This window comes from Narcine bancroftii, chromosome 1 (assembly GCF_036971445.1).
Source record: "Narcine bancroftii isolate sNarBan1 chromosome 1, sNarBan1.hap1, whole genome shotgun sequence".
Classification (NCBI taxonomy): Eukaryota; Metazoa; Chordata; class Chondrichthyes; order Torpediniformes; family Narcinidae; genus Narcine; species Narcine bancroftii.
In genome coordinates this window covers 450845875-450917963 of record NC_091469.1, presented here as the reverse complement: position 1 = coordinate 450917963, position 72089 = coordinate 450845875, and the positions used below count along the sequence as shown (strand labels likewise).

Here is a 72089-nt window from a genome sequence, read left to right as displayed (position 1 = left end):
GTGCACACCAAGGAACTTGATATTCTTGATGACCTCAAAGGTAATGCCATCAACCCACTGACTCCCACTGTTACATAGGCTACACTTCTACCCATCATTTCTCGTGTAGGGATGCTATTCCTTTCACTCAGTTCCTCCGTCTCCACGCATCTGCTCTCAGGACGAAGCTTTCCATTCCAGAGAAAATGAGTGAAAGGAAGAGCAGGACAATTGAGATGCCCTTCCTTAGAAAATGTGATTTCCCCTCCACTTCCTTCAATGTCACTCTCACCCATATCTCCTCCATTTACCTCACATTTGCTCCAGCCCCATTCCTACCACCTATCATTACAGAAATAGGGGTCCCCTCATCCTCACCTACAACCCCACCAGCTTCTGCACCAATCATATTATTTTTTGTAATTTCCGTCACCTGGGACACATCTTCCTATCCTCTTCCCTTTCTGCTTTCCATAGAGATCACTTTCTTTGTGACTCCCTTGTCCTCTCATCACTTCCAACTAATCACCCTCACCCCTGTGACCTCATAAAATGCTGCACCTGCACCTCCTCACTCACCACCATACAAGGCCCCAAATATTTCTTACAAATGAGGCAATACTTCACCTGTGAATCTGTATTTGGTGCCCACCTTGTGAACCTACAACCCAGGACTACATGCACACCAAACAGAAACATCAGAGGACGAGCAGTGATGAGTGATTCTACGCTCAGCAGCTCACATCAAATCTCTGCACAGATTCCTGACTGTCTCCTCCTTAGGTCTATCTGAAACTATTCTCTGAAGTTCGAGATACTTCTGGTAGGGTAAATATCCTCTCTCCATTTTCTCTGTCAATCCCCCTCAAAGTTCTTGTTTCAATAAACTCTCTTCCCACTCTTCTGTACGTCACTGAAGAAAGGCCCAACCTGCTCAATATTTCTTCAAAAGGAAACACCTTCATTCCAAACATACAGTACCTCTACAATACCTTTACTCCAAAGATGTGGAGGACTTGTTGTTTAATTGGTGTATTTGGGTGGGACAGAATTGTGTGCTGAAGGACCTGTTACCAGTTTCTGAAATGCAAAAAAAAATCCTTTTGCAAACATGGAAATCAAAATTATACCTGTCGTTCCATGTGCAGTTTCAGGAACACTCTCCCTGTAAAGTAACATCAAACCTTTCACACCATCATAATCCATACCCTTTTCAAGGCCAATATTTCAAGTCCTAGATAAGTATTAGTTGTACTCGCATGGCTGTAATGATCGTGATCTTGTTTGCATTGCAACTAGCAATGCTTTAATGATCTTAGTTCCTGTTTGATTATACTTGGCTGCCAGCAGGCGGTTCACACAGATGGAGAGTCTGCTGTATGAGAGATCTGTAATGGAAGTAGGCATACCTCATGGTCAATAACCTTTTCCTTCATCCATGTGTTGTCTAAGAACTCACACATACAAATACAAGATGAAACAATGGTCACCTTTTGTTTCATGTGCTGGGAGCCCAAGTCAAATTTGGACAACCATTCTCCTCTACGCATTAATAGCTCAGCAGTAGAGAGAGTAGTGAACACCAAGTTCCTCAAGTCCACTTAACTAGTGACCTCACCTGGACACACATCTCCTCACCTGTCAGGAAGGTGCAACAGCAACTGCACTTCCTGAGAAGGCTGATGCGGGCAAGGCCACCGGCCACCATCCTGTTAAATTTCTATTAAGAGAGTCCTGCTGGCTGCATCACCATTTGGTAGAGTTGATGTGTAGCATTGGAACGGATGTCAATCCACAGAACCATAAGAACAGCACAGAGGATAGAGGATCACTGAGGTCTCACTTCCTCCTACCAGCCACACCCACCCCCCCCCACCACCACTCCCCACATCACCACGATCTACTGAAATTGTTGTCTGAAGAGGGCTTGCAAAATCATTCAGGATCCCTAACAGACATCTTCCAGCCACTCCCATCAGGAAAGAGATACAGGAGTTTCAGAGTTAGAACCACCAAGCTAAGAAACAGCTTCTTCCCACGAGCAGTGAGACTGTTGAACGACAGATGAACTGCTCATGCAAGTACTCTGAGACTCTATTATTTATTAAACAATATTTATTAATTTTTATACATGTATATTGGTTTGGATCATTTGTCTGTATGTGTGTTATGTCTGTATGTATGTTTGCATGTTATTACACTGAGGACTGAAGAATGCTGTTTCGTCAGGCTTTACTTGTACAATTGGATGATAATGAACTTGAAATGGGTAAATTTAAATGATATATTTCCCCATTCCTTCCCAATAACTCTTCTCCCAGTCTTTCTCACATACTTTTTTTTAATTTTTAAAAATTTTTCACATTATAACCCATACTAACCAAAATACATACAGACATTTTCCTCTTGAATATATACAGTGTCACTTTCTCTTCCCCCCCCCCCCCCACCCCCTTCCCATTTATTCAAAGTTCAATCTATAAGATACATTCTTGAATTGCTGGATGAACATGCACAAGGATAGCACAACCCTATTACAGCGCCAGTGACCAGGGGTTGAATCTATAATGAGTTTGTATGTTCTCCCTATGTTTGTGTGGGTTTCCTCTGGGTGCTCCAGTTTCCTCCCACCTCAAAATGTACAAGAGTTGTCGGTCAATTGGGTGTCATTGGGCAACACAGGCCTCATGGGCCAAAAGGCCCTGTTACCATGCTGTATGTATGTCTAAATGTCTAAGAAGTTACATCGAATTCACCTCCTGCCTTCCAAATAGTGAAATGATACAATGGTACACTGACAATCAAAACAGCTCTATTGTTAAAGATAGTCATCATGGCTTTGTGTGTGGTAGGTTATGTTTAACAAATCTTGTAGAGTTTTTTGAGGAAATTACCAAGAAGGTTGATGAAGGAAAGGCTGTGGATATTAGTAAGGCCTTCAACAAGGTCCCACATGGCAGGTTAGTTCAAAAGGTTAAGACACTAGGTATCCACAATATGGTTGTAAACTGGAATGGAAAGTGGGAGAAAACAGAGAGTGGGAGAGAATGGATGCTTCTCAGACTGGAGGCCTGTGAGGAGTGGTGTGCCTCAGGGATCTGTGTTGGGACCATTGTTGTTTGTTTATCAGTCATCTGTATGATAATGTGGTAAATTGGATCAGTAAGTTTGCTGATTACACAAAGATAGGAGATGTAGTGGAAAGTGAGGAAGATTTTCAAAGCTTGAGAGGGATTTGGACCAACTGGGAGATTGGACCAGGAAATGGAGTATGAAGTTTAATGCAGACAAGTGTGAGGTATTGCATTTTGGAAGAGCAGATCAAGGATGGATGTACACTGTAAATAGGAGGGCACTGAAGAGTGTGGAGGAGCAAAGAGACCTGGGGATACAGGTAAATTGTTCCCTGAAGGTGGCATCACAGGTGGACAGGGTTGTAAAGAAAGCTTTTGGGATCTTAGCCTTTATAAATCAAAGTATTGAGTATAGGAGTTGGGGTGTTATGCTGAAGTTTTTTAAGACATTGGTGAGGCCAAATTTGGAGTATTGTGTGCAATTCTGGTTGCCGAGCTACAGGAAGGATATCAATAAGTTTGAAAGAGGTCAGAGAAGATTTACTAGGATGTTGTTGGGTCTTCAGGAGTTGAGTAACAAGGAAAGATTAAACAGGTTAGGACTTTATTCCTTGGAATGAAGAAGAATAAGGGAAAATTTGGTGGAGGTTTACAAAATGATGTGGGGTATAGACCGAATAAATGCAAATAGACTCTTTCCACTTAGAGAAAGAGAGATAAATATGAGAGGATATGGCTTTAGGGTAAAAGGGGAACATTAGGGGGATCTTCACTCAGGGAGTGGTGGGAATGTGCAATGAGCTCCCATCTGTTGTGGTGGGTTCGAACTCAATCTTGAGTTTTAAAAATAAATTGGATAGATACGAGGATGGGAGAGGTCTGGAGGGTTTATGGAATGGGAACAGGTTATTGGGACTAGTTGAATAATTGTCAGCACAGACTAGAAGGGCCAAATGGCCTGTTTTCTGTGCTGTAGCATTCTATGGTTCTATTTGATCAAGAAAGGACCCAGCTAAACTTGATTTTTTTCATGAATTATATATGCAAAATTACCTTTTTCTTCCAAGTATGTTGCTAATACATTGAGTCAGGTTTCAAATCACTCATTTATTGTGTTGTGTATTGTTCTGTGTACTGTTCATTTAAATGTGACAACCTTATTCTGCTTTTGAACTAGAACGATCTCTGTTTTTAGACAAGAATTTAATTCTTTAACATCATATTGATAGACATGAACGTATTCATACAAAGAAGGACCAAAGCATGAAAGGTGACACCATGTCAAATCTGGATAAAATAGATGATCTCGCTACACTTGAAATACTGGATGAAGTAAGAAAACTACAATGTGTTTATTGCTGTTTGTTCCAAAGTGTTTCAGCTTCATTAGTAGGCTATTATTCTTACCTAGCAATATTTCCAGGATTATTTGAAAAAATGACCATGCGATAAATTGAATTTTGTCTGAGGTTAATGACATTTGACCTATTTATTAAGAGGGCAATTTAACACCTTAAAATATATGTGTTTGTTCAAGCATGTTATGAAAATACAAAAAAAATCTCAAACCCAATTACAGCTACTGTCTCCTGCAATTCCAGTGTTAACATGGGCAGGACCAGGTGCATACATTTTTATGGAACAGTGTGTCTTAGTTTTTACTGCTATTCCAGTATTTAAGTTCACCAGTCTGGATTTTACAGGTTTCGAGTAACTTGACAGATAAAGAGGCAGCTGGCTGAAAGAGGTTTAAAGCATTTCCAGTACTGCTGTTGGACAGGAGAGCAATTTTTCCTTGCAATACCTCATCCCACACAAAACCCCAACTGTCCACCAACAAGCCCTCCTGCCCATGCCTCAGCTCTGCCCAGTCTCTCTCCAATTCATCCATCCCATTCAAACAATGCTGTCTACTATTCACTCTGCACCCATATTCTCACAATCTTATTCCAGCCAGCATCAGGAAAACCTTGCCAAAGTTGCTCAATTAAATGGCTTCTAAAGGGGGGGGGGGGGTGGGGGGAAATCCTACTACAAGGCCTTGATTTCTTGCACTTAATATATTTAATTATGTAATTTTTCCATTTGTTGTCTCTTGCTAGAATACAGTCACCGAGCAGTTGCAAAAGCGTTACAGCAAGGAGCAGATATATACTTATGTCGGTGACATCCTTATCGCTGTTAATCCGTTCCAAAAGCTGGATATCTATTCCTCAGAGGTTAGCCACAGATCATAGTAAATATTTTGCCAAGCAACTCACTGTGACTGCAAAACACAACTGACCCTAATGTCTCACTTTTCACAATAATTTGATGTGACAATATTTTCTGGAAAGCTATCTATTTAACAGCAAAACTTGTTTTGTTAGAGTCTTAAATGAAATTGAACCATTTATGCAGTGGGAGATTTTTTTTCACAGTTTGGTTCTGTTGAGAAGCTGTGAAGCTCTTGATAAAAGCAGATGGTATCTTTCCCTTCAATACACATAGCTGAAAAAGAACATTAAATCTACATTCCATTTTAAAGACTTCAAACTTTCAATTGAAGGTAATGATTTACAGAACATGACATCAGCACAATTGATTGATTTTCTTTGCGTCACTAAAATATCATTGGATGGAAGAAGCAAACCTGAAATTTTCTTTAAAATTTCCATGTTTAAATTCTTGTTATCCACAACTTGCATATTCCATTCATTTACATGGTAAATGTCAGACAGAATATAGCTCAGAATTGCTTCCAGCTTCCTGATTTCTGGGCCTTTTTAAATAAAACAACAATATTTTGCATAACATTAATGCAGACAAAAATCCACTCAGATGGAGAGAGACTGACAAGGCTCAACCTCCTCCCTCCAGAGTTCTTCCAGAAGTGAAAAGCAAAATTGAAGGCTTGACAGGGTTGATGCAGGAAAGATGTTCCCCCTGTTAGAGGAATTAAGGGATATGGAGAAAGGGCAGGAAAATTACATTAAGTAAATGATCTTGTTAAATGCTGAATCAGGTTGAAGAGCCAAATATCCGATTCTTGCCACTATTTATTGTGCACTGGTCATTTATTTATTAGCTGAGAGTTACATATTGTTAGTGACTAATACACAGTTTAAAAGACAAAAGAGAGTGCAAAATGTAAGGTAATTTGTAAAAAATCTGTATGGTAGTTTTTAATTATGTAAAGTTCACTTTGATCAAGTAATTCCCGTAATATACCAAATTTAAATTTGAACCCCGGTCACTGGCACTGTAATCATGTTGCACTACCCACTATGATCTCCGTGCCATCATCATAATTAACATCTTGCCCCACCCACCTCCTTTAAACTTTACCGTGTCTCACTTTTAATCCATGTCTTCTGTTATGTGACCTTGGGTAAAAGATTCTGGCAGTCCACCCAATTAATGTCTCTTATAATTTTATAATTTTCTATCAGGTCATCTCATATTCTACATCCCCTGATGCTGCAGAGAAAAAAATACCCGAGTTTGCCCAACTTTTCTTTACAACTCGTACGTTCTAATCCAGGTGAAATCTTGGTTTATAGTGGGTGGACTGCAGCTCTGCTGGAACGTGGCTGGGTGGCAAGCCGAGGATGGTGGCAGGGGAGTTTTCTGCCCGCTTGTTCTCTCAGCCTATGCAGGACATCTAACGCTCTGGTCTGTGGGCTGGGGGTGGAGGGGGAGGTGGTTGAAATATAGGTCCCCTGGGATGGAGAGCAATGTGCCTTACACCATCTCTGCGGACGATGCTGGCAGGTCCTCCTTTGGTGGCGTGTGAATCCCGGGCAGTACTCACGAGAGCTCGTCCATCCAGTTTGGCCTGGTCAGTCGGGCTTTCAATGCGACCTTCAGGTGGCGGTGGAACCATTTGACCAGTCTGTTTGCTTGGGGTTGGTAGGCCATCATATAGCTGCCACAGAATTTCACCATGTTGGACCAGAGGGAGGAGGTGAACTGCGCTCCTCGGTCCGATGTGATGTGGGTCAGGACTCCGAAAAACGTGACCCAGGTGGCAAGGAAAGCCCGGGTAAACGTCGTTGTGTTGCAAGAAGCCATGGGTATCGCCTCTGGCCAGCGGGTGAATCTGTCGATGATCGTGAATAGGTACCTCATACCTTGGCTCACTGGAGCCTGCATTGCGCCAACTCGCAAGTCTGTAGGGGGGCTGTGGTGTGCTGGTGCACCTTGATGCACCGGCATTATAAGCAGGTTCAAGCCCACAGGGTAATTTCTCTGCAGAGTCCATGCCACACAAACTTGTCTGAGAGAAGGTGGACCATGGACCTTATGGAGGGGTGAGATAAGCCATGAATCTGGTCGAAAACCCGCCATCGCCAGGTCATGGTCAGGATTGGCCTTGGGGACCCGGTGGAGATGTCGCGCAGTATGGTTGGTTCTACTGGTGCGGGACGGAAATCTCTGACCTTCAGGCTGCGATGGCCGTCCGGTACAACTGGACATCTGTACCCTTCCTCTGGTCTTTGGCAAATTGGGTGACGTTGAGCCCTCTGCAGGTTGTGGCAACAGCAGGCTGGGTCAGCATATCGGCTACTATGTTTGCCTTGCTGGCAACATGGCAGATATTCCGATATGTAGGAGAGGTGCCATTGCTGTCTTGCCAACCACGAATCTGAGACCTTGCTCAGCGTGTAGGTCAATGGTTTGTGGTCTGTTTAGGCAGTGAACACTCTCCCCTCTCGCATGTAGTGGAAGTGGGATATTGCCAGGTACAAGGCCAGCAGTTACTTAGAAACATAGAAACATAGAAGATAGGATCAGGAGTAGGTCATTCGACCCTTCGAGCCTACTCCGCCATTCAACGAGATCAAGGCTGATCTTAAAGTTCAGTACCCCGTCCCCGCCTTCTCTCTGTAACCTTTAATACCCTTATACTGAAGAAATATATCTAATTCCCTCTTAAATATATTTAATGAACCTGCCTCTACTGCCCGCTGTGCCAATAAATTCCACAGATTCACCACCCTCTGGGTCAAGAAATTTCTCCTCATCTCGGTCCTAAATGGTTTGCCTATTATCCTCAAACCATGGCCCCGGGTTCTGGATTTTCCCATCATTGGAAACATCCCATCTCCATCCATTCTGTCCAGTCAAGCCAGAATTTTATATATCTCTATGAGATCCCCTCTCAATCTTCTAAACTCCAGCGAGTACAATCCCAATTTGCGCATTCTTTCCTCATAAGTTATTCCTGCCATTCCAGGTATCAGCCTGGTGAATCGCCTCTGCACTCCCTCCATTGCAAGAACATCCTTCCTTAGATAAGGTGACCAAAACTGCACACAATACTCCAGGTGTGGTCTCACCAAGGCCCTGTACAGCTGAAGTAAGGTATCCTTGTTCCTATACTCAAACCCTCTTGATATGAAGGCCAACATACCATTTGCCTTTTTAACCGCCTGCTGTACCTGCATGCTCGCCTTCAGAGACTGGTGTACAAGTACCCCTAGGTCTCTCTGCACTTCCCCATCTCTTAATCTATTGCCATTCAAATAGTAATCTGCCCTCCGGTTTGTATTACCAAAGTGGATAACCTCACATTTATCCACATTGTAGTGCATTTGCCATGTCCCTCAATTTATCCAAATCACACTGGAGCTTCCTGACCCCCTCTTCTGTGCACACAACCCCTCCTAGCTTAGTGTCATCTGCAAATTTGGAGATATTACATCCAATCCCCTCATCCAGATCATTAATGTAAATTATGAACAGCTGGGGTCCCAGTACAGATCCCTGTGGCACCTCACTGGTCACCGTCTGCCACTCAGAAAATGAGCCATTTATCCCAACTCTCTGTCTTCTACCTGCCAGCCAGTTCTCAATCCACATCAATACTTTGCCCCCAATCCCATGAGCCTTGATTTTGTAAGCCAGTCGTTTATGCGGGACCTTATCGAAGGCCTTTTGGAAGTCCAGGTACACCACATCCACTGGCTCTCCCCTATCTATTTTACCTGTCACCATCTCAAAGAATTCCAATAGATTTGTCAAGCACGATTTACCTTTTGTAAATCCATGTTGACTCTGTCTGATCCCTTCTCTGCTAGTCATATGCTCCACTATTACATCCTTAATAATGGATTCCATCATTTTGCCCACTACTGATGTAAGGCTCACTGGCCTATAATTCCCCACTTTTTCTCTACCCCCTTTTTAAATAGTGGGGTAACATTAGCTACCCTCCAATCCATGGGCACTGATCGTGAGTCTATTGAGTTCTGGAAAATAATTCTTAAAGCATCTGCTATCTGAATGGTCACTTCCTTAAGTACCCTAGGATGTAGATTATCAGGCCCTTGGGATTTATCTGCCTTCAATCCCATCAATTTCCCCAAGACCATGTCCTTAGAGATACTGATTTCTTTCAGTTCCTCCCTTGCATTAGTCTCTATGTTTCCCAACATCCTTGGGAGGTTATTTGTATCCTCTCTTGTAAAAACAGAACTAAAGTAAGAATTTAATTGGTCTGCCATTTCCTTATTCCCCATTATATATTCCCCTGATTCCGACTGCAAAGGACCTACTCTGGATTTCACCAATCTTTTCCTCTTGACATATTTATAAAAGCTTTTGCAGTCGGTTTTTATATTTGCCGCAAGCTTACTTTCGTAATTTATTTTTGCTCTCTTGATTAATCCCTTTGTCCTCCTTTGCTGCATCTTGAACTGCTCCCAGTCTTCGGTTGCGGTACTTTTTTTGGCCAATTGATATGCTCTCTCTTTGGACCCAATGCTGTCTCTAATTTCCCTTATTATCCACGGTTGAGTCACCTTTTTTGGTTTATTTTTATGCCAAACCGGTATAAACGATTTTTGCAATTTCTCCATTAGATCTGTGAATGCTTTCCATTGTCTATCCACAGTCAACTCCCCCATAAACACCACCCAATCAATCTTACTCAACTCCCATCTCATACCATCATAATTCCCTTTATTTAAATTCAGGACCTTAGTCTTGGTTTTAATTTCATCATGTTGAGTGAGAATTCGATCATATTGTGATCGCTCTTACCCAAAGGGCCTCGTACAACAAGATTGTTGATTAGACCCTTATCATTGCATAATACCAGATCTAAAATGGCATGCTCCCGAGTTGGTTCCTCGACATATTGGTCTAGATAACCGTCCCATAAACATTCAAGGAATTCCTCCTCCTCAGTATTTTTACTAATTTGACTAGTCCAATCTATATGTAAATTAAAGTCTCCCATGATGACAGCTGTTCCCTTATTGCATGCTTTTCTAATTTCTCTTTTAATGCCTTCCCTCACCTCTACACTACTATTTGGAGGCCTATATACCACCCCCACTAACGTTTTCCGCCCCTTGCTATTCCTCAGTTCTACCCATATAGATTCCGCATCTTCCGAGTTGATATCCTTTCTGTCAATCGTGTCGGTCCCTTCTCTCACCGTCAATACTACCCTTTTCTTTCTTGCCGATCCCTCCTAAATATCGTATACCCCAGGATGTTAAGTTCCCAGGCTTGCCCACCTTGCAGCCATGTTTCTGTAATCCCATCAAATCATATTTGTTTATCTCAATTTCTACAGCTAATTCATCTACCTTGTTCCGAATGCTTCTTGCATTAAGATGTAAAGCCTTCAGATTTGCTTTTTTCACCCTCCTTGCTCTTTCTGATTTTTTACTTTCGCTGCCTAACCTAACTTTTCCTGTTTTATCTTTTCTGTCCTTTGCCCTATCATACAGGTTCCCATCCCCCTGCCAAATTAGTTTAAACCGTACCCGACGGCTGTACCAAACCTAGCTGCCAATATATTGACCCCTTTTGGGTTTAGGTGTAACCCATCCTTCTTGTAGAGATCATGCCTTCCCCAAAAGGTTCATGGTTGAATGACCGGTACTCGTTGACCCATTGCTTTAGCACCACGCCCTCACTATGTCTGAAGCATCCATTGTGAGGGCCGGGTGGAAGTGGGATCTGGGTGTGCCAGTGCCGTGTGTGATAGTACAGATTCTATCACCAATGTGTATATGTACATAGGTACAGATGGTAGTGTAGGATGACTGTGATTGGCTGAGAGTGTAGCCACACCTACTGGCAGGTCTTAAAGGATTGCTCCTAGCCAGACCAGGTCATTCTGGACTGGTCAACCTACTTGTGATATGCTCCAGTCTTTTAGTTAATAAAAGCCTTGGTTTGGATCAACAAGTCTTTGGTTCTTTTGACGCGCACTACACCGTGGCCTTCACCTGTGCTGACTTTGTGGCGTAGAAAGCCTCCGTGGCCTCCGGCAAACAGAGGCTGCATGAGGGTGGCCGCTCCTGGGAGGAAGTGATGGTAGAAGTTGACCATCCCCAGAAACTCCTGTAGTCCTTTGGTCATGCTCGGCTTAGGGAAGTTCTGAATGGCCTCCACCTTGTCAGGTAGTGGTGTGGCACCCTCTGGGGTGATGCGGTGCCCCAAGAAACCTATTGGTTGCATGCCAAACTGGCATTTGGCAGGGTTCACAGTAAGCCTGAACTACTGCAGTCTGTCAAACAGATGGGTGAGATGGGTCCTTTGGGCAATGGGGCAGACGATGAGGATGTCGTCTAGATAAATGAAGATGAAGTTGAGGTCCCTGCCGATCATGTCCATTAGCCGTTGGAGAGTCTAGGCTGTGCTTTTGAGTCCAAAAGGCGTTCTTAGGAATTCAAAGAGGCCGAAGGGTGTGATGATGGCCATCTTCAGGAAGTTGTAGGGGTGCATCAGGATTTGGTGGTAACCCTTTACAAGGTCCACCTTGGAGAATACCCAGCAGCCCGGTAGCCTCGTGGCAAAATCCCGGATGTGTGGGATGGGGTACCTGTCCAGGACTGTCACCTCTTTTAGATGTCGGTAGTTGCCACACAGATCCCAACCACCGGAGCTCTTCTGCACCATGTGGAATGGGGAGACCCACAGGCTGTTGGAACGACAGATGATCTCAAACTCCTCCATGGCAGCGAACTCAGCTTTTTCTTCTTGGAGCTTGTCTGGCGAGAGGTGCAGGGCTCATGCATGCACAAGGTGGCTGGCAGTCTCCATGTGGTGCTCCACTCAATCTGGTGGGTTGGAGTCATGGAAGTTCAGTGCCAATAAAGCTAGGTACTTGGCCAATAGGGAGGCATACTTGTGATGGTCAGAGGCAAGGATTCCCAAATGCAGGAAAGCATGCCTCCACAGGATGAAGGGGAAAGACTGGAAAGTTATGGCATCTTGTCATGTCCACCAGCAGTTTGTGAGCCCAGAGGCAATCCACTCCAAGTAGTGCCTTTCCCACAGACTCAATGGTGTACTCCCACTGTAAAATGGCGTCTGTGACGTGGATGTTCACCAGATGGACCCTGTAGCTGGGAATGGAAAACCCGTTGGCCGCTTACAGTAGAAGGCCTTTGATGTTGTATCTCACCTCAAAGTACGTGAGTGGGATGAGGCTAATATCCGTGCCTGTGTCGATCCTTATCACAAAAAGGCCCACTATACCTCAGAGACCAGAGGACCAACAGGGACTTGCTCATCTCTGAGGTATAGTAGACCATTCTGTATGTCATCCGCCGAGGCCACTATCGGCGGCCAGCCTGCCCATTTCCCATGGCCGTGCTGGTTTTGGCGCTGGGGTATGAGCATGGAGGGAGGGGCATCGCCAGATGTTCCTGCCCCATTGGCGGTGGTAGAAACTGAACTCGCTGTTCTTCTCCGCGTGCCCTTCACATTGCTGCTGTGCCATGGCTACTGCTGGTGTTTCTGGTAGGCTGGACGGGGTTGTAATAATAGTTATCATGGTTGCAAGCAACTATCAATGCCTTACTGTTTGATTATACTTGGCTGCCACCAGGGGCTGACACAGAGCAGGACACCCAGTATACGGATATGTAATGGAGGTTTGCAACCTCATGATGTGCCTCATGTGCTGTAACAACTTTAAAGTAAAGAATCTTTTCCTTCATACATTTTTTGGGACCCCTGATATTTATGTGGAAGTAGCTGGGTGGTTAGTATATCTGCAGATGTGACAGTAAGATTGGTGGAGATGTGAACAGCGCAACAGGCTAGCAAAGAAAGACATTGATCAGAGTTATGGGTGCCGAAATGGCAGATGGAGTTTAATCTGGAAAATTGGGAGGCTACTCTTTGGGAAGTCGAGTGGAAGAGGAACATTTTCAGTTAATAGCAGCACTTGTAGCGGGCCTAGTGACCACATGAGAAAACGGGCTGAATCGCTGCAACACACGGCCGGTCCAAGATGGTGCAGGCTCCCCTTCACTGCCAAGAAGGAGCCCACGTGCAGACACATTAACTCCCTGTTCCTATGTAACAACGATCAAAGATCATTAGGGCAAAATAATAAATGGTGCCTGTCAATCACTTTTTCCCCCTTCCTCCCCCATACATTTTCATCATACCCTGTTTAACAATGATTGTGCTGTCAAACAGAACTTAAGGAGTTTACAATCTATTCATTAATGCCCATTTGTTACTTTACCAGGACCACTTAGCTCCAGACTTTATGAAGACTTTGATCCAAACATTGAAAAAAAATGATGTTAAGCCTGCAGACAGAAATAAAAAAGTTGGAGCATGGTGGGAATGATGTTCTAAGTTGTGTTTATTTTAATGTGAGTTTTGGAGGAAAGGGGTATGAGCTTATAATATGGATCAGTTTGTGGAGTTATGACATTCATGAGACTTGGTTGCAGGAGCAGAAGTGTCATCTCGATGCCCTGGGCTACCATTGTTTTAGACATGATAGAAAGGAAGGAATGAAAGGGGCAGTGCTAATAAGGAAAAAAGATCATGGGCAGTGCTCAGATAGGACAGACTAAAGGACAGTCTACTGAGGTGAAATGGGTGGAACTGAGGATGAAGACAGGGATGACCACATTGATGGGATTGTATTATAGACCACCCAATAAAACATAGAGCAAACAACATTACAGCACAGTATAGGCCCTATGGTCCATGTTGTCATGGCAACCCACATTTACCTACCAAAAAACTAACTAAACCCCCTATCTCAAGACCTCTATTTTTCTTTCATCCATGTGCCTATTTAAGAGTTTCTTGAATGCCCCTCTTGTTCTAGCCTCCACCACTACCATTGACAATGCATTCCAGGCACCCACAACTCTCTGTATAAATTTAAAAAAACTTTCCTCCCTGCACTTTGTTTAGATGTCCTCTGGTGTTTACTACTCCTGCCCTGGGGAAAATGTGCTGGCTGTCCACCTTATCTTTACCTCTCAGAATCTTGTACATCTTTATTAAATCACTTCTCATCCTTCTTGACCTCAAAGAAAAAACTCCCAGCTCTACTAACCTTGCCTCATGGCATATTTTCCAATCCAGCCAACATTCTGGTAAATCTCCTCTCCACCCTCTCCATAGCTTCCACATCTTTTCTATAATGAGGTGACTAGAACTGAACACAAAATTATAAGTGTGGTCCCTCCATATATTTATAAAGCTGCAACATTATCTCATGAATTCTGAATTCAATTCCTTGATTAATAAAGCCCAGGATACCATAGGCTTTCTTAACTACCCCGAGGTTCCTCTGCTCTTTCACACTGTTAAGTGTCCTACCATTAATCCTGTACTCTGCCTTCAAGTTTGAGCTTCCAAAATACATAACCTCACACTTATCCAGATTGAATGCCATCTGCCACTTTTCTGCCCAACTTTGCATCCGTTCTATATCCTGTTGTAACCTACTTTCCAATCCACAACCATCAGCAAACTTATTGACCCATCCCTCTACTTCCTCATCCAAGTCATTTATAAAATTCACAATGAAAAGGGGTCCTGGAACTGATCCCGGCTGAACTTCACTGGTCACTGACTTCCAGGCAAAGTATTTCCTGTTCACTTCTATTCTCTGCTTTCTATAGGCAAGTCAATTCTGAATCCATGCAGCCAAGGTTCCATGCCTCATTCCTTTCTGAACGAGTTACTAATGCTTTACAAATGCCTTACAAAATCTTTATCTACTGCCCTCCCTTCATCAATTTCTTTTGCTATTTCTGTGGGAATTGGAGCAAATCAGAAAAGAGTTGCAAGAAACATTCATTTGTGATTGGGGGTGATTTTAACTTTCTACATATTGAGTGTGTCTCCCATACTGATGTGTTAGAGTTCATCAAATGTGTCCTTAATTAATATATATAGGGGAGTGGAGGAAAGTTTAGGGGAGATGTCAGAGGTAAGGTTTATTTTTTACACAGAGAATGGAGTAGGGACATTCCAAAGGACAAGTGTGTGAGGTTAGAAGATATGAAATTTTTGTGAAGTAGGTTTATATAGGTCAACACAACATCGTGGGACAAAGGGCCTGCTCTGTGCTGTAATGGTCTATGCTCTATGACAAAGGTTTCAAGCATACAGAAAGATATCATCTGCAAGAACTAAAACACGAAAATCTGTAGACATAACATCAATAAGTTTCACACTACCTTAGCATATCGCCATTCTTTCACTATCTTTGGGTCTGAATCCTGGATCTCCCTCCCCAATAGAATCTCTTCCAGAAGAATCACAGCAATTTACAAAGATGGATCAACAGTATTTTCTGAGGAACAATTAAGGATGGACAATAAATGTTGCCTTTGCTAGCAGCACTCAGATCCCAAAACTGGATAAAAAAAAGTATTATTGACAGGAAAAATGGCTTATAACTTTGATCAATATTTGGTCCATTGATGTTGTAGAAGTGGTGTTGTTCAGATTTCAATCATTCAATCTCATAGCATTTGGGTGGTGAGAAGAATGAAAAGGGAAGATGCACTTGGAAAGTAGGACCTAAACAAGATGGAGGAAGCAAGGTATCTGATGGGTTCATATTCACCAATAACAATGGTAGCACCATAGATGAATAAAAAATATTGTATAGCAAGCAAAATATTTGGGTAATATTTAGAGAAATGTAACCGATGGCAGAGAAGCTGAATCTGAATCTTTTTGGAAGTTGTGTGATAAGCTGCAAGTCATTACTCCTGTGAATGTCAGAATGTTAAAGCCAGAATGTCAGTCCAGACATTGATGGCTGTGCTCCACTGGGCTTTTCTCAACTTGCTGGCTGTTCTGCACTCAGACTTTACCTGCTGGTCACTGATGTGAAGTCCAGGAGTAAGTAATAAACTTGCTATTTCTCTGGTGGTTACGTTGAGGAAGTTAGACATGATTAATTTCAATGGACAAACAATGATCAAGATCCTGATGTAAATTGTATATACTCTTTAACAATGGTAAGAATTTCTGTAGCTTGAAATTATCTTCTTGCAATGAAAAGTTTTTTTTTCTTGACTGGCACTGAGTCAGGCATGAAGGGTGTGAATCATTATGTGAGAGCAGTAAGCTCTCAATAAACGGTTTGCCAATGAACACAACCCCAGTGTGTGAGTTAGCTGCCTTCAGCATCTGGAAATTGCAGACATCAAGAATGGGCCACAGGGCATTGCTTCAGAGTTTAGTTTAAGTTAATGACTAACCTATTACAAGAGCAAATTGAACATAATGAAGCATAGACAAAACTGAATGCAATTGATTAGTCTTATTACCCAGTTCCATCCTTTATGGAGCATGCATAGAGTAGGTGAAAGATTAAGCCATAACACCTAGATTGAAGAGAACATATATTGGGACATAAGGCATGGAAGTAGAGTTAGGCCAACTCTAAATTCTACACCAGTGGTTCTCAAACTTTTTCTACTCATAGACCTACCTAACTACTCCTTGATATATGCGGACGATGGGTGGGTGGTTAGGGGAAGTAGGTTTGAGAACTTTTGTTTTTTTTATCTTGTCAAATGTACAAGTTTGTTTTACATAGGTGCTTATTAAATCATTAATATTTCATCTGTGTTGTGTACCATCGATAGCACATCCATAGGCCATCATTATTTTGGGACAGCATTCTGGAGAATACTCTACAAGCCTACTGGATCTCTCATCATTTGACAAACATGTTATCTCTGGAGGCAGAATAGTACATCTTTATTGTATTCCCTCTGTGGTAAATAGAAGTTTTCTTCGTTAATGAGGTCAAACTGCACACAATGTTACAGATGCTGCCTCACCAGGCCATACACAATTGGAATGAGATTTCCTTATCTCTGTTACCAAATCTTCTCATTAGAAAGGCTAATGGAGCCATTTTCCCTCCTAATCACTTACTTCATCTACACATTAAGGTTCATTCATTTGTGTAGAAACACATTAAAAAATCCAATTATTTTGCCGTCGTCACAGAACCTGAAATCATGGATCAAGTCCTTTCTCCCAACCTGTCCGTGCCTACCAAGTTAGCATTATGGGCTAGTCAAAATTTGCTGCATTTGGCCAGCATCCATCCACTCCACATGCTATTCAAATGTTCTTTGAGAATTAAAATCGAACCCACTTCAAAAGCTTACATGTACACCAGATGGGGCTCATATGCACCAAACTGGATGATCTTACATTTTGCTATATTATATTTTATCTGTCATGTTCTTGCCCACTAACCCGTCACCCCTCATACCCATATCACCTTGAAGGCTTTTTACATTATTCACATTCACAATCTCATTTTGTTCAATATCATCTGCTAACTTAGAAATATAACATGTCATCCCCTCAGCCAAATTATTGACCATGATTGTGAATAGCTGGGCCCCAAGCACTGGTCTCCACAGACTCCCAATGAGCAAAGCCTTGAAATATAAGGAACCATTTATTTCCATGTTGATGTGACCAAATCCTGTTATTAAGTGTTTTGTTATTACATCCTCCATTGGAGATTAAAACAAATTGAATTGAATTAAAGTGAGTTGACCTGAATTTTAATAATAGAGGAAGATCTTTGTTTTGCATGCTGCCTTGGCAAATCAACTAATACAAGAGGAAGTGCAATAATACCATATAAAGAAAGAGCAAAGTTACAACCAGTCAAATAGTGAAACATATAGAGAAAAGTGCAGTTAAATATATAGAACTAGAAGAGTACAGCTGACCCATATAAACATATTCCAGCATCAATCTAACCTTTCCCATCCTCACAGCCCATAAGCCTCATTTTTCTTACATCCATGTGCCTATTTAAAAGTTGATTAAATGTCCTTATTATATCGCCCTCCACCACTACCCTTAGTAATGCATTCCAGGCAACCACCATACCAAAAACTTACTTCTAACATTTTCACCAAGCATACCCGCACTCACCTTAAGCAGACGTTCACTGGTTGCAGCCATGTGAAAATATGCTGACTTGCTACTTTTTCTATACCTCTCATAATTTTATATCTTTTTAACCTTAAGCAGGTTTAACAAGAACCTGAGGGGTAACATTTTTCCACAGAGGGTGGCGAGAGTATGGAATGGGCTGTTTGGGGAGGTGGCTGAGGCAGATACTAATGGAATATTTGAGAGAAAAAAAATAGGCAACACATAGATAGGATAGGTTTAGAGGGAGATGGACCAAACACAGGTAGATGGGATGTGTGTAGGTGGGATATTTTGGTCAACATGTGCAAGTTGGGCCAAAGGGCCTGCTTCCAAGCTACAGGCAATTGCAGTGGATCGAGGTGGTCTGGGATGCTAGAGTTAATGTGGGTCAAGAACAACCTTCTGAAGCATGATGGATGTCGGAGTGTCCAGATGATAGTCATTGAGGTTTTGATTTTCCTTGCTATCTGGATATCAGTGGGCTTCCTAAAACAGGTAGAATTTCATCTTGTAGCAGGAAGAGGTTAAAGATCTCCATGAATGGTTTGAGTTGGTTCCAAGGTCACGGCCAGGTTGTCCATCAGGAGCAGATGCTTTTCGCAGATTCACTCTTGGGAAGCCCAATCTGATGTTTGCGGTGATGATTCTGGGTACAGATGCACATGTGGCTGTCAAGGGAGGGGAGAAATTGACACGCTGACCGTCAGTTCAAAGTGAATGTAGAATTCATTGAGCTTATCAGGGAAGCCAGCCCTGTTGCTGCTTTACTTCGTAGTAATTGATAATGTACCAATCGATGGGTGTTGTAAAGTTTGGCTGGAGTCCAAATTTCCTAGGTATTATCTGTGTTCATCCCTGGTGGGCCCTGCAAATGTCATATCTGGCATTATTGTAACCTGACTGGAAACCCTCGCACCTCGTTTTCAATACCGATCACTAGTGCATCCATAGTTTGCGAGTGGGAAAGATACTTGGATTGTTTTCTTTGCATGAAGTCATCAAGGCATTTGGTGATGATGTCTGTGATCATAGCAGGCGGCGTGTTCATTTCGACTGGCAGGATGAGTTCTTGAATATGGCTCTCCTACTTATGCATCAGAATTTCACCTGTCCCTTTACCAATTTCTCCAGCTACAAAGTCCATTTATTTGGTGAATACTTCAGTGAATAATGGATTTATCTTAATTCTTTTGGCCAGTGATATTCTATGACCCATCTTTGCCTTCCTAATTCATTTAATTGCTTTTAATTCACAAGCTGAAAAATTGATTCAACCCTTCTTACAATATAACAAGCTCAGCAAAGAGAACACAGAATATTGATCATTACAACACATTACATACAGGACTTTCAGTCCACCCTGTTGCACTGATAAATCTTCTCCACAATCTAAACCTCACACCGATAATCTCTATTTTTCTTGGATCCATGTGTCTTTTAAATGTCTCTATTGTACCCACTCCCACCACTTCCTTTGGCAATGAATTCCAGGTATCCACTACACTCTGTAAACACTAGTCCCTGATGCCTCTCCTAAACTTTTCTCCCCACACCTTATACAGATGACTTCTGTTATTGGCCACTCTCAGCCCAGGAAAGAGGTGCTGACCTTTTTTGCTCCAATGAGAAAAAGCCCTAGCTCTGTTAAGAGCCTCATAAGACACAGGCAACATCCTGGTAAATGTCCTTTGCAACCTCGGTAAAGCCCCCACATCCTTCCTGTAATTAAGCGATCAGAGCTGAACACAATATTCCAAGTGTGATCCCATCAGAGTTTTATAGAGCTCATCAATACCTGAATTCAATCTACCAGCTAATGAAGGCCAGCACACCACATACCTTTTAAACTATCCTATCAACCTGTGTGACATTCTTCAAAGTTCCATGGATTTGGCCCCCAAAGTCCCTCTCTTTTTCAGGCAATATGAAGAGAACCTGACTGTTCCCAAGGATTCTCAAGGAAAGTAAACAGAGGAACTAGAATATTTTGAAAAAAAACAACATTTGAACATCAAAGCACAGCTTCTCTTATTTATCAGATGTGCTGTCTCATCTCCACATCTGCTAGGTGATATGAAATATCACATGAGGAGGATGTCAGAACTTCTGTGTTTATTTTCCTGCATTCGACTGGCATTTTCTCCCATTTGTCTTTGTAGGAATACTACACCATGTCTCACTGGGTAAAAGTTTGCAGTGCCACTTCTTCCTTGCTGTAAGGTCAGTTATACCTTTGGGAAAAATTAATGATCCTGCCACTGTTGCAGAGTGCGCCATTTGTCAACTGCTGAGAGCAGCTGGATATGGTGCCTTGATCAATATCATATCATGTCCTTTTGGTGTCTGGAAAGATGCTGTGGCAAAGCACCTATGATTACTGTGTCTACCAAATTCATGGATGGGAGAGTCTGTATCTCCGTAACTCCACTTAGAATTGGAAGCAGCCCTCGGGAAGTGCCTGGGTTATGTTAATGGTCAGCCTCCATCCCAGTAGCAACTCATTCTCAACTTTAAAAAGCCCAGTAATGGAAAAGGGTATTCATCCCTCTCTTCAGATCTCCCAAATCTCTTTTATAAATCCAAAAAGGGCAGATACAGGAAGATTGAAATTAAATCTGCAAGGTTGGAAACACGAAGCAGGCCAGCTCACATCTGTGGAGAGAGACATGGAATTAACATTACTGTTCTGTGCCCTTTCACATGCTCCAAGCTACAGAATGTTTGCAGCATTTTCAATTATCAGGCACTTTGTTTCCTTTAGCTCACACAGGGGAAGAGCAATTTTTCATTACAAGAAGAGAAAGTATTGAAATAGCTCTCAACATTTTCTTGAATTATTTCCCAAACTTCAAAATTGTGTGTCTTGGTGCCCAAAAGATTCAGAAACATGACTGATTCAGCTGGGGTGCATCCAGACTTGTGGGTGAGTTTCACTTCCACTACAAGTGCAAATCCAATCAATAATCATGGTCAAAACTTAAGCTGCATCAAATACGGGTAACTGTTAATGATCACCAATTCCACACTTATGAGGAAATGTGGTGAATCTTATATTTGTGTTAGTGTGGCATATTTAGCTCAATGGTTGGCACAGTTGTCTTACAGCTCCTGAGATCCAGATTGATTCCTGAGCTTAATGCTGACTGAATGGAATTTGCATGTTCTCCCTGTGACCGCATAGATCATCAGAGATGTCCTCCTTCTTCAAACAATGTGCCACCATCAACTCAGCCCTCAGCCACATATTCTCCATTACTCGTACATCTGCCTTGGCCCTCTCTACCCCAATGATTCACCTTGTCCTCACCTACCACCCCACTAGCCTCTGTGTCCAACATGCACTCCTCCTCCATTTCTGCCACCTACTACATGATCCCACAAATACATAATCCCATCTCCTCATCTCTCTGCCTTCTGCCAGGACTGCTCCCTCCGTTACACCCTTGTCCATTCCTCCCTCCCCACCAAATGTCCTCTTGAAACCTACCCCTGTGATCAGAGGAGATGTTCCACTTGCGCCCATATCACATTTCAGAGCCCAAAACAGTCCTTCCAAGTGAAGCAACACTTCACTTGTCAATCTGCAAGGGTCATCAGGTGCACCCGAGACAGAATAATATCCATCAGAGATACTGGGCACAGACTGGGAGATTGCTTCTTTGAGCACCTTGGCTTTGTCTGCCACAATATTGGGGACCTCCCAGTGGCCACCCATTTCAATTCCCTTGCTGACATGTCTGTCCATTGTCTCATGCACTGCCAGACAGAGACCACCTACAAATTGGAGGAACAACACCTCATCTTCCATCTGGGTACCTTCCAAATGAAAGGCATTAATATCCATTAATACCCTCCCCTCCACCCCCATCTTTGTCCACTGTCTCCTTTCCTCTAGTTCTCTCCCACTCCCCCCCCTCTCTCTCTCTCTGTCTCTGTCTCTCTCTCTCTCTCTCTCTCGCTCTCTCTCTCTCTCTCTCTCTCTCTCTCTCTCTCTCTCTCTCTCTCTCTGGCAGTGCTCTGTTTATTTTACCCACATGACAAAATGTGTGCTGGTTGGTGTAGTAATGGGCCACTGCTTATTCTCCTGATGTTGGTCAGTGACAGGAGCATAATATTGTGGAGTTAATGGGAAAGGGACAGATAAAAAGTAGGATTTATGAAGATCAGTGGTTCACAATCTTTTTCTTTCCACTCACATACCACTTTTAGTATTCCCTATGCCAGGGGTGTCAAACTCAAATTCACAGAGGGCCAAAATTAAAAATTTGGACTAAGTCATGGGCCAAACTAAACATTTATTGAAAATTTTCAACAACATCTGCATGTTTTCTCTTCTTTCAACATATGTAATGTTAAACATTTTCTTATTAAAATAAATGTTTAATAATAGTTTTGGTTAAACTCTTTCCAAAAGAAGCATTAACAAATGAGAAATAAAATATTCAACAAATAATATTTCTCTATAGCCTTTAAGCTCCTTTTAAATGTATTTTTTTCAAAAGCCAACAAGTCAAAAAAATAATAACTTGCTTCAATGACAAACAGGTTTGTCTTTTAAACTGATGAACATATAGTCTCCCTCCCACCTGTCTTGAAAGGTCCTGTTTTCTGTCTTTCGTTTGGCCATTTTTCGTAAGGGGTTTATTACATGTGAGTTCGGCGACAGGTCACAGATGCTAATGAAAGGAAAGAGAGGAGGTGGGGGCGATTAGCGGGCTGACGGGCCGGCGCCAACGCATTTGCAAAGCATTCTGGGATTTGTAGTATTAGCTGTGCATGCGCTATACTGGCGCGGCGGCCAGCGGGCCAGCTCTAATACATATTTGATATGATCTTGCGGGCCAAATATAATTATATCACGGGCCAAATTTGGCCCGCGGGCCTGAGTTTGACATGTGTGCCCTATGCCATCGGTGCTCTGTGATTAGTAAGGGATTGCTTAAGGTGGTATGTGAGTGGAAAGGGAAGATTGAGAATCACTGCTCTAGACCCAATTGTTACTGAAATATTTTGTATATAAAAATTGTTATTGGCCCATTTCCTTTTGCGTTATGAAACCGTGCACATAACAAGTTAATTAGGTATGATTAAAACAGTGGTTTTCAAACTTTTTCTTTGCACGCACATACCACCTTAAGCAATCCCTTACTAATCGCAGAGCACCTATGGCATAGGGATTACTTAAGGTGGAATGTAAGTTTGGGGAGGTAATTTGAATGCTGAGACATGAATGTAGCTCAGGACATCATGTAAACCAATCTCCATTCTATTGACATTTTCTATGCCTCTCATTGTCTTGGGAAAGTTGTTGACATATTAAAGGAACTCTCCCAGCCGAGTCACATTCTTTTTCCCCCTTAAATGTTACATAAGCTTGAAAAAATAAAACTTCACATTCAAGGGCAGTTTCTTTCCCGTTTTTTATCAGATTCTGAAATGGTCCCCACATTGTTAAATGATGCTGCTGTTGCACTGTTTTACCTGTACATTTTTTTCTACTTTCTCCACATTGTCATTTTAACACTACACCCTGCACTCTTTGACTTACTGTGACACTACACCCAACACTTCTGTTTTATTATTGCACTATCTGCTGTAGTTAAGTGTGAACAAACATGGACCAGACCCAAAACATTGACTGACCATTTCTACCCATAGATGCTGCCAGACCCATTGAGTTCCTCCAGCTCCTCACTCCTTGCTCAAGATTCCAGCATCTGTATTCTTTTATATACATATATATATGTGTTTTTTGTAGTTAGCTTGTCTGGCTATCGCACAAAACAAAGTTTTTCACCGTACTTTGGTGAACAATGCAATAAGATTTCCTTTAATTTATCATAAAATATTCATAAAGTATGGGCAGGTGTGAAGAGCCTTGTGGCCCATCCATACTTCTATTTCTTTCATTATAGTATTTCATCAAATTATTCAGAAAAAAATCTGCTAGAGAATACTATTAGATAATTATAATTGTCTTATCAGAAGCTCCGTTTAAATGTGGGCAACCAGTGTCTGAGCTGCGAGATTGGTGGGAATGATGGTAATAGTGAATCTCCCTTATGGGTGAGATTTGGTGAGAAGCCAGGATCATTTGAGAGCTTCATTGATTCATCATATTCTCCCTCATCCACTTCTCTTGCTTAACTATGATCGCCAATTCAGTAATTCCTGCGCCATCACAGTTAATTATGCAAAAGCTTATCAGACGTAGCACAAGGTGCATCCAAAATGAGGTGCCAGCCTGCAAGAGGACATAATTGTGCTGAACAATGTAAGTACCATGCATCATGTCTTATTTGTGGTGCTGAAGATTTGCACTGAAAATAACTATGACTCTAGCCAAGTAGTTCCAGTATGGTTACAATGCGGGCATCTGCCTAATGATGTGGAAAATTGTCCCGGTCTGTTCTGTTCAGAAAGAAGCAGGACAAATCCATTCCAGTTAACGTAGCATCCGGCTTACTCCCAATTGACAGCAAAGTGGTAGAAAGTAGCATCGTTAAGCAAGATTTTCTCACCAGCATCCTGCTCAGTTTTGGGTTTGGGTTTACTCTGCTTCACACCTTATTGATCTAAAAATGGACTTCGGAACTCCAGGTGAGAGTGACAAAGCAATGCATCAAACAGTATAGTGATGGAAAGCACTCCTCATGTGAGAAAGGTGATTGTACTTTGAGGTTAATCTTCCCATCTCCAGGGCACAGCCACCATGGGCAGCATCATCAGTGATCTCCCATCCATTATGTGAAGATGTTCACTGATAATTGTGAAACATTCAATCCCATTTGCAGCTCTTTAGAAAAAGAGGCAGCCCATGTCTGCACGTATCAAGACAGACAGCATTCAGCTATGATAGCAACATTTAATGGGCATTTAAACAGGTAAACAAAACATTGACAATATGCAACTGTAATAGACCCTGCGGACAACAATGTCTGTGTGATCATCTAAGCTGACCATCTGCAAGTACATGGTCTATCCATTCCTTTCCTCTTCTAAATGCCTCTAGAGTGCAGCTTTTGTATATATTTTCACCACTGCTTATGGGAGCAGGTTCCAGAGCTCAATCACACTCTGTGTAAAAATAACTTTCCTATAAATCTCCTTTCTACTGCTGGAATTGGCCTGGAGTAGTAGTGGAAGCAGACACAATAGTAGCAATTTAGAGACTTTTGGATAGACACATGGATGCTGCATGACCTGTTGAGTTTCTCTAGCACTTTTGTATGTCGTCCTAGATCCTTTGCATCTTCAGACTTGTTTATTTTGCAGTTCTTTGTCCCATGTTAACTCCCTATGTTCATTGTTGGATTTCCTCTACCCTAAATTTGTTTCTCTTTAGAGGCCTGTGCAAATATAATGTAATAAGAGTAAGAATTTTTGTTCTTTGACATGAATCCTGTTCCATAAAAACCAATCAAACTTTTGCCTTCTTAATTACTTGCTCTACCTGCATGTTAACTTACCTTCCCCCCTACACTTTTCAATCTGTCATTGGTTAAAAAATACTCGTTTCCCTTTTCTTCAATAAAAATGGATAACCTCATATTTTATTCCATTTGCCCTGTACTCACCCATTCATATAGCCTGTCTAAATTCCCTCGCAGCCACCATCCTACAACTCTCACTGCCCCCCAGCTCTGTATCATCTATTCCCCTCATCCAAATTATCAATAGATTGTAAAGAGCTGGGGCCTCAGCAATGTACCTTACAGCAGCCCAGTGGTCATAAGAAATAGGAGAAAGAGGAGCCTGCTCCGCCATTCAATAAGATCATGGCTGGTCTGATCATTGACTCGACTCCACCGACCTGCCTTTTCTCCATATCCCTTTTTTCCTTTTTTATGTAAAAATCGATCTAATAGAACCTTAAATATGTTTAATGAAGTAGCCTCAACTGCTTCCCTAGGCAGAGAATTACACAGATTCACTACTCTCTGGGAAAAACAGTTTTTCCTCATCTCCATCTTAAATTTACTCCTCTGAATTTTGAGGCTGTGCCCCTTAGTTCTGGTATCACCTACCAGGGAAAACAATTTTCCTGCCTCTATCTTCCCTTTCATAATGTTATATGTTTCTATAAGATCTCCTTTCATTCTTCTGAATTGGAGTGAGCATAATCCCAGATGATTTAGTCTCTCCTCCTAAGTCAGCACCTCATTTCCAGGATCAACCTGGTGAACCTCCTTTCATTCTTCTGAATTGGAGTGAGCATAATCCCAGATGATTTAGTCTCTCCTCCTAAGTCAGCACCTCATTTCCAGGATCAACCTGGTGAACCTCCTCGGGAGGCTAGTATATCCTTCCTCAAATATGGAGACCAGAGCTGTACACAGTCATGCAGGTGCGGCCTCACCAGTACCTCGTACAGTTGCAGCATGATTTCCCTGACCTTGAATTCAATTCCTCTAGCGATGAAAGCCGACATTCCACTTGCCTTCTTAATAATCTGCTGTACCTGCAACCCAACTTTTTGTGATTCATGCACAAGGACTGCCAAGTCTTTCTACATGACAGCATGGTCTAGTTTTTCACCATTTAAATAATAATCTGCTCTTCTATTTTTCCTACCAAAGTGGATGACCTTGCGTTTACTAATATTGTACTCCACCTGAGAATCCTTTGCCTACTCACCTAGCTAAACTATATTCTTCTGCAGCCTCTCCACATCCTCTGTACAATTTGCTTGTCATCCGCAAATTTGGCTACACGACACTCTGTCCCTGCTTCCAAATCATCAATGTAACTGGTGGACCACATTGCGAGCCCAGCACTGGCCCCTGCGGCCCCCCCACTTACCACTGTCTGCCAATCAGAAGAATATCCATTTATCCTGACTCTCTGCCTTCTGTCAGTTATCCAATCCTCAATCCATGCCAATATACTTTCCTTGAATCCATTCATCTGTATCTTATTGATAAATCTCTTGTGCAGCACCTTATCAAACATCTTCTGGAAATCCAAATATACAACATCAACCTGTTCCCCTCTATCTACTGCACCCATCATAACCTCAAAGAACTCCAGCAAGTGTGCCAAACAAGACTTGCCCTTTTAAAATCTATGGTGCATCTGCCTGATGGAACCCCTTCGTTCTAAATGTCTTGCTATTTCACCCTTAATGACAGGTTCAAGCATTTTTTCAACTACAGATGTTAAAATAACTGGCCTATAGTTATCAATCTTCTGCCTACCTCCCTTTTTAAATGTGGCGTGACATTTGCTGTGTTACAATCCAGAGAATTTTGGTAAATGACTACTGTTACGAGCCCAGAGGACCCAAAAACCCAGCAGCAATAGATATTCACCAAGACAAATAGTTACTTAAACAAAAGTTGCTTTTAATTATCTTTAAACATGAAAACAGAATCACACTTTAACTTATCATGATTGACTTAACTAACCTAACTTAACCCCCTTCTAATTCTAAGTGCACGTGTATGTAATATATCTGTGTAAATTCAGAAAAGTTCTTTGGTTCACAGTCCAATCTCACTTCTCATTCCTCCAAGTTCACTGGTTGCAGACAATTCTTATACTGTGCATAGAATTTAAAATTTATAAAGTTCACCAGGCTTTAGTGCTTGAAAGGTAAATGGTTACCTACTACTGCACACATACCGGACTCTGAAGTGCATTGTGCAGTAGGCCGAAGGGAGGGTTCAGAGTCAACATCATGATCTCCAGTGTCAGCCAATGCTCGCTCATCAAAGAGGCATGATAAAAGACACTCGATGACACCATTTATGTTTTCTTCACAAGAATACCAAAATTCCCATGTGGAAATAACAAAAGAAAATCTGTCATTCCCCTATATCCCAACTGTAATGGACCAGGTTGGAAAGGGTGCCTTTGGCCATTCTGTTGACATTAAAGTTGATAACAGTTTAATTTTACTCCTTTGCTGCATTTTGGTTTTGCACTTTCTGGGTCCCTGCACACCAGTATATTGCTATGAAAACAGTTGTTGAGAAGAAGATAGCCATCATGTTTAACCCCACTCACTGCCAACAAAGCTCTACATTTCTTGGGGGTTTTCATTGTGCCCTGAACTATCCGTCACCTATCAGGAGTCAAGGGCAAGTCTTCACTGTCAATGCAAGCTGATATTTCTAGTCTGCATTGAAATCTGCTAAACAATTCAAACCAACACTGTGCATCCACCGCTGCAGCATCGGGAGTTAGATGGGGAACCATTACACCAACCTTGTTGCCCAACATATCCTTGTAAATTTCACACATTGTGTTGTAATTTATTAGAACTTCCATTTTTAAATAGTATCAGTAGTCTTGATCATTTACTGATCTGCTAAAATACAAAAAAAATCATATGTTTACTAATCAGTTTGCATCTTCTTTCACAAAGATCGCCAAAGATATCAACACACAGCTCGATCTCAGGGCGATGGGGCATCAGGAGGTTAGATGGGGGAGTAGGGGGCGATGGATGGGACTAGGTACCGTAGGGATCAGAGACACCGTGCAATCTGCCATTAATCTAATAGCCTTTTAGGAATAGTCACATTTTGCAAGATCCAATGTTCTTTTTATTGGGTAGTATTTTGGCAATAAGACCAAAATTGAAATTGATTTTTTTTCAAAAGGAAATTGTGAAAATTGTATTAGCAGTTGCAAAAAAATGTATAGCAGTGACGTGGAAATCAGATTCTCATTTAGGTATGGAAAGGTGGCATGTGGAAATACATAGCTGTATAACTCTTGAGAACCTCACACATAACCTAAGAAATAAATATGATACTTTTTGAAAATTTGTTTCCCATATTTACCATTGTAGGTTTTAATTTATAAAGGGTTTTCCCTAAACCTCATGCAACCTTGTTAACCTTGCGATAAGTAAATGAATAATATTGAAAAGGCAAAGTTGAGTGAATGATGGTGATAGTTTGGTAATCAGGTTTGTTTTCTTTTTTCTTTCTTTTCTTTAATTATATATGTTATTTTTCTTTCTAACATATTTTTCTTTTTCTTTCTACTTCTCTTTTTTCTTTGCAAATTATTATTTGGGAGAGGGGGTTGGTGGAATTTCAGCAAGATATAGCATGTAACAAGTAAATTGATTTGAAATATATAAAAATTGTCCTTAAATAAAATATTTTAAAAATTAATCGCATAATCAACCATGCTCTTGCCAAACTAAAGAAACATTTTATTTTATAAAATAGATGAACCTGACGACAATTATGTTTACCAATATATACGTAATATGTTTCACAAAGTGTGAGAAAAGCTGCACAATCACATTGGATCCCTGCCCACAGCTCTTTGTTTTAGCTAGTGTCTGATCTATTCATGGCTAGAATTAGTTTTACAATAAGACAAGTCGATAAGCTTCATGGGACTCTTAATTTCCCCCCTCCATTCCCCCTCCCACCCCGTTTACAATTCAGTTCAACTTGACTGACAGACATTGGCTTGATTTCCATCAGAAAGCAAAATGCGACAGTGTCATTAAAGAACTTCAGAATGACGCTCATACTTCAAAGTTCTTTTGTCAGATGGAGATTCTTTGTTGGGTTCAGGAGTGGCTGCCGCACCCTAGATAAGCCTATGAGCATGGGTGCTTACCAAAATGGTCACACCATTTGTGCTTGGTCTCACTGAGGTAACCAATTAGTCCTTCTTTCTATTGTTTGTGCATTGGCTAATGATCAATTTATGCCAGCCTGTTCTATTTTCCCTTGTGTTCTAACTTGATTAATAATCTCTTGCACATAACTTTAAGCCCTATTCTGCTACTACAACCTCAAAGAGCTCTAATGGATTTGTCAAACATGATTATCCTTGAGTTTGGTCTTCCATTAGCCACCTGGTATGGCAGTGTCTGCAGTCTCTCATGCTTCCAGTTAATTATGCCTCGTAATGTTATGAGGATAGGGATAGACTGGTTTTTTTTGTGGTTATTCTGGAGAGAAGTTGGAACATAAGAATATGAGAAAGAAGACAGGAGTCGGACATCTGGCCCATTGAGCTTGCTTTGTCATTTAACAAGATCTTGGCTGTGGACTCAGATCCACCTACACACCCTTTTCTCCAAAACCCTGTTCATGTGCGTGTTTTATTTTTGTAGAAATGAAAAGACCTATATTATTTTCATTAACTACATAATACAGACACTGCTTTAATTTGAAGTTTGCATTCAAGAGAAAGCTGAGTAAATACATGAAAGAGAAAGGAATAGAATGGTATTGCATTACAATAAAATAAAGTTGGTTAAAATTATACTGGCCAGCATAGACGAATGGGGCTGAGTGGCCAGTGCAGGTTTTGTAATTAATGTAAAACTTTGCATTTGTTTGACTCAGTTTATTTGGCATCAATACTTTTCAATAGCAACCAAATAATAATCTGTTGCATTTATACATTACGAGTATTATTTCATTTGCAGTATCAGCAGGGAAAAATTATCACTTACAACTATCATTGTTTTCTCTTTTGATGTTGACAGCATTCTAAGCTGCACATAGGGGCAAAGCGGACAGCCAATCCACCCCACATCTTTGCTGTGGCAGACATTGCCTACCAGGCTATGATCACTTACAATTCAGATCAGGTATCTGTAGTTCCACGACGAATATACCTTGAGCAATTTTTTTGTTTTCTATTCTCTTCGTGCTGTTCGTGATGTCAGTAACTGAGTGCAGCGACTAATGTGCCTTCTTTATCTGTCTCAGTGCATTGTGATCAGTGGAGAGAGTGGTGCAGGAAAGACTGAAAGTACTCACTTTTTAGTAGAGCAACTCACCGTCCTTGGAAAGGTATTGTAAATCTTCCAAATAAATTGCAGTTTGTACAGAGGGTGTGGGGGAAGGGGATTTTACCATAAACCGAAATCAGGAAAGCAGTCAGATTCATCCATCTCAGTGGAGAGCAATAAAAGGCAGTTGCAAATCCATACTCCTTACTCGAGTGGCCCCCACCGTCCTGGGCTACCCATCTGTTTTTTCCTGCCCAATAGGTTGATAAAAACTCAAATCCTCTTTTTTGTTTATTTTATAAATTAGTACCAATATCCTCATTAAACAATGTAAAGCATACAGCATAAAACAAAGTGAACACACATTATAAAAGCAGCTGTGCATTAGATTAAACTTTCAAAATTCATTCTCATTTCAGAACATACAACATAACAGCACAATACTGGCCCTTCTGGCCATGATAGTGCACTGACCTATATAAACCTACACATCAATCTAATCCTTCCCTCCCTCACAGCCCATAATACTCCATTTTTTTAAGTAAAAGGCCTATATATGGGCCTTTTAAATGTCCATAGGGTGACTACCTCCACCACCATCCCCAGAAATGTATGTTTGAGGCACCTATCTCTCTCAGTGTGGGGAAAAAAAAACTACCTCTGACATATCTGCTAAACTTTCCTCCACTCACCTGAAACATATGTCCTCTGGTTCTCGACAGTACTGACCTCACAAAAAGGGGCTGGCTGTCCATTAATAATACACCTTTATTAAGTTGCTCTCCAAAGAAAAAAGCCCCAGGTCGCTCAACCTTTCTTCATAAGACATGCTCTCCAATCCAGGCAGCAACCTGGTAAATTTCTGCTGTGTCCTCTCCAAACCTTCCATGTCCTTGCTATAATGAGATGACCGGAATGGAACACAAGACTCTGAGTAATATATAATTACAGAAATTGAGTGCACTAGTCAGCTTCTGTGCACAATTGTGTTCATTCCTGTTGCAGAGAACACTGGATTCTAACGTACTGAATTGAAATTGATATTTAATTCCAAAGGTGCATGATTCTTAATGCAAACATAATGGTGAATCAAAATGTCACATTCAGTCCCAGTAAATAAAATATTTGATTTTGGAACTGAACTTGGAACCAGAAGCCAATCTAAACTTAACTTTTCACCTGCATCATTTTTATCAGGATTTTCAGATGGGATACTGAATCATATCACCAATCCTCAAAATGTTACTAATAAATAATGCATTTTCTGTTCCAGAAATTATAATGATCCTTGACCATGTAACTGCATTGTTGCTTTGTTAATGGCTTTGAGCAGTTAATTTGAAAAGTCTTGTGAATCAATGTTACGGGTATGAAGTGGGGTGGTTGATCTGATTATCTTTGGTAATTGCAGCCAAAGAGAAATCAAAACTGTCGATGTGAAAGGTAATACCTCACTGCATCTTGACCACAAAATGTTCTACACATGTCAGTAACTTATGCCAAGATCTAAGTAACAACTATTACAGGTTTTAGGGTAATAATGATAATGAGTTGAATGTCGTATTGTACAATGTACACAATCACCAAAATTCTTACTTGCTGCAGCAGAACAGGTAACTCTGCAAAAAGAAATGACTACGATTACAATGAAAATATCTACATAGTATATTTAATGAATTAAAAATAAACCAAAAATAGATAGCCAATAAATATTAATCATTATCTTCGACCAGAAAAAAAGGTGGTGTAATTGTGCCAACAATCCTTTTGTGGTGCTGGAGCAGGTCCTGATTATCGTAATGAGGGGAGGTTCAAGAGCCTGATAGGTGTTGGAAAGAAGTGTACTTGAACTTCTAGGTGCTGGTCTTCAGGCTTCTGTATCTTCTGCCTGAAGGGAGCAGTGAGGTTGCGTCCACGGTGATGAAGGTTCTTTATGATATTGGCTGCCAACAATTGATGGGAGATCAGAGTCTGTGTTGGACCTGACTGTTGTTACCTTCTGGAATCTTCTGCATTCCTGGGCTGTCGAATTCCTAAAGACAGGTTGTGATGCAACTAGGAACATAGGAACATAGGAAATAGGAACAGGAGTAGGCCAAAAATGGCCCATCGAGCCTGCTCCGCCATTAAATAAGATCATGACTGATCTAATTTATGACCTAACTCCACCTACCTGCCTTCTCCCCATATCCCCTAATTGGTATATTTTCAACTGTGCACCTGCAGAAGAATATATGATGACATGCCATATCTCCTCAGGCTTCTCAGAAAGTAGAGGTGTTGGCGTGCCACCTTCATGGTTGTTTGGATGTGCTGGCTCCAGGACAGGTCTTTAAAATATGGTTCCTCTGTCCCATCAGTGTGGACATCCCATTAAAGAATGCTTAAAACGATTAATCAATGTTTTTCAAGAACCTTGAGTTTCACAAAAAAAACTTTCTAACCCTTCCTCACTACAATGTCTTTCCTATTTATATTATTCCCTTTTGAAAACAACTGATTCCCCTCAGAGGGTTCCCACAGGTGCTGACAAATTCTCAGCAACACCTATATAACCACATTATGTTTGTGAACCCAGATGATTGAAAACACAAGTATTATGATCACCTGGGATAAGATTCGAACCTGCTCTTTGGCTCATGTTCAATAAACTTCTTTCAACATGAATCATAAGATGGCAATCAAGGTATGTAACAATTCTAATCTCTAACTCCTGCTGAGATTAACTAACTCAATGACAAAACCCTTCTTTTCTCAGCAAGATACTAAGAAATGCAATAAAAATAATGGTGAGTCCCAGTCAGTACATTTTGATGAATATTACAGCTCAAGAAAACTCCTTGCCATTTATTTTCCTATTCCAGAAACCTACCCCAACAGCTTTAGTGACCACTGCAGATATACCCACTTTTGACCCATCCTATCTGAAGGAGAATAGCTGGAGGTGGATCATCAAAAGATGGGAACAATAAAATCAGATAGGTTTAAAAACTCAGCTGAGAAGAAATCTTTTTCTTGGGATATTTTACAGACCAATAACAGAGTATTGCAGGAGAAGATTCTCCAGGTAAATAACCTGCTCGAAGCTTTTGGAAATGCCTGCACAGTAATCAACAATAACTCCAGCAGATTTGGCAAGTACTTGGAAATGAGGTTTACCAGTGGAGGGACAGTCATGGGAGCTCAGATCTCAGAATACCTTCTTGAGAAGTCAAGAGTCATCCATCAAGCTCCGTGAGTAAAGAAGGAAACTTTGGCTACTGCTTTCGATAAGCTTTCAGCACTTGACATAAATATGCCTCATTGAAAAATATTCTCTAAATGTTGCGACCTGCAGGTAAACAAGACAATCTGCTGATGGTGGGGTCCAGTGTAAATCATAAGGTCTACATGCTTTTGATGGCCTCATGCAATGTGGTGAAATTCTATGTTATTCTTAAAAATAAAACATATTACCTTTCTACTCACCATACCTCAGGAAGGATGTGAAGGTTTAGGGGAATTGTAGGAATAAGACCATAAGACATAGGAGCATAAATAGGGTCTTCAGCCCATCAGGTTTTCCCCACCATTTAATCATGAGCGGATCCATTTTCCCATTCAGCCCCACTGCCCGGACTTCTGCCGAAAACATTTGATGCTCTGGCTAACCAAGAACCTATTAATCCCTGCCTTAAAATACACCCAATAACATGGCCTCCATAACCGCCTCCGGCAACAAATTCCACAAACTTACCAACCTCTGGTTCAAAGGATGATTGAGTGAAACACGAAAGTGATGCTGTTATTGGAGTAAAAACATACCAAAATGCTAGAGGAACTCAGCAGGTCTTTTCACCATCAATAGGAGACAAATATATATTGCTGACATTTCAGGCCTGAGGCCATCTTCAAGGAATAAGCCAGAAGCAGGAAAACTCAAAGTCTCAGAATTCAGGCAATGCTTACTGGAGAAGGGATCCAGACCAACAAAAGGTGTTAATTGGATATGACAAGGGATGAGGTGAGAATTTATCATGCCCATGTGAAAGGAGACGGAATTGATAGGGAAAGGCAATGGGGAAGAAGGGATGAGGGGATTTTAATGAAAGCCAGAGAAGTCAATATTAATGCAAGCTAGTTGGAGGGGGTACAGTCAGAAGATGAGGTGTTGTTCCTCCAATTTGCAGGTGGTCTCAGTCTGACAGGCTGTGGACAGATATGTCAGCAAAGAAATGGGATGGAGAATTGAAATGGGTGGCCACAGGATGAATGACTTATATAATAAGGAATGACTGGAGATTATGTAATTGTTTTTCTTCAAGAGTTGAGTTGTTTTTTCATTATCATCTGATTGTAAATACACAACCAGGCACATATATACACATAAAGATATGATATGAATACACAAATACAAATATTTTGGAATAATTTATGAGGTTCATCTGTTCATCAATTTCACCGCCTGTAGGAAGAAGCTATTTCCCTGCCTGGCAGTCCTGATTTTGATGTTCCTGTACCTTCTTCCTGATGGTAGCAGGTCAAAAAACCTGTATGCTGGATGGAAACGCCCCTCAATAAATCTTTGAGCCAATTTAAGCAATTCTCCCAGTGAATATGAAGGTTGTTAATACATAAGCATGTTCAGAATTGTCAAAGCACTTGGCAGTAAAGATAGATGGAAGCAGTTTGATTTGGAAAATGAGTGTACATGGATTTAAGGCCATTGGCAAAAGAACCAGAAGTAAAACCTTCATGCATAGCGGGTAGAATGAAGCTGGAATAGATTACCTGAATGACAGAGGGATATTCAATTGAACTTTGAAAAGGAATTGGATCATTACTCATAGGAGGAAAAAAAAATTCTGAGCCACAGGGACCATTTGTGTTCTCAAAAGGGGTGAAGAGCTCCTACGCTGTTACCATTTTATAATTCTGACTTGTGTTCTCTTTATCTTACAGAGGTGAAAAAAATTTCCATATTTTCTACTATATCTATGCTGGCCTGGCAGAGAAAAACAAACTAGCTCATTATAAATTATCCAAGGGTCAACCTCCAAGGTAATTTGGCAAATAGATGCTCTGCCACTGAGCTGGAGATGGAGAGGTCTTGATGTAAAGGAGGTGTGGATTATTTTGACTCAATTACCTGACCACTGGAAGACACTTTAGGGCAAAACATTTTTTCCAGTAAAGATATTGAGGCTTGTGCTTATTCGGCAAACTTCTCAGAGGGGCACAAATTTGGACCCCCTGTTCCTCCTAAACTTCCAGCTCCAGTTTCACCTCTGGACCCCTCCTCCTGCTTCCTTCCCCATTTATAAATGTGATTTCATCTATTAGAGTCTTGATAGTGGGTTTCAACTTGAAATGTTGACGGTTTCTCCCCTTGGATTCTATCTGACCTTCAGCATTCCTACTGAAATTCTTGTCTGCTTCCAGTACTCATGTTAAATGGACCACTAGGAAGCTGGCTTTGTGAACCAACATAAATGACCCCCTAAATGAGAAATAATTCTGCTGCATCTCATTTCCCTTACCAATTGTGAGATCAGTGGTCGTGTTTATGCTTAAAGGTTTTACTCAAAATTGCATATGTGTGTGTTTTTCTTAGTTTTATATCAGTTTTGAATATCATGATTTTTTGACGTCTTTTAGATATCTGCAGGATGAGAAGATAACAATGATGGAAGAAATAGTAAACAACTTTTTCTACAAAGCCCAGTTTGAAGCTCTTGAACAGTGCTTCAAAGTCATTGGGTTCACTGTCGAGGTAAGCATATATTATCCACTTGGTGGTCATTCTATCACGGCTGCTGCTTTTTTCCAAAGTAGAATGAGAGGTGACTTAATTGAAACCTATAAACCTCTTCAGAAACTTGTCATTCTAGACGCAGAATTGATGCTTTTCCTGGCTGGGATGTCAAGTGGCGATGTTTCTAGATTTAAAATAATGGGTCAAGCACACAGAACAGGGATATGAAGATTTTTTTTTCCAGAGGCAGTGAATCATCTACTGAAGTAGATTTATAAATTTTATTATTATTGTCACGTGTGTTGAGATATAGTGAGCTTTCGTTTGGGTACCATTCAAAAGGCTTATGAAGGGTTAACATCCTCCCACATAAAAAAAGTAGAAAAAAATGAAGTCCCTTCTGAGACAGTGATTGGTTGAAGACCACATATGCTCTTCAGATGTGGCCACCTCCGATGAAGTCCCTGTAGCTACCATAGCAAGCGGTCATCTCTACTAGTTCCCACTTGTTCCTTTGGAATCTTTGGAATTATCTATCAGTAAAAGTTTATGTGGATTCAGTTGCTGAGTATGTTGAAGCTAAAGATCAAAAGATTTTAATATATGATGGTATGGCATAAATAAAAGCCCTCACAAATGGAGGGAGAATGAACACTTTTATTAGCTTATAACTGAGGGTAGGGTTTCACAGTAGTCTTTAGAAGGGTTTTGGGTTTAGGCAGGAAACCGGGGTTATATGTGACCAGATGGGGGAAAAGCCGTGAGGCGGGGCCAGCCATCAGTGCAACACACTACCGATGAATCCCAGTTCACTGCATTCACCCCTTCCTGCACAATTTAGGGGCCTCCTTCCTCCTCCATCAATTATAGTGCCAAGTTTGAATTTGAGTTGCAGCAAGATGGCCACTGAGCTTTTTGCGCCATTTCCTCACTGCCACCTTCTGTCGGTGTGTAGTTCAGCAAGTGAATTCCAGTGAATTCAGGGCAGATGGCTTGGGGCTAGAATAGAATCCAGGAGTATTGCAGGCCATGGACTTTCCCGGGCTTTGCTCGTGTAGCAAACCCTCATCCAATGTCCTTTCTTTCCACACCTGGAACACACTGAGTCTTTAGCTGGGCAATGAGATGGGGGATGCTGTCTCTTGCTGCAGAAAAAGCCCTCCCTAGCAAGGGAAGCGGCAGCCATTAGGGCAGGGGTAGGGGGAGCAGCCGGTCCTTGGAAGGGGTCACCTGGGTGGGCGAGCTGGCTGGCTTCGAGGTCGTCTTTCTCGAGTTTGGCCTGTTCCAATGATTTGACTAGTTCAATGTGGATAGCCAGGTTCTTCTTACTTGACTCGAGCAGTCACTGCCTCATGTACCTTGAGCGACTAGAGTGTCCTGGATCTGTTCTTCTTCATGAACTCTGCCTGTAGCCACTTCGTTACCTGCACTTTTTGGCAAGCATCCACAGATCCAGCAGGTAGTCATCGATGGTCTCTCCTGGCCATTGGCAATGTAGAGTGAGTCAGTGCCTCGCTAGGACCTCATTTTGTGCCTCCAGATACTGTGAATTCAGCACATCGATGGCAGCATCATATGTAGTGCAGTCCCTAATGACTGCATACCCTTTTGTTCCTACTCTCGAAACGAGTGCAGTCCTCCTGAGTTCATCGGTGTGGTAAACGTCTCTGGTCACGTTCAGGTAGGCCTGGAAGCAGTCTAGCCAGTTCGTGAACTCCTTAGCCACGTCGGGTGACAGAGGGTCTATCAGTAGCATACCATGCTTGAGTATTTAGGGAATACTTCCATCATTTAGGGAATAGCTAACAAAATTGTAGCACAAATAATAGCTCTCATGACTGGAGGGAGATCAAATGCTTTTATTAGCTTATAACTGAGGGTAGTCTTCAGAAGGGTTCAGGGTTTAGGCAGGAAACCAGGGTTATATGTGAGCAGATGGGGGTGGGGCCAGCTATCAGTACAACACCCTACCAGTGAATTCCAGTTCACTGCAGAAGGGGAACATGGTTCATGCCTAGAGTAGTGCTGAAGTCATAGATCAGCCATGACATTAATAAAGGCCAAATGAGCATTTTGTTCTGAAAGGCCTATTTTCATCTTCTTATTTAATACTCCTAGCTGATTTGGACATGACCAACTGCTGAAGGTATAATGCAAACATGAATTTATTCCCATCTCGAGTAGTGGTGAAAATTAGAATAATTTGAAAAGTATATGCCGATTATTTTGGGTTCCCTCATATCCAATTCCCTTCATTATGATCTTATGAAGTATTTTCCAAAGTTGGATGTAAGACGCATATCTTTTAACACAAATGCACTTTCCGAAATAGTTCCTGCTTTTTATCTTGCTTGACATTCTTTATGATTGTTTTCTAGTGGGTTTCTAAGCTTGGATTTGTTTTATTATCAATTCTCAAGCTGAATCTCCTAACATATTTTCAAATGTTGTTAATTAGTAATCAAGCCCCAGTTGTCCAGTGTTTTGCCTTCTTTCGAGCCACTGTAGTTACAGTTGATAATAAAGAACAATGAGCAGGACAGTTCTGTAAAGAACAGTTTAGCAACACAGGCAATGAGCAATGATTATGTAACCTGAAAATATCCAGCAGACCAGGCACCATCGATTGACAGAGAAAAGCAATTGAAATCAGGTTAATTTTAGATTTCAGATTTATTGTCAGAGTACATACACATCACAATCAACCCTGAGATTCTATTTACTGCGAGCGAGGCAGAACTACCACTTGTTGGTCATGCAAAACACTGTACACAGGGTGTGGTAACCCACTGTAATGGTCTGGGGTGATTAGCTGCGGTTCCAAGGCCCCTGGGGGAGCCAAGTCCCTGATAAAAACAGTGTCCTTGTGTCTATCCAGATATGCCTCATAGGCATATTGGAGGTTGACAAGGAAGAGGTGGTCCCTTTTGACAAATGTGTCAGAATTACAGTTCCTTGCATGACTCCGGAGCATGATGAGCCCTGGGGCCGTCAGCAATGCTGTCACAGATTTCCTGGGGAAGGAAAACCCACATTCATGTGGTGTAGCATTAGTGGCGGTGCACAGCAGGGACCTGGTAGAATGGAGGGCCTCCCAACGGGAGACTGGGAAGCCTTTGGACTGCCTTACAGACCGTAGAACTCTCCCTCTCTACCTGCCCATTAACCCAAGAGTTGTAACTAGTGGTCCTGCTCATGGCAATGCCTCTGGCCAACAGGTACTGGCACAGCTCGACATTCATTAAGGAGTGCCCCCAGTCATGGTGAATATAACCAGGGAAGCCAAATAGAGTGAAGAGGCTGCACAGAGCCTTAATGACCATGGCAGTGGTCATGACCGAGCAGGGGATGGCAAATGGAAAACGGGAGTATTCATCGATGAAGTTAAGGAAGTATATGTTATGGTCGATGGAGGGCAGGGGTCCTTTAAAGTCAACACTGAGTCATCCAGGATGACAGAGATCATTATGGATGTTTTGCAGTCGGTCGATCTGTGCACTGGCACATGTCCCTTGGGACAAGGCATCTGGTGGCTTGTTAAGTTTCCCCAGCTGGTAGAGGATGTCATAGTTATAAGTGGATAATTCTATTCTCCACCGCAATATTTTATCATTTTTCCTTTTGCCCCACTGCTGATTGTTGAACATGAATGCAACAGCACATTGATCGGTCAGCAAAGTGAATCTCTTACTGGCCAGGTTATGGCGCAGTGCCGCACTGCCTCAACAATGGCTTGGGCCTCTTTTCCGTCTGAGGAGTGTCGAATCTCGGTGCCCTGCAGGGTGTGTGAAAAAAATTGACAGGCCTGCCAACCTAATTAAGGGTAGCTGCCAGGGTGAAGTCTGACACATCATTTTCCACCTGAAAAGGGGTGGATTCATCCACAGCATGCATTGTGGCCTTGGCAATGTTGGACTTGATGTGGTTAAAGGCTGCATAATCCTCCTCCGCCAGAGGAGGAGATTTGATAAGAGGGTGGGCCTTGTCTGCATAATTGGGGACCCACTGAGCATAATAAGACAAAACCCCAAGACACCTTTTCAGGGCCTTGAGGTTGTGTAGAAGGGGAATCTCCAAGAGTGGTCGCATGAGGTCTGGGTCCGGGCCAATGGCGCCATTCCCCATGTTCTGGAGAGCCACCTCCAGCATACCTGCCAACTCAACGGCTCTTCACAGACTGAGTTCCCCTCGCTCCAAAAGTCTCTGTCATATGTAACTTGACCTGATCCCCATGACGTAGGCATCCCGGATCAGGTCCTCTGAATACTCTGCAGGGGGACATAGCTTTGTATTAGCAGGCCCTGTTTCTCGCAGGGCCCGAAGATATTTGATATTTGACTCACCGGGTTGTTATTTTTGAGTCATTAGAATGTGCCTAGCATAGACAACATTGATGTTACGCAGGTATTAGTCTTTGAGGATGTCCATGGCCTCCTGGTATGTTGTGGCATCCCTGATCATGGAGTGGATCAGGGTGCCGACCCGTGAGCTCAGAACTTGCAGTCTGTCGGTCTCTGATCGGACTATGGTAGAGGAAGCCTTCAGGATTGCTTCAAAACAGCACAACCAGAGCTCAAAACTGGTAGATGCTTCAAGAGATTGAGGATCAATTTCCAACTTTTGTGGCTTGAGGATCTGCTCCATTGTAGAGAACTTTAAGTGAATTAAACTGATGTACCATCAATCACTCAGGAGACTATTGTGGAGAAACAAAGAGGCTCTAATTCATTTGAGAACATAGCAAATCCCTACTGTTCGTTTGTTCTACACTGAGTTGCAGGGGGCTGTTGAACAGTCACATTTATGCAGGAACCTGTGGGAAGGAACCACAGGTACAACCAGCTACAAGGTATGCCTGACCAGACAATTAAACATTACAGTGGTTTACCCACAGGATAAACATGTAAGCAAGTAATGAACTATAAATGGATAACAAATGTAAACAAATTGACTGTGCAATAAGGAGAGAATTTTTTAAAAATCAAAAAAAGAACTCAAGTAAGAGTCCTTAAATGAGTCTCTGATTGAGTTTTTCATTGAGGAGTCTGATGGTGGAGGGGTAACAGCTGTCCTGAACCTCATGGCAACTATACCTCTTTCCTGATGGCAGCAGCGAGAACAGAGTATGTGCTGGGTGGTGTGGATCCTTGATAATTGCTGCTGCCCTCCGTCAGCAGCATTCCCTATAGATGTACTTGATGGTGGGGAGTGTTTTGCCTGTGATGTCCTGGGCTGTGTCTATCACATTTTGGAAGGCTTTACACTCAGAGGTGTTGGTGTTTCCACACCAGACCATGATGCAGTTGGTCAGCACATCTGTAGAAATTTGCCAGGGTTTCTGGAATTATACCAAACTGCCGCAAACTTCCAAGAAAGTAGAAACATTAACGTGCTTTCTTCACGACGCCATTAGTGTGTTGAGTCCGAGATAGTGACTCCCAAGAACTTAAATTTGCTCACCCTCTTCACCTCTGATCACGCTGATATTTTTAAATCTCAGAACTTTGAAAAGTTTGAGAAAAAAATGTTTTAACTCATGAAGGAGGTAGAAAATAATATTTTCAGTATTATTGTTTAATTTCAGATTTTTTTGAATCTACAATATTTTGCTCTTGGGATGGTAAGACAATAGGATTTAAAAAATCTTTAGGGGCCAAATAGCCACAAAGAAACAGGACCAATGTCTGATCTGATGGCATCATCTCTTTAGGCATTTGTTGTAGTCATCCAGAACAGTTGATCACCTGCTGGAATATTGCTCATAGAGGGTCCAGCAGTTTTCTATCCCAGACTCCAGCCAAAGTGGCAACATGCAGGAGCAAAGCAAGGATTCAATGCTACTTTTTACATTTTACATATGTTGCATAGCTGCAGGTCATATTGGATAATATTTAACTGGCATTCACAACTTTTAATGTGTATAATGACCCCAGGAAATGCCGTAGTGGATAAGGGATAAATTACTAGTCTAAAGCTTACCAGAAAAAACTGGTGCTACTCGCAGGTGTCTTATGCAATGGAGGGTGGTCAAAATATAGATAAGAATAAGGAAATGTTGTCTATAGTCCTACATACAGATTTCTAAGTACTCCAAATGTGACTTATTTCTCATACTTTCTAATAATCCTCAGATCTCGCAAGTATTGTTTAGAAACAAGAGAAAGATAAATCTTAAGATGTCTATCTGTAGATTGTGAGACAGGACTTTATATGATACAAGATATGAGTAGATTTAATTATATATTGGTGAATGTTAGGGTGTTCATAGGTTCCAATCTCCTCTCGCAAACAGTTATAAAATTTTAAGACTTGTTTCAGGTCACCTTATGATTTTCTTTTCTAAATTCTTCATTTATTAAAATATTTGCTGTCCATTGTATTTACTGCATTCCTCAATTTGTTGTCATCTCTAAATTTTTAAATGCCCTTTTAATCTTTTTTCCTCAGTTTGTTAAGATGAATTGTGAAGATAAATCCCCATGGAACCAATCTCTTCTCATCTTTAACCTCCACTCTCTATCTTCTGCAGCCCCCTTTCCGATCCTCTGTGTGATTCCTGAGTTCTGACCTGAGCTGCAAGTTTACCTGATCAAAGGCCTTTCCAACACTAAGTAAAATGGCTAACAGTAACTCTGCATACTCTCTCAGATTGATCATACTTTTTATTTCTAATATTTTATTTCTCAATAATTGAATAATCAAAAAATAAATGTGAACTCATACGGAAGAATAATACCTGGATACACAAAAATCATTTTAAAATCTCCCTACAGGAGCTCGGGAACATATACAGTATTCTGGCAGCCATCTTGAACATCGGTAACATCGAGTTTACTTCCGTTGTGACAGAACACCAGACTGACAAAAGTAATATAGTTAATTTTGGGGTTCTTGAAAATAGTAAGTTAACAAAAATAACTCATTTTTCTATAGTTGTTTTCTGTGCATTCTGTTATACAAATTAGTATGGCAAACTGGCATGCAGCAGAATAATTCCACAAGGCTATTTTTACAAAGTGCAGCTTCAGCCTGAGAGAACAGGAGTCAGACTCATTGACAGAAGAAGTCAGAGAGTTGGGGGCAGAAGTTAATGCCTTTTATTGAGACGTTCCTGCTTTCAGCAAATTAAATTCGGCAGAAGATTCAAATTTGCATTCTTTATAATTTCCAAGTTGGAAGTGCAGTTTTACCATTTCTAACTTCAATTAGGAATCTATTTTCAGCACAGACCTTTTCTGAAATGTAAGTAAATAAAGAAATGTGAACAATCTGACTGTGTAATACAGAGAGAAAAAAATTAATAAAATCCATAAGTAAGAGTCCTTAAATGGGTCACTGATTAGGTTTATTGTCTGATGGTGGAGGGGTAGCAGCTGTTGCTGAACCTGCAGGCACAAGTCTTCTGGCACCTATACCTCTTTCCTGATGGTAGCAGCCACTCCACTCAGAATACTGTGGGCATTTCTGGTCACCCAACCATAGGGAAGATGTTAAACTGGAAAGAGCACAAAAAAGGTTCACAGGCTTTGTATTAATTCATGTGCCATGGCTCTATTTATAAAGCCTAATTGTAAATGTTAATTGCATTCATCCAACTATCTATCTTGTATTGATAATGAAAATGTTAATGATAATAACTTTTTGTCATATATATTGGACTGAAATTCTTACTTGCTGCAACTTAAGAGGTACTTTGAAAAAAAACCTACCATAATACATATTAAATGAAATTAAGATGGCATTACCATGGTGCAGAGTCCTTTTTGTAGTGTTGGTTTAGTTAATGATTAGTGCAGCAAGGGGCAGTTCAGGAGGACCTTCTTTTAGTACAGAGAAGAGGCATTCACCACATCATTCTTGATTTTTGGCAGTAAATTCACTCTGTAGTACCAACAGTATATCGTACCCTGCTTCTGAAATCCAATTTCATTAAAGTTAATGGAATCAAATTTCTCCTTATGCATGTATTGCTATCAGATGGGGAAGAATTTCCAGCCGTCTGTTTTCTAACCTTCAGTCAATTTTTATATCCATACAACTCCTGCCTCTCTTGCCCCTTTGGTTTAAAGGTTTGCAACCAAATGGAATATGCGGTACCTCATCAAATATTATTTAATTCCATGAACACAACAAAAATTGCATTGCCCCAATTCTTAAAATGTTAACATAACGTTTGTCAAACTATAACAAATCTATGCTGGCTATCTTTATTGAGTTTGTGATTGTGAAATGCCTGTTTTTTTTCATGCTATTTCTATGCTTTTATACCACCTATGTGAATTAGATAGTCCAAAATGATGCATTTTGGAAAGGTTAAACCAAGACAAGACATATACTGTAGATTGGAGGGCCCTGGGAAGTGTTGTGGAGTCGAGAGAAATAGTGGTACATACATAGTTTCCTGGACGTGGCAATACAGAAGACTTGTGGCACACTTGACTTCATCAGTCCAGGCCATTAAGTACAAGAGTTAGGACATCATACTGTTGCTGTACAAGACTTTAGTGACTAAGCAAGAGGAGGTGCCAAAAAGATTCACAAGAATGTTGCTGGGACTGGAATGCATGAGTTATAAGGAGCGACTCAGAAGGCTGGTACAGTTTACCCAGAAGCAAAGGAGGCTGATGGGAGACTTAGATACGTTCATAAAATCAAGAGGTTCATAGGTGAAGTGTGTGGACATAACATTTTACTTGCATGGGAACTCTAAAACTAGAGGACATAAGTTTAATGCGAGAGAAGAAAGATTTAAAGGAAATCTGAGGGGCACGTTTGACAAGCTGTCAAAGGAAGTGATATAGGTGGGTACAATTACAATGTTCAAAGGACTTTCAGGGAGGTACACCAATAGGAAAGGAAATTGATTAAATGGAGAGAAATGGAAGTAGCTGAGAATGGTTCTTTGATCAGCATGGATGAGTTGGGTTGAAGAACCTATTCCCATTCAGTTTAAATCTATTGGGGTTTTTACCTTGAGAAGCCACCTTATTGCCCAACTCATGATCTATGTAAAAGGGGAATCGGAAAGTGCTCTCGCTGAAAGTGGATCGCTGAGTCCTTTTACGCAGCGAGCCAGCTTCCAGGGGCAAAAGGGGCAGGACTTGAAGCACAACAGCGCTGCCCTCTGTTGTGATGTGGAGCAATAGACAATAGACAATAGGAGCTGGAGTAGGCCATTTGGCCCATCGGGCCAGCACCGCCATTTTAGATCATGGCTGATCATTATCATCAGTACCCCTTTCCAGCCTTATCCCCATAACCCTTAACTGTGTCAGGAAGTGAAATCGCTTTGTACACAATAATGGAGGCTGAACAGCAGGTACAGATGCTAGCCAAGTATCTTTCTTGAGGCATTAGAACTCAAAAAAACCTTCTGCACCTCATAACATCGTTTGTTTTGTGCATGATATGTCCCAATCTTGAGAAGAACATAGGAGTGAAATTGGAATAACTCTCCTGAACAATTTTCAAGCTTGTGCGCTTTTGTCGCGGGCTAAGGTCATCATCAGCCATCCCCCTTTCGAGCTGGTTTCAGCACTCATCAGGAGGTAGTGCTCCACCTCTCTTACTAGGTGCCTTGGCAGAGGAAACATGGAGTGAAATGGAGGTAAGGGAAGCATATAAAAGCCAGGGGAAAGCCAGCTTGAGGGTTCGATATATGACTCTTTGGCTCCCATCTGATCTATTACTGCTGGGTTTCTTCCCTTTCTTTGTGAAAGGCTCTCATGTTTAGAATCCACCAGATCCTTTGGCACCACATCTATAGATAAGTCTCAATGTCCACCTTTTCTATCCTCAATAATCTAGGATTGAGCAAATTTGTACCAGGTTGTATTCACATTTAAATCCATCCATTCTTCCAAAAACTTTATCCTAACAACTTCCTCATTTTCTATTGCTCAGTCAAATGTCTTCTTCCTTGGTAGCACCACTACAGAGTACTCATACAGAAAATCAATCTTGGATTCTGCCTGCAGTAAGGAATGTGACATCTCTGACAAATCGTTTATCATGTTTATTGAAAACCTTTGGTTTCCTTTTACTTCTCACCACCTAATATGTGAGGCTCGAGACAGCTTTGCATGCATGTAAATATAACCATACAGTCAAGATGTTCCCAGCAATTAACTTCAGATTTTCACACAGTACATGTTCAGCGATAACCATCAAAGCGATTCTTTTTTTTAATGTGACATTGAAGTCTGACATAAATGGTCTGTGTCTCCCATAATATCTACCACCAACAAAAGAAAGCCAACAGGAAGGAAGTAGACATCATCGATTCTGCCATGTCTATTACTTCAGGGGAATGAATCCAACACCAACAACAACTTGCATTTGCAAATTAAGTCAGTAGATAAATTATTTCCAGCGTAACAATAACTATCTGTCAACGTGTGTAAGCCATAATATGAAGTAAAAGCCAAAACAAATAGACTATTTGATAACATTGCTATTTTGATCCAACTTAAAACAATACATATTGATTGTCAGTGTAAAAAATAAGGGGAACGGGTGGATTATTTCAGAAGAATTGGTCATTCAAAAAGGGGGAAAAAAACTTTTGATTTTATTGCATTTCCTATCTTTTTGAAAAAATGTTCCAATATATTTTCATTCATTTGCAGCCTCTTCATTGCTTAGTATCCAAACAGATGAGCTGCAGGAAGCTCTCACCTCTCATTGTGTGGTGACTCGAGGAGAAACAATTGTACGTCCAAATACGGTCGAGAAAGCAACCGATGTCAGAGACGCAACAGCCAAGGCTTTGTATGGCCGTCTCTTCAGCTGGATAGTCAACCGCATCAATACCTTACTAAAGCCAGAGACATTTCTGAGGTAATAACATCATCAATCATTTTTGCTCTGTTAAACTGACTTGCCATAAGTGGGGAATCGATGAGTAATAAATGCCACTTTTTAGGGAGCCACCTAGATGTGCGTTCCTGCAACTTGACCTTCATGGTTGCATGTTTAGAATACGATGTCTTTCAATCAAACAAAGAAATTATATTTAGTCAGCATTGGCTGATGTTTACAAGTTTGTCCTTAGGGGGACAAACAGATAAACCATATTGAGCAGAAACAAAATTATAGATGCAATATTAAACTGATGTTAATTTAGTAAAAGCATAGATAGCACAGAACAAGTCGATTTTCAGTGCAAACAAGTCTATGTACTAACTAAATTATGGATTGCTGTATTTGTGAAAGCTGAAACAATTTGAAGCTTGAAGTTTTTTTATGGCAAAATACCAAGTACAGTGAGAGTGTCAGGTCATGAAGCAATATTACTGAGATCATAGGATTCAGGTAGACTGGGAAAACAGGCTGGCCTGGATCCCAACAGAAGGAATTTGCGGAATGCCTGCAAAATGGCTTTTTAGATGGTAAGATGGCAGCTTGTGTTCATCCACCTGAGAAAAGGCAATTAAATTATTTTCAAAAAATAGGTTAGGCAGGCAGCACAATAACTGGATCCTTGAGGCCAGGACCACGTGCCACCCAATTACACCGAATTAACCTACAACCCTGTACGTTTTGAAGGGTGGGAGGAAACTGGAGCACCCTGTGAAAAACACAGGGAAAATATGCAAACTCCTTGCTGACGGAGTCAGATTCAAACCATACTACACTAACCGTGCCGCCCAATTATGGATTTAGTGCTGAAAAATGAACCAGATTTGATTAGGCAGCTCAAGGTAAAAGAGGAAGTATTGATCACAACGTGATAGAATTCACTCCGCAGTTAGAAAGAAATCGGATGCGTTACAAAATAAGTAAAGTTAACTAGAGCAGCATGAGAGAGGAGCGGGCCAAAGTTGTTTGGAAGGGGTGCCTCACAGGGAAGAAAGAAGAGCAGCGATGACAGAAGTTTTGAGTTAACATTCAAAATATCCAAAAGAGGAAGAACCATTTTAAAGGGAGGATGAATCAAAGGCAGTGACAAGGGAAATGAAAGGCAGCATAAAAGCAAAAGAGAAAGCATAAGGTATTCCAAAAATTAACAGGAAACTGGAGGATTGGGCAGTTTTAAAAACCACCAGAAAGCAACAAGGGGAGAATAAAAGAAAAATAAGAAAGAAAGAAGTCAAAAGTGGCTTTTAATTATCTTCAAATATAATAATAAGATCAACTGAACCTAATTTAACTCCCTTCAAATTCTAAGCGCACGTGTATGTAATGTGCATGTGTCCAGGAAAGTTCTTTGTTTCACTGTCCAATCTTTCACTTTTCACTTCTCCAAGTTCACTGGTATCAGACAATTACCCATACTGTGGACCAGAATTTAACATTTATGATCTTCACCAGGTTCTGGTGCTTTAACTTAAATTGTTAGCGCAAAAGAAGGTCTTTGTTGGTTTCAGAGAGAGATATTCATTGTTTGTTGGAGACACACAAACTGATCTCCTTCAATCAGCTACTTCAGTGTCTTGATGAAGAAACTTGCCCCCTCTTGGGTTTTCCAAAAGATAATCTCTTCTTCAAGGTTACCACAGAGTTCTTCTTTTTCCCCTACTTCAGGAGAAACACATGAACCAGCCATTTCCTATTACAATTAACCTCAAGGGTTGAGAATAGGCTGAACTCAGAAATCAAAACCTATCTTTAAATGGGGTCTTATAGCATGAGTGCAAATCTTGCAGCCTCCAACACCAACTCCTGCTGTAAACTGCCTTCTCTCCCTCTTTCTCTCTCCAAAGAGCAATCATCTGTTCGTCAGGCTTCTGCCTGAAGACCAGCTACAAGAGTGGATTGAAAACTTAAAACTTACCTTTCAGACACTAGACCTAAAAGGCTGCTCGCATAGCGCCCTCTGGATCAGATGGAGGCAGGGCGACTGGTGCCATAGCACCACTCATCATAAATACACGGCAGAGCTGTGTTTCCCAAAACAGTTCCAACTGCATGGGGAATTATGAGAGTGACCCCGAAGGCCGAAGCAGCCGGGTGAGGTTGTCACAGCCCACACCAGCCACCCCCTGATGACCCCTGCTGGCTCCCACCGGCCTGACAGCTCCTGCCAGTCCCCACTGTCATGACAGCTCTCTCTAGCCCTCACTGCCCCAATGGCTCCTGCTGTTCCACTGGCCCCCACTGCCCCACCACCCCCTGCTGACCCGACAGCTCCCAACATGCCCCACTGCCCAACGGCTCCTGCCCACCACCCCTGCTTTGAGGGGATCATGGAGGGAGAGGGGTGAGTGGGGAGATGGGTCACAAGCTGATGGTGTCATCAGGCTGCCCCTAACCATCCGCTTACAGCGGCTGTACATTTTTTTAAACTATATTTATTTGTTAAAATAACAAATAGTACATAATATATACAACAATTAACCATAAATATGAATGTTATTTTTTATATATAGAAAAAAAAGAAAAGAAAAGAATCCCCCCCACCCTTCAGCCAACTCTCCTAAGGAGAGCCATAAAGAAAGAAAAAAGAAAAAATATTAAAGAAAAATTAAACACACATATTAAGATCTAATCAATATAAATTGAAATGTAAATATTCTGAGTATAACAACCACTTATTAATAAAAAAACTATAATTATCACACAAAACATATGTAATTTTTTCCATTATTAAACAATATTTCATCTCATTATGCCATCTATTAATATCAATCATATTTGTATCTTTCCACGTACTAGCAATACACTTTTTCGCTACAGATAAAGCTAAATATACAAAAGCAAGTTGAAACTTATCTAATCCCAAACCTTTCAGAGGTTGCAAACTACCAAATAAAAATACTGTCGGATCTAAAAGTATTTTAATCTTATACAGGTATTCTAAAAACTATTGAATTCTCTTCCAAAAAGATTGTGCATGTATACATGAACAAACAGCATGAAAAAGGGTTCCAACAGAATTAGCACATCTAAAACACAAATCTGATTCATGAAAACCATACTTTTTAAATTTTTCAGGTGTTAAGTATAATTGATGTAAAAAAATTATAGTTAATCATTGCATAACGTGCATTTATCAATCTAGTTACACTATCATAACAGATATCTAACCAATCATCCTCGGAAAAAATAAAACCAGTATCTGCTTCCCATTTACTTTTAGATCTATCCCAACCCTTTTTATCCATACCATCCTGTAATATTTGATACATAGATGAAATATAACCCTTCTCTGGTACCTTCATAAGAAAAAATCTCAAATTTAGTAATTTCAGGTAAAATCATATCTCTACCAAACGTATATTCTACCAAAGATCGAATTTAATAATAGAGAAACAAAGAGTTCTTATCAATACCAAAACTGTCCCTCATCTGATTAAAAGATAAAAATTTACCCTCTTTAAAACAATCTCCCAAATTTTTCACACCTTTAAATCTCCAATGCAATAAACTTCGATTATGTATTGAAAAAGAAATAACTTGATTATTATACAACGGAGTCAAAGCCGATAATTCACCCCTAGAGCCTATCATTTTATTTTTCTTTATCCATAACTTCATTAGATGTTTTAATATAGGCACATTATATTGCTGTAACAAATTTATATTCCATCTAAACAAAAATTGATGTATTTCAAATTCAGAAATATTTGCCATCTTAATTTTGCCCCAACTAGGAGGCCGTACCAAATCCATCAATGAACTAATAAATTTAAGTTGGGCTACTTCATAATAATTTTGAAAATGTGGTAAACATAATCCCCCTAACTCATATTTCCAAGTTAATTTATTCAAAGCTACTCTCGAAAATTTACCTCTCCATAAAAACTCCCTAACCATTTTATTCAAATCTAGAAAAAAAATATTATCAAGTAAATACGGAATAGATTGAAACAAATATTGCATATGCAGAAAAATATTCATCTTAATTGTATTTATCCTACCCAATAAATTAATAGGTAAATCTTTCCATTTAATCAAATCAGTTTTAATTTTTTTTATTAACGGAACATAATTTAATTTATATAAAGATTGATAATTAACATTCAAAATTATACCCAAGTATTTAATTCGATCAGTCCATTTCAAATTAATAATATTCTTATAAACTGAATAATCTCCTTCACTTACCGGTAATATTTCACTTTTTTCCCAATTAACTTTATATCCAGAAAGACATCCATATTGTATTAAACACTCCTTCAAGTGCAAAAGTGACTGAGCTGGGTTTGTTAAATACACCAATACGTCATCAGCAAATAAATTAATTTTATATTCCTCATCTAAAACTTTCAAACTTTGTATCTGTGTATTTTGTATTATCAGTTGTGCTAAGAATTCAATCACTAACGCAAACAAAGCTGGCGATAAAGGACAACCTTGACGAGTTGATCAAGTCAATTTAAAAGGTTCCGAAATCAAGCCATTCATCAATACTCTAACCACCGGTTTACTATATAAAGCCTTAATCCAACCAATAAAGAAAGGACCCAACTTAAATTTCTCCAGAACTTTAAACAAAAAATTCCACTCAACTCTATCAAATGCATCTAAAGATATCCCATCGGGTGATCTGAAGATTGTCAAAATCTATTAATTAAACTAATCACGCGCAGAATATTATCTGAAGCATATCTATTCTTTATAAAACTTGTTTGATCCATATGAATTAACTTAGGTAAAAAGTTAGCCAATCTATTCGCTAATATTTTAGCTATTATTTTATAATCTACATTTAACAATGAAATTGGTCTATATGAAGATACTTTCAAAGGATCTCTATCTTCTTTTGGGATTACTGTAATTAAAGCACTAGAACAAGACTCAGGTAATTCATAATGTTCTCCAACTTGACATAATACATCCCCAAACACTGTAGAGAAATCATCATAAAAAATTTTATAAAATTCAACTGAACATCCATCAGCACCAGGCAATTTACCGTTTGGCATTTCCATCACAGCCATTTTAATTTCCGAATCAGTTAATGGTTCTTCTAACTCCTGTATATCTGCATCCTCTAATATCGGTAAATTCAACTGCGATAAAAAAAAAAGATCAATCGATCCAGTTTCTTTTTTTTCTTCAGATGTATATAACTTTTTATAAAATGAACAAAATTCATCAATAATCTCTTGAGGTTTATAAGTAATAAGAGAATTCCATCTAACAGCATTAATAGATATTAGATATGATTAAAACAGTGGTTTTCAAATGTTTTCTTTCCACCCACATCCCACTTTAAGCAATCCCTTACTGATCACAGAGCACCTATGGTATAGGGATTACTTAAAGTGGTAGGTGAGTGGAAATAAAAAGGTTGAGATCCACTGTTGTAAGCTTCAGGAGGGGAAAGCCAGAGGTGTCCGATCCAGTGGTCATTGGGGGATCAGAGGTGGAGATAGCGAGCAATTTTAAATTACTATCTCGGAAAACCTTTCTTGGGCCCATCACATCAATGCAATTGTAAAGAAAGCATGCCAGCGCCTCTACTTCCTCAGGAGTTTGCGGAGATTTCATATATCTTTGGAGACTTCGGCAAGTGTGCAACGTGACTGGGATTGCAAAACCCCATCAACCTTGACCACCTAGTTGGAACCCATGGAAAAATTAATCAAACCAATCTTTTGCTCACTTTACTGATGTGCATGCCCATTCAAGTACAAATTAATTGATCTAAAATTAATTTATATTCCAGTGATGGTGAAAGTAACGTGGACAAAGGAGCGGATATTGGGATTCTTGATATATTTGGCTTTGAGAACTTTAAGAGGAATTCCTTTGAACAATTGTGCATTAATATTGCCAATGAACAGATTCAGTTCTACTTCAATCAACATATCTTTGCCTGGGAACAGGTACAGTCAATTGATTTACTACAGCAGATGGCAAGTTACACTTGTTGAAGAACTTGAAATAATTTTAATGGTGTAATAATTATAATCCACATTATATTTTGTTTTGTTAATACTGTGTGAATGAGGATGTGTAATTAAAGGAAATATTTAGGGAAAGAATCCAATCTTTTCATATTGATGTTCATCGCAAAGTGTTTGGCAGCAGTCAAACTCTCCTGGAGTGTGCTCATTGTTATATTATTATAATGTGAGAAATGTGGTCACAGATTTCATATAGCAATATCACAGAAGTATAATTAATGATAAATCTGTTTATTTTGATATCATTGTTTGAGAGACAAATTCTGATGAGGAAATTCCATCTTTGTCCAAATTATTGTATAACGTGGCAGAATTTTTTATGGCACTACGACATTTCCGGTTGAAAAGACTGAGAAGTGCACTTTCTGATACTTTGTACAAATTCACAATTTCCACGATGTACAGCCCAGTTAGCATGGCAGTTAGCGCTACGCTATTACTGCACCTTGTGATTGGGACATGAGTACAAATCCCGCACTGACTGTAAGGAGATTGTACCTTCTCCCCAGATTTTCCCTAGGGGCTCCAGTTTTTTTCCCACCGTTCAAAACAAACTGGAGGTATAGGTCAATCAGCTGTAATTGGGCAGCATGGGCTCGTGAGGACAAAGGGGCCTGTATTGTGTTGTATGTCTAAATTTAAAATTTTAATTGAAAGACAATTCTTCTTTCTTTCTCTCTTCTCTTTGGCTTGGCTTCGCGGATGAAGATTTATGGAGGGGTAATGTCCACGTCAACTGCAGGCTCGTTTGTGGCTGACAAGTCCGATGCGGGACAGGCAGACACGGTTGCAGCGGTTGCAGGGGAAAATTGGTTGGTTGGGGTTGGGTGTTGGGTTTTTCCTCCTTTGTCTTTTGTCAGTGAGGTGGGCTCTGCGGTCTTCTTCAAAGGAGGTTGCTGCCCGCCAAACTGTGAGGTACCAAGATGCACAGTTTGAGGCGATATCAGCCCACTGGTGGTGGTCAATGTGGCAGGCACCAAGAGATTTCTTTAGGCAGTCCTTGTACCTCTTCTTTGGTGCACCTCTGTCACGGTGGCCAGTAGAGAGCTCGCCATATAACACGATCTTGGGAAGGCGATGGTCCTCCATTCTGGAGACGTGACCCACCCAGCGCAGCTGGATCTTCAGCAGCATGGACTCGATGCTGTCGACCTCTGCCATCTCGAGTACTTCGACGTTAGGGATGAAAGCGCTCCAATGGATGTTGAGGATGGAGCGGAGACAATGCTGGTGGAAGCGTTCTAGGAGCCGTAGGTGATGCCGATAGAGGACCCATGATTCGGAGCCGAACAGGAGTGTGGGTATGACAACGGCTCTGTATACGCTAATCTTTGTGAGGTTTTTCAGTTGGTTGTTTTTCCAGACTCTTTTGTGTAGTCTTCCAAAGGCGCTATTTGCCTTGGCGAGTCTGTTGTCTATCTCGTTGTCGATCCTTGCACCCGATGAAATGGTGCAGCCAAGATAGGTAAACTGGTTGACCGTTTTGAGTTTTGTGTACCCGATGGAGATGTGGGGGGGCTGGTAGTCATGGTGGGGAGCTGGCTGACGGAGGACCTCAGTTTTCTTCAGGCTGAATTCCAGGCCAAACATTTTGGGAGTTTCCGCTAAACAGGACGTCAAGCGCTGAAGAGCTGGCTCTGAATGGGCAACTAAAGCGGCATCTTTCACTTAAAATCTTCTTTCTTTCACTTAAAATGAAATGCTCTTGCAATGAAATAAACAAAAAGCAACAGAGATGTGTATCTCTGCAATAGGAAGGTGTAATTGTGAACCTGGTCCGTTCCTGAATCTCTGAGCAACTGCAGGTTTCAACCAGCGATAATCTGGTGAACTCTACACCAGCACTTTGGTTTCACTCACTTCCAGTTGAATGCTCTATTTGATCCTGCCTCAAACCATAGAATGAACTTTTGAGCCCAACTTTAAGGTTTTGAATCACATTGTGGCAGTGCATGAATTTAAATTCAAATATTTAAATGAATGTGCATTTTTTTTACTGAAAACACATTGCTGGAGAAACTCTGTAGGTCAAACATTGAACTTTATATAGCAAAGATATAGATAACCAATGTTTCGGGTTTGAGCCTTTCATCAAGGAAAAGATAAATTTGAGCCCTATCAAGCAAATTTCAATCCAGACTAATTTTTGCCAACTAGAACAAAGTTCAAATTTGTAACATTCAGAAAAGATTTGGGTTGATGAGGTAGAATTTCATTCATGTAACTCTGAAAATTATTGTCTGTGGTTGACCATCAGCTTCAATCAGAGAAGAGCAATAATGGACTCTCTGTTCTCCAGTCAAGCAAAGGACTTCACAAGGGAGAACCACCAGCCAGTAGAACATTAGATCATAGTACAGGCCCTTCAGCCTATGATGTGGTGCCAACTTATATAAACCTAGTCAACAATTTAAACTTTCCGTTACTAAATGTCCCAATTGTACCAGCCTTTACCACCAACCCTGGAAAGGAATTCCAGGCACCCACTATTCTCTGTGTAAAAGAGCTTTCCCCAGATATCTCCCCTAAACTTTCCTCCATTCACCTTAACAGATATCCTCTGGCATTTGTTACTGTCACCTCAGGACAAAGGTGTTGGCTGGCAACCCTATCTTTGCCTCTCAAAATCTTGTAGATCTCTTTTAAGTCACCTCACACCCTTCTTTGCTCCAAAGATAAAAGCCCTAGCTCTGTTAATCTTGCCTCATAAGACATGTTCTCCGATCCAGGCAAAATTCTGGTAAATCTCCTCTCCATCCTGTCCAAATTTCCCATATCCTTCTTGTAATGAGGTGACCAGAACGGAACACAATATTCCAAATGTGGTCTAACCAGAGTTTTATAGAGCTGCAACATTACCTCACAACTCGTGAACTCAATCTCTGACTAATGAAGACCAGCACTCTATAAGCTTTCTTTACTACCATGTCAACCTACATGACAACCTTGAGAGAACTATGGAATTGGACCACAGGGTCCCTCTGTTCTTCCACACTGTTAAGAATCGTCCTATCAACCATGTATTCTGCCTTCAACTTCCAAAATACATCACTTCACATTCGGACTGAAATCCACCTGCTACTTTTCAACCCAAATCTGCATCCTGTCTATGTCCTGTGTCACCTATGACAACCTTCTATATTATACAATACATCGCCAACCTTCATGTCATCTGCAAACTTACTGACCTAGCCCTCTACTTCTTTACCCAAGTCATTTATAAAAATCTTACAGAGCAGGGGTCCCAATGCAGATCCCAGTGGAACTCCACTAATGACTGACCTCCAGGCAGAATATGTTCCATCTACTACTACCCTCTGCTTTGTACAGGCAAGCTAATTCTGAATCCACACAGCCAAAGTTCAATGGATCCCACACCTCCTGACTATCTGAATGAGTCTAACCATGGGGGACTTTGTCAAATGCTTTAGTAAAATCCATATACACCACATCTGCTCTCCAACCTTCATCAATGTCTTTTGTTACTTCCTCAAAAAATTCAATTAGGTTTGTGAGGCTTGACCCACCCCTCAGAAAGCTATGCTGACTATTCCTGAGTAGAATCTATTTCATGAAACACTCAAAAGTCCTTTCCTTAAGAATCCTCTGCAATAGTTTCCCACCACTATCAAAAGATTCACAGGTCTATAATTCCCAGGAATCTCCTTAAAATGTTTTTAAACAAGAGGACTACATTTACCATACTCCAATCCTATGATACCTCCCCTGTGGCCAAGGGAATATAAAGAGCAATCTCCTCCCTTGCTTTCTGTGGTAACATGGGATATATCTCATCTGCTCCTGTGGACACCAATCTTAATTCTTTTAAGAAGATCCAGCACTTCCTCTTTCTTAACTTCAACATGCTCCAGTCCATCAGCTTGTTCTGCACTGACCTCACATTGACCAAAGTCCCTCTCTCTGGAGAACCCTGAAGCAAAGTGTTTAACTGGGGCCTCCCTACCTCCTCTGTCTCCAGGCCCATGTTGCCTCCTTTGTCCTTAACCATTCCTACCTCCACCCTCATCATCTTCTGTTCTTCAGGTATTCATGGAATGCCTTAGGGCTTTTATTAATCCTACTTGCCAAGACATTCTTTATTCTCGCTCTTCTCAGTCCTTTTCTGAGTTCCAAAGGCTTGAAGAAGGGTCCTGGCCTTCCTTCTTCTCCCACTGATGCTGACTGACTGTTATATAGTCAGGATAATGTGAACTATTTTGTAACCATGCAAGAATATACAGTAGTAACTGTAGTGCACCACTGTGGGGTGTATCTATATGTATATGAGTGTGTGTGAACAGTTTCCTGAGATGGTGGAAGACTCAGTAAGTAAAGTCTCTTTAGTTATTTGAATCTTGCATCTCTAAGTTATTTAAGAAACCTCCCAAGTAACACAGAGACAAAACATGGTGGCAGCGGTATAAGGGAACAAGAATAAAGCCATACAATTGATTGTAAGTCACTGATATACAAAGGAGAATGGCTGGAGCAACAACAGCACACCCAGTGATGGGCTTATAGGCTGAAGACATTGTTGAATCATTTAAAAAGTTTCAGCAGAAGTGTAATTTAGCATTTAAAAGCTATTTTTAAAAATGCAACAGCAGAAAAGGAGAGTATATTCTTACACAGTTCACATTATCCTTATGATATAACACTGGCCAATTGGGTTGCTCCAGCAAACTTTTTTTGCTCCAATTTCCAGCAACTTCAGTTTCTTGTATATCCTCTTCTTAGTGTCTTAATGTTCACCTGAAATTTCTTCGAAATTTCTTCTAATTTTTTAATATATTTTCCTTCTCCCTTGCAGGCGGTTAAAAAGGCAAATGGTATGTTGGCCTTCATATCAAGAGGGTTTGAGTATAGGAACAAGGATACCTTACTGCAGCTGTACAGGGCCTTGGTGAGACCCCACCTGGAGTATTGTGTGCAGTTTTGGTCACCTTATCTAAGGAAGGATGTTCTTGCAATGGAGGGACTGCAGAGGCGATTCACCAGGCTGATACCTGGAATGGCAGGAATGACTTATGAGGAAAGATTGCGCAAATTGGGATTGTACTCCCTGGAGTTTAGAAGATTGAGAGGGGATCTCATAGAGACATATAAAATTCTGGCAGGACTGGACAGAATGGATGCAGATGGGATGTTTCCAACGATGGGAAAATCCAGAACCCGGGGCCATGGTTTGAGGATAATAGGCAAACCATTTAGGACCGAGATGAGGAGGAATTTCTTGACCCAGAGGGTGGTGAATCTGTGGAATTCATTGCAACAGAGGGCAGTAGAGGCAGGTTCATTAAATATATTTAAGAGGGAATTAGATATATTTCTTCAGTATAAAGGTATTAAGGTTATGGAGAGAAGGCGGGGACGGGGTACTGAACTTTAAGATCAGCCATGATCTCGTTGAATGGCGGAGCAGGCTCAAAGGGTCGAATGACCTACTCCTGCTCCTATCTTCTATGTTTCTATGCATGATGTTTTTTTTTCTGATTTCAATGTTGGAATAACATGTAGTCTTCATCTGTAAGGAAATCTTCCCACTCATTGGTCTTTGGAACAACAGCCCTTTCTTAACTCACGGTGCAGCCAGGTTTTATTAACTCCATTCCCATGACACAATGGTACTGAAATGGACATTACAAATGAATTGGTGTCCTCACAGAGATCTGTAACCTCTGATGTCTTCATGTATCCTTGAACAGCTTTGCCCATGAAGCTCCGCATAAGCATTATCCTTGCCTTCCAAGCCATAAGATAGTTCCAGGCCACTGCCGGTGGTCTCTGCCACCCCTCGCACTTTGTTTCTCATTTCTGCATGACAGAAAGTCACTCAAACCCTCAGGGTCATTGGATATTATACAGAAAATGGCCCAGGAATTGACTGGACAGAACATTTGCCTGCTTCTCCAGGCTTCCCCAGAGTGCAGGCACATGCTTGCAGTCCCAGTTTAGCAGCCTTCAGCTATAGGCTTGGAGAATTTCCATGGCCTCCTGCAGCTGCCTCACCACCCTAAACACATTCTTTCTACTACTTTGGAAGCATTCTTCCACCTTCTCCATTCACTGCAGCGTCCAGTCATTCAGGAGCAAGCCCCCTCTATATAGCTCTAAGAGTTGACTGCAAAGATTGCACACGTTGGTCACGTGCTGACAACTGTGGGAATTTACAACACATCAATAACAAATGCCAAACTGAAGCCAACAATGTCAGCACAGCTTTTCTAATGTTCTTTCTCTTCATGTGATTTCTTATAACAATTTTTAGATGAGCAATAATGTTGTGTTAATGAAGCAATAGGTAAATATCTATCAGGATAGCTTCGTTGGGATCTTCACCCCTGAACAGAAAATTGATAGCTTTATAAGAATTAGCGTAACACTGTGATTAGGCTAATTGTGAGAGATGCACTGCAATGAACTAACAACCCCTTCAATTGTTTTTGGGACTAATGGGACTTTGTTAGCACTAACACAGGAACAGCAATGAAAAATTCACCAGACAATGGTAAATTCAAAATAATAGTTTTTTTTAATTAAACTGATAATAACATAACATTTCTTACTTATCTCTAAAAATTTCTCTAAATTTAATCCCACTATGTGCAAATATAAAAATGTGTGTGTAATAAAGTCCAACTCTGAAAAGTCAATTTTAAAACTTCAGCATCATTCTAGTCTTGCTTGAAGATCTTAAATTCTCAGTTCAGAAATAATTTTAAAATGCTTTTAAAGATCATATCTTCAGGTCTTTTTACCCACAATTTTGCCCTCTTTTCAAAGAGACAAAAATGTGATTATTTTCTTCCACAATGAATTCACAAATCCAGACAAGGATTAAACGAAGGGGCCATTCAAAAATAGAGCCAGTAGAATTCAGTCCTCTTTTCCAAAGAGACAGCAAAGTGGTCTTCCTTCTTTCAAAGGCCATTGATTCTGTGTTCCTCTTTTCCCAGGAGTAACAAACACAGCAGTACATATTCTGGTTACTGTAACTCAACCTTGTCTTTCACAGGGATTCAACTCCTTCTGTAAACTCCAAATTGAACTGTCCCAAAAATGTCTGAATTTGATAATATATGTCTCCAAATCATGTGACCATTACATCATTAACAAAGTCAATCCCAATTCTTGGAAACCACATGACTATCAGTTATATTTTTATCAAAATTCTGTTCCTTTTTCAAAACCACTCTGCATCCATAACAATCCCTGACCTCTGTTCAAGAGGTTTAAGTGGCTTTGTTTAAAAACAGATGGCTTCCTCAGCAGTTCTTATTGAGTACTTACATACCCCAGTTTTTAATAAAGAAAACACTCCATTGTTCTTGAATAATTAAGAACCACTTCAGATCCATTAGCTCTGTCTTCCAAGATGCCGCGACTTCAAGAATGAACTCTCTTCTCTGAGGAGAATGGTTCTCCATAAATGTGCTGTGATCTGTGTGCGATCTTGTACCAGCCCACAACTAACTTTCTAAGAACACATATACAATATTTCAACTCTACAATTTATTTTACTTAGATATTTTTACATATGAGAAATATAGTTTAACATTAAATTAAAGCTTAACACAAATCTGTTACAGTACTAATGATCCAAAGGCAGAACACCAAATCCAAACTGAAATAGAAAATGTTGGAAATACTGAGTAGGACTGGCAATACTTCCAACATTTTCTGTTTCTATTTCAGATTTACAGTATCTGCAGTTGTTTGCCTTTCAACCTGAAATGAAAAAGGTGATTATTAAACAGATGGAATAGAAAGGAAATAGTGAATGTTATTAGACGAGATTAGTATAATGTAGTTCAGGAAAGGAATCTGATTCCAGGCCTACAGGAAGGTAGTTGGCTCATCACTAACATCAAATTTTTTTCTGAAATGCAAGCCATCAATGACAATAAATGTTAGCTTTGTCAATGACAGTCAATTTCCATGAATCAATATAAAACTTCCTTCCAGCGAGAAAATCCTGAGTAGTAACGTGTCTCCTTGGAAAGTAGTGTGGAAAGCTATGAGACACTCTATATATCAATGTGCCTGTTGGATAAATCCCAATATCATTAATGCACCTACCAGATAAATTATGTTTGCATCACTGTATCTACTGAAAAAGAAATCACTAACATCCACATATCTATCGGGCAAATACTATTCGCCTCAATATTCTCTTTTCTTTGGCTTGGCTTCACGGATGAAGATTTATAGAGGGGTAATGTCCACGTCAGCTGCAGGCTCGTTTGTGGCTGACAAGTCCGATGCAGGACCGGTTGCAGCGGTTGCAAGGGAAAATTGGTTGATTGGTGTTGGGTTTTTCCTCCTTTGTCTTTGCCTCAATATAATTGTTGGGCAAATACCATTTGTATCAACGTCCCTTTTGGACAAATCCCATTAGTAGCATTGTATGTAAGGAGAAATTGTATTAGCATCAATTTGTATAGCAGGAAATTTCCATTTGCATCAGTGCAATAACTGGTCAAATTCATTGGGGCATCCACTTGCCCAGCAGGAACATTCCTTTTGCATCAAGAAGTTAAGCAGGAAAATTCCATTTGGCGAAATATGCCCGTGTTATGTAGTGAAATTTGTATTTACATGAGTCCATTGTGGGGAAAAAAAAGGAAAAGGAAAAGGAAAACACAAGAAATGAGTACGATTTCCCATCAAGATTAGCTCAAATTGTCATCAGTGGGAAGACGACCATGAAGTGAACTGTTGAAAAGGCTTGCACATCTGACACTCAGAAATGTGTTTAACTGTGATTCAGGTAGGCTGACTTAATGTGTATTGTCATTCCAGACCTACTTTAAGCCAGCAAAGAAAATCAAATGTGAAGGATGCAGTTTAGAAAATAATAAAAGAGCGAATGGAAAACGGTGCAGTAATCGTGCTTTTCCATCTGATGCCCACCTTCGCAGATAGGATTAGAAACATTAACAGTCTGTTTAAGGACTTGCTGTTATACTTTTATTACAGATAAAATACAGATGATATAAAGGCCATTTTTGTCAAGCTAATGCATTTGATTGAAGTTATCTGTATCACAAGGTCTAGCTGTCCCTGAGAGTATAAAAACCCTGCTTATGCTGTAATTTTTTACTCCATCAATCCTTTGCTATGAACTGTTGATTTGTTAAGAGTCCATGAAAATATTTGCCTTAGTTACATTCATTGGTTTACAGAGCCACTAAACAATTAAGAAAACCTTGTTAATAGCATCTTTGACATATTTATAAGCTACTACTAGGTTACATACTGCAGCAAAATGTAAGCTGGCTTTGGGTTAGGTGCACAGCTAACAAGTTAAAAATTGTAAACCATACTGAAACCTGCCTTAAAACTGACAATATGGATATTAATGCAACTGGGATAGGAGGGCAGGCAATCAATCCATTTTCAAGAGGAGACTTGCTTATTTAATTAAGTTATTTAATTAACTTGCATTCAGATTTGATTCTACCTGGCTAAATTTGGGAACCCCCCCCAAGTAAAAATTAAAGTCATGGACTATGGCATTGAAGAGGTAAGATAGTTGCCCAGAGTGGCTTGTGATTCAGGAGGAGCAGGGCTGCTTCTCACTTGATGGCCAAATTTATCTGCTTCTTTCCCCAGGATCAGACACACTCAGACCCCACTCCTAACATTTTCACTGACCTCCCTTATGATAAAACACCCCACCCCCACCCTTTTCAATTATCAGTAACCACTAGCCAAAATATCAGTAATCATTAACCACACTAGGTAGAGTTACACAGCCTTCCAATTAGTACAGATACGGGTCCTATGGACTACTTTCAAACATCCATTAATTAGACACTGCTCCTTCTTCATTTAACCCACAATCTCATTGCCATGAACGTCTTCCAGATCCTGCCACTCTCCCGGACACCAGGAGCAATTTACAGTGGCCAATTAGTCTATAAATCTGCATGTCTTTTGGAGGAAACCAGACCCCTGCCAGGGAACTCTCAAAGTTACAGAGAAAACACGCAAACTCCACACAGACAGATTTGAACCTGGGTCACTAAAGCTGCGAGTAAACACCTCCATTCACCTAATTCCATTTCTCCACCACATCCACTTTGAATTTCTCTCTAATGCCATTCTGCTTTCTTGCTCACCCGTCACACCGAAGTATCAATGAGCATTGTATCCAAAGTCCATCACCACCCCAACAGCCGAAAATCCACCACCTCCTAGGCTTCTTTTACACCAATTTCTACCATGCAAAAATATAGCCTATCAAGTTTATGTGTCGGGGGAGAAATTGCTGTTCCAAGATAAAGTTGGACGGACTCTCACACCAGAAGTTCTATTTTCAGAAAAATTCTGAACCATTAGAATCCTTTGCTCTTTTAACTTTATTTCACTTTGTAGAGCTCGTCGAAAGAATCAAAGACTTGTTGATCCAAACCAAGGCTTTTATTAGCAAAAGACAGGAGCTCTTCACAGGTGGCCGACCAGTCTGGAATGATCCGACCTGGCTAGGGACACCACCCTTTAAGGCCCAGACAGTAGGCGTGGCTTAGCTCTCAGCCAATCGCTGTAAGCACAGTCTAGATACTGTAACTATATACATTATATGCATTGGTGATAGATCTGTACTATCACACACTTAAACTACATCCCTGAGATTCTTTTCTCCTGTAGGCGTGGCAGAATTACAACTTATTGCTAGTGCAAAACACTGCACTCAGTATACACATGTAAACAAATTTAAAAATGTAAACAGACTGACTGCAATGCAGAGAGAAAAAAATCAATAAAGTACAAAAAAGTACGAGTCCTTAGTGAATCCCTGATTGAGTTTGTAGTTGAGAGTCTGATGGTAGAGGGATAATAGCAGCTGTTCCTGAACCTGGTGGTGCGAGCCTTATGGTGCATTAGTCAGTTTACTACCTCTTGAAGTTACAAAGGCAAATTCACATGACATAGATATTTTTAGAATATCTGTTAATGAAGAATTCAACAGAACTAAACTAAAACACTGCTACTTAGGCTAGAAATCTGAATCAAAATCTGAAACTGCTGGAGATGTGATAAAAGGTTTCCAGTCAATGAGCATGAATTGCTGACTGCCTTTTTCCTCTCTCCTGAGATGTTGACTATGTGCACGCATGCAATGGAATTGGATGATTATGTACCTTTCTCTTCAATGCAATTCTAGAATGAATATCTGAATGAAGGTGTGGACGCTCGATTAGTTGAATTTGAAGACAACCAGCCACTACTGGATATGTTTCTGCAGAAGCCCATGGGACTCCTTTCATTATTGGACGAAGAAAGTCGCTTTCCCCAAGCCACTGACCAGACACTTGTAGGCAAGTTCTTAATATAGTATGTGGTTGAATAAGCAGTGAAAATTTTTAGGTTACAACATTAAGGTTGGGTTTTTGCCACATTTCAGTGTTATTTCACTATTGTATCGCTATCACACCTGAAGGAATATTTTCATTGTTAAATGATAAATAAATAACAAAATCACTAACAAATTACATTTTGCCAACAGGAAAGTTTGAAGACAATCTCAAATCCAGTTACTTCTGGAGACCAAAAAGGGTTGATTTGAGCTTTGGAATTAATCACTATGCAGGAAAGGTGAGCACTCATTAGGCATCCAAATATTACAATAACACTAGGTTGAAGGAAGTATAAGGTTCAGTCTTACTCAATCAAATATCATAGCTGGCTGGTATTAAACAGCAAGAGTTGGATTCCACTTCTCTCGTATAACCTTTGCGCTCTTCATTAGCCCTTATTAAACCTTTTGACTCAAAGTCCTGAGATGGCAAGTTCAGCAGCCCTATTTTTAGCCTTTGGTGCACTGACCAAAGAGCTGCATTTAATTCTCAGCTTCTGGTGTACAATTATTCTAGCTGAAAACTGCAATCCTTTCAATGCAAGTTGGGAGAAATGTTTCCAATGTTCCTGACTCAACAACCAGCACTTGAATAAGTCAGTGTCTGATATACCGCATGTTGGTCTGATTTCCTTGAGTGTAACTCCATCAAGAATCTCCAGATAAAGTAATGTTGTCATTGAGTCTGAAAGAAATCATCAAGCCAACTGGTGAAAAAAACAAGGAGCAAAGGATCAAAGAGACTGATGGAGCCCTCTGCATAGAGAATTCCCATTTTTTTAATCCTGATTTATTTTGGCTAGGTAACCTGCTAAGTTTCTCTAGCACCTTTGTGCACTGCACTGGATCCCAGCATTTGCAGAATTCTTGTTTAACTTATTATGACTCTGTATCCCTTGGTTTTGCATATCCAATATCAGGGAAACATCATTCCTGACCCAGTCAAGCCAGGGAGAAGTTTGAGATGACCTATAATTCTTCTAAACTCTGAAGCATATAGATACAGCCTGTTTCATCATTTCTCATGGATCAATACACTCCAAAACATTCTTCTTAGGCTTATCAAATATAACTTTCTTTCCATAAGTCCATGTTAATTCTGCCCAATCCTATCATGAGTGCTCCTCTTAACCTCTTCCTTAATGGTAGAGTGTCCACTACAGAAATCAGACCAGGTAGTCTTAGTTCATTATTTCCTACTTTTCCCTCCTTTCTTGAAAGAATTGTGTTGCATTTCCCATCATGCAAACAATGGGAACTGTTTTAGCATTCAGTGAAATTTCAGAAAATGGCAAACCAGCGCACCCACAATCTCCAGAGGAATCAAGTCATCAGGTCCTAAGGAGTTATTGCCACGCAGCTTTATTAACCACCCTGTATAATTTTGTTACACATGCTAAATATTTTGGCTCTTCATTTACTCCAGGACCATTGTTCTTCATTATATCTTGAAAGGGTTTTTGACTTATGAAAATGCCTTAATTTTAGTGGGTTTAAGGGGTATTGCTGGTAATGTTTATCAATGATTCCCAGAATTTTAAGGGTGAAAATGACAATGAAACCAATCACTCTTGCTGTCATTTCTTTGTGAAACTGTCAAAATTGAGGATTTCCATGCATACATAGTGCAAATTCCCATGTTACTGTTGCAGTTTCAGTATTCAGCCACACAGTTAGCGCAGCAATTAGTCCGACACTATTACAAGCGCCAGTAGCCCAGTTCAAATCCAGTGCTCTCGATGAGGAGTTTTAATGTTCTCCCTGAGTCCTGTGTGGGTTTCACTGCCTGTTCTGGTTTCCTTCCACCCTCCAAAGGCATATGGGGTAGTAGATTCATTGGGTGGCACAGGTCTCAATGGCCAGAATTAGCTTTGACCATGTTGTTAATATCATTCCAAAAAACATTTTTTTTTCTGTTTATTCATCATCAGGTTGTCCTAACTACAATGTACTTTAAAAAAAAACAGTCAAAGAAAATAGTTTAGTCATGGAGTATTATAGTGGGGAAACAGGCCCTTTGTCCATGTTGGCCAAGTTCATCTCACTGCATTTGCCTGCATTCATTCAATATCCCTCTAAACCTTTCCTATATCTCACGGCTCTTGAACTTAATTCCCCAATAAATGAAGACCAGCATACCATAAGCCTGCATGGCTACCTTGAGAAATCTTTGAATTTGGAACCCAAGATCCCTCAGTTTTTCCATACTGTTATGAATCCTGCTACAAACCATGTATTCTACCTTTAAGTTTGACCTTCCAAGATGCATCACTTCACACGTAGCCGGATTGAACTCCATCTACTACTTTTCTGTGCCCTGTCCATATCCTGTTCTAACCTATGACAACCTTCTACACTATCCACAACACTGCAAATCTTCATCTCATCTGCAGACTTACTGACCCATTCCTCTACTTCTTTGTCGAGATCATTTATAAAATCCATAAAAAGCAGGAGTCCCTGCAGAACTCCATTTGTCACTGACCTCCAAGCAGAACACATTACATTTCTACTACCCACTGCTTTCTGTAGGCAAGCCGATTCTGAATCCACACAGCCAAGGCTCCCTGGATCCCATGCCTCATGACTTTTTGAATGAGTCTACCATGGGGGACCTTGTCAAATACATCACATTTACCATCCTACCTGCATCAATTTCTTTTGTCACTTCCTCAAAAATCTCTGGTAGGCTCTTGAGTGAAACAATTACAGATGCTGTAATTGTAGTAAATACACAAAATTGCTAGAGAAAATCAGCAAGTCCCACAGCATCCATTGGAGACAAAGATACCGTATAGAACTGTTTCAGAACTGAGCCTTTATCAAGATATGAACAAAAAGCTTGAATAAGACAGACACCCGAATAAAAAGGTAGGGAGAGGAAGAAGGGGCAGAGGGAGAAGAACAGTCCAACAGCCAAGAGGCCATAGATGGGGATGGATAGGAGGGAAGGAGAAAAAAGCTGAGAATTGATCAGTGGGAAGGGAATTGAAATGGGTAGCCACTGGGAGATCCCCATGATTACAACAGACAGAGCGAAGGTGCTCAACAAAGTGATCTCCCAGTCTGCGTCCAGTCTCTCTGATGTAGAAGCCACATCAAGAGCACTGGATGTATTAGATGACCCTTGCAGATTCACAAGTGAAGTGTTGATTCCCTTGGAAGGACCGTTGAGGGCACCGAATGGTGGTGGGGGAGGGAGTGAGAGTGCAAGAGCATTTTCTACAGTCACAGGTGTAGGTACCGAGGGGGCAATTAGACGGAAGAGATGTATGGACGATGGTGTCACGGAGAGTGTAGTCCATGTGGGAGGTGGATTAAATTGTCAATTAGTCTTACGATCATTAGAACAGCCAGACAAGACTGTCATCCATTCCCAAAAGTAATATGTTATTACCTTTCTTATGGCCTTCCCTTATGCCAACCATCTTCGATTCATATTTGACTTGATCTGTCACTTAGCAATACATTTCTGCTTTGTTTTACAACATATAAGGAGATCATTGAACCATTAGTTCTCAGATGAACTCTGGGCAATTTACAATGGTCAATTAATGTCTTTTGGATGTAGAAGGAACTGGGAGTACCCTGAGAAAACAATGCTCTCAGAGGGACAATGTATAAACAATAGATAGTAGCCATAGTCATGATCAGACATGGGTGACTAGAGGAGTGAGGTGGCAGCATTAGAGGCTGTGCCCCTTACAGCTATAATCTGTTAGATCTCATAATAGTCAAATGACTCATCATCCATGTAAGGAATAAAGTCCAAGTCATTCATTGCAACAATCTTCTTCAATCATGTTGTTAAAATTATAACTTGGGCCTTTTCCATCAAACTTTTGTCTTTACTTTTGACATTGATATAATTGTGGCCCTTGTACTTCATATTGCAGGTACTTTATAATGCAAGTGGCTTTCTTGCAAAGAATCGAGACACTTTGCCAGCTGATATAGTGCTGCTTTTGAAGTCATCTGACAATAAAATTACTCGGCAGGTTGTAACACACCCACTCACAAAATCAGGTACGGCTCTATGATTAATATTTTTCAAAAATACTCCTTTTCCAAAACATTTGAAATCTTTGTAACTTAATTTATTTTAGCTTTTTCACATTGCTGCAGTTATTCAAGTTCCAATTTTCCATACCACAGATGTCTTGGGGAAATGGAAGTTTGTTACATTGCAAAGTTTGTTCAGTCATTCATAACATGTAGCATTCCAATTTGAAGAGTTCGGGCCAAAATATTGTGTTTCTTCTGCTTCTGCTTGTTCAATTGTTTTCCTTTTTCTCATTTTTCAGATCTCATTCAGATGTTCTTTGTGTATCCAAAAGGCCAATTTGGTCAGATGAGTCATTTGCTGTTCTGATTGCTAACCTGTTTCTCAGCCTTAATACAATCTCCTTAATACTGTGTCACAATTTCAGCTGAGCATTGTTTAGAAACAAATTGTTTCCAGGTAAAATACTTTCATGAAAATTATTCTTTTATAAACTGTGAATGGAGGTCTTCTATGACAAACAGACGTGTTTTGATGTGTATTTGGAGCATGAGGGTAGCTAGGCAAAGGGTAGATGAACTCATTGGCAAAAGAACAGAATTTATACCAGAAAAGAGAAAGTGGGCAAGGTCCTAAATTAGCACTTTCTATCGATATTCACCGAGGAGAAGGAGACAGATAATGGTGAGGTCAGGAACTGGTATATGATATTCTAGATCATGTCAAAATTAAGAAGGAGAGGGTGTTAGGGGTGTCTTGGAAAATATTACAGTGGACAAGTCCCCAAGGTATGATGCAATCTATTCTAGAATACTGAGGGAGATGAGGTATACGAATGCTGGGGGTTTTGTAGTCACAGGCAAGATTGCAAAAGATTGGTTTTATTGGTTTGGGTATTGAGTATAAAAATTGGTAAGTCTCATTGTAGGTGTATAAAACATTGTTAAGGCTGCATTTGGAGTCCAGAATAATTCTTGATGCCAGACAGTAGGAATGATGGCTTTTGAAAGATTAATGAGCACGTGGCCTGGATCAGACACTTTATCTTAATTGACAGTTTGGGCAAATTTGCATTGTTTTCACTGGAGCATCAGAGATTAAAGGGAGATCAGATACAGGTTTATCAAAATTTGTGAGGCATTGATAAGTTGGATAGTCCAAGTCTTATTACCAGGGTGGGAATGTCAAATACCAGCAACAAACAATCTCAACTAGTCAAACAGCATCAGTAGGAGGAAAAAGAATAATAAATATTTTGGACTGCAACCTATGTTTCTCCTACTGATGCCGCTCAAACCATTGAGTTCCTCTCGCAGATTGTTTATTGCTCAAGATTCCAGCATCTACAGTCTCATGTATGTATCTATTGTCAAATTGCCAGAGTGGAAAGTGCTTGGAATATGCTTTTGGGGAGGTGGCAGGAGCAGTTACAATAGCAATGTTTAAGAAGCATTCAGATAAACACATGAACAGAGATTGCACATGGGCAAATAGGATTAAATAGGAAGCTGCAGATGAAGGAAAACGATCTGCTAGAGGACTCAGTGGGTCAAGCAGTGGGAGGCATTACAGGTCAGAACCCTGTATCAAGACTTCAAGACAGTTTCACCTTAATCATTATCGTGATTCGCTATATTGGCATCCTGATTGGCATAGGCTGAAAGGCCTGTTCCAATACTATACTGTTTTATGTTCTAGAAGATGTTGGAAAATGCAGTAAATTTATCATCAACTTAAATGAGAGAAAAATACAATAATTTTGATGTTGATTCTTTCTCAGAATTACTAAGTAAATAAAGTGGTGGTGACCAGCTAATTGGGTAATCAATCAGGCGTAAGGGATGTGATGTTGAGGCTTTATCAGGCACTGGTGAGGCCACACTTGGAGTACAGGGTACAATTTGAGGCTCCTCCATTAAGAAATTATGTGCTGGCATTGGAGAGTGTTTAGAGAAGATTCACAAGAATGATTCCTGGAATGAAAGGATTAGTGTATGAGGAATGTTTGTTGGCTCCTGGACTGTACGCCTTGGAGTTCAGAAGAATGAGGGGGGAGCATTATAGAATTATTTTGATTGGTAAAAGGCCTGGACAGATTAGAAGTGGCAAACTTGTTTCACATGGTAGGGATGTCTGGGGCAAGAGACCTCAATTTCAGGATTGAAGGACATTCATTTAAGTCTCAAGTCATGTTTCTTTGTTGTTCATACCATAATCATTGCAGTGTACAGTGAAAACAAGATAGATTTCTCCAGACCAGGAGCTGGTTATTTACATGGCTAAATTACATCAGAAACTTTTTTACAAATAACATATCTCTTATAAATATCATGTTGCATATGCTAGTCCTGTGTCCCCGGAGTTCCGAAGCCTCATGGCTTGGGGGAAAAACTGTTTCACCATCTGGTCATGAGGTCCTGAATGTTTTGGTACCTCTTCCTGGATGGCAAGAGGGAGAACAGATTGCGTGAGGGGTGTGTGGAGTCCTTCACAATGTTTATGGCTTTCCGCAAACAACAGCCGTTATAAATTTTCATCATGGCAGGGTAAGAGACCCCAATAATCCCCTCTGAAATCTTTACTATCTGTGGCAGGGACTTGCATTCTGAGGTGGTGCAGTTCCCAAACCAGGCAGTGATGCAGTTACATAGGATCCTCTGTAGAATGTAGTGAAGGTGGAGAGTGGAAGCTGGACTTTTGACAACCTCTGCAGGAAGTAAAGGCATTGTTAGGCCTCCTTGGCAAGGAATGCACACCAAGGAATTTGGTGCTCTTGGCTACCTCGACAGTGGAGCCATTGATGGTCAACGGAGAGTGATCCCCCTGGACTCTACTGAAGTCGACCAATCTTATTTTGTTGACATTCAGGAGTAGATTGTTGTCTCTGCAACAGTCTGTTAGTGTTGCACTTCCTCTCTGTAAATTTAAAAACAGAATCCAGTTTATTGCATTGAATACGTGTCATGAAATTTAGTGTTTTGCAGGAGCAGAATTGTGCATTACAAATGCAAAGATTGCTACTAATTACATTTCAATAAATGCACTATTTAATAATAAATAATCAGTGCAAAAGAAGAGAGAAAGTGAGGTTCATTGTCCATTCAGAAACCTGATAGCAGAGGGGAAGAAGCTGTTTTTGTAAGGTTGGGAATTTGATATGCAGGT

General features: G+C 40.6%; 1 protein-coding gene across 1 annotated transcript; it reads left to right on the top strand.

The window, feature by feature from the left end:
- Positions 1–12188: 12188 nt before the first annotated feature.
- Positions 12189–69293, top strand: LOC138760883 (myosin-IIIa-like). Its single transcript, XM_069932192.1, has 12 exons — positions 12189–12287; positions 30721–30825; positions 34001–34203; positions 35911–36009; positions 36607–36721; positions 43477–43603; positions 47332–47542; positions 53319–53478; positions 64730–64883; positions 65072–65160; positions 68818–68947; positions 69226–69293. Exons 1-12 carry the CDS (start codon positions 12189–12191, stop codon positions 69291–69293), a joined length of 1560 nt encoding a protein of 519 aa, XP_069788293.1.
- The last annotated feature ends 2796 nt before the right edge of the window (positions 69294–72089 follow it).

Excerpts from the sequence above, each read along its gene's own strand:
- LOC138760883 (XM_069932192.1), top strand. The coding sequence starts at position 12,189 with ATGGTCAGAGGCAAGGATTCCCAAATGCAGGAAAGCATGCCTCCACAG. Across the intron at positions 36,010-36,606 it reads TCCAAGGGTCAACCTCCAAG|ATATCTGCAGGATGAGAAGA; the intron begins GTAATTTGGCAA and ends GACGTCTTTTAG. Across the intron at positions 64,884-65,071 it reads CACTGACCAGACACTTGTAG|GAAAGTTTGAAGACAATCTC; the intron begins GCAAGTTCTTAA and ends TTTTGCCAACAG.